Source organism: Hyalella azteca, unplaced genomic scaffold, assembly GCF_000764305.2.
Source record: "Hyalella azteca isolate HAZT.00-mixed unplaced genomic scaffold, Hazt_2.0.2 contig2483, whole genome shotgun sequence".
Lineage (NCBI taxonomy): Eukaryota > Metazoa > Arthropoda > Malacostraca > Amphipoda > Hyalellidae > Hyalella > Hyalella azteca.
Window position 1 is genome coordinate 1492 of NW_025932756.1, and position 71123 is coordinate 72614.

Below are 71123 nucleotides of genomic sequence, written 5' to 3' on the forward strand. Positions count from 1 at the left end.
ACAGCAATCCATGAAACTGTCTTTTTAGCGCATTTTCTCATTTATGGAAAAAAGGCGCTATTGTGCTCATCATAGCCGTCTGTCTGTGACTTCACATTGCATAGTATCCATGATTCTCGGCAATGAGAAAATGCGCTCTCTGTCACTCATTGCAGTGAGTACTGATATATTTTTCAGACATGGGTGTATCAGCTCAGTATTACTTGTACAAAACATGAGCATTGACATTGGAAATAACTGTTATCACTTTTCCATTCATGCTGGTTTTACAGTTCTATTGTCTCTCCACTTAAAAATGTTTTGTGCTGCTGCTGCAATTTTGTAGGCATTTTATTTTGTTCATTTTAAGCTTGGCTTCAACAACGTTCAACAAGCTTGGCTTTTAAGCTTGGCTTTCAAGATTGGCTTCAACTTTGCTTGGATGTTTACACTTTCTAGAATTGTTCAACACTACTAGGTGCTTTAAATTGTTCCATATCCAATCTAATGCACATAGAGCCATTTACTTTGTTTTGAAAAAATTGGCAAGCACCATAATGATCTAAAATGTAATAGTTGTCATCATATTCTAGGTAGGTTTTCCAAATGAAGTACATGTGAGCAAACTCCTCATATATACTTCTTCATACTTTTTTGTCTTGGTTTCAGCAATTAACATTTCTGTACAATTTTATGCTTGCCATGAAAGGGTTAAGCTTGGTAATCTCTAATATCATTGTGATCATTTTGACAAATTATCATAACTATTCAGGAGAATAATTTCAAAGGAAACCTAAAATGTAACACTGAATTATGATGATAAATATGCTTAAAGTAAATCTTGTGTTTATGTTAGTGTTTACCAGTATTACAATTTATTTTGATTCATGTATACATTCCTCCTGCAAACACAATGCCAAATAGTAGCAGATGATTTTTGAAACCAGATTAGGTACAATTAATTGTTATACTGAGTAGGTTTTGATAACTACAGATATACTATTTGCCTGTGTCTATAACAAGAAGTCTTTTTTATTAGAACATTTATTAAGCTACTTATCTTTGTTTGCAGATTATCTAAATTGGTAGTTATATATAATAATGTCAGACATGGAAAACAATAGCAAGAATAACCAAGAAAATGAGCCCTCTAAAAAAAGACGATCACGAAGAAAGATGTCTAAGAAGAAGTTCTTGCAGCAATATGAACAGAAGCCGAAAAAGTTCTTAACTGTTTCCTTGCCAGAAGAGAAAATGGAAGAAGATAAAAATGTTTTGATTACATTATACACAAAACAGCAAAGGTCAGTATTCTGCTCTCCATTTAATTTAAAATTATGTGATAAGAATCAATGTTTGTTTAATATTTCTGTTCTCATTCAGATTTTTGCATGTTTAAGAACTCGTTTGTCATCACTAAAATTCCAAAAAATGTTGCATTTTAAATTTACTGAAGGGATTTGTGAATCTTCTGGATATATGTACCTATATTCTATTTTTGGTGGTTGAAATATACTAGAAAAATTTATCGTGAAATCACAGGTGAAAGTTCAAATTTTTGACGCTAAATAATAAATATATCAAATGTTTACATGTTACAGGTTTGCTGTGCCCAAGTCTTCCATTTCAGTACCTGATGACACAGATCCTACAGGCTTGAACAGAATGCTGTCCACAATGCTGGAGCAAAGTGAGCACCACTTTTAATGATGTGTCTAGAATAAACCAGGGCAATTTTTTAGGCATTTTTTTTAATTGAATTTGAGTTTTATTCATTTCAATTTGTGTACCTACTGCACTAGTTTTTGTCTTTGATTTGAATAGGGAAATGAAATACCATAATTCATAACCTAAACTGGTTCTGTGCTATTCACTATTAAAGTATGAATTCTCAAGATATCATTTATTTATTATTACCTTGTGAAAATAACAGTTTTTTCATTCCTGAATTCTTTTTGCAATTGATGCTTTCCTTTTGATGCGCTAATTTTTATCATTTTTTTATGCCAGGTAATCTGAAAGAAAGTCCTCCAGTGTTTGATTTCTTGGTGGATGGAGTCATGTTACATGGTGCTCTGTCCAAGTTTTTAGAAGAGTCTGAAGCTTCTAATCGTGAAGGTGGTTTAGTAATAGAGTACTTAGAGCAATTACCTCCTCCCATCCCAAAGGATGCACTCAATCATGATGACTGGGTTGCCGCACTACACTTCAGTCAAGATAAGCTGTAAGTCATGCATGTTGTGCTATGCAATTTAGGTATTATTAGCAAAAAATATTAATCATTTGGAGTACGTCTGAAACAAATACCAGGGATAGGTTCTTAGCTTCCAAGAAAAACAAGTGGTGGGTGGTTTTTTTCAATTCTGGACTTCTGGTTGATTTAAATGTCAATTCATTTTTGGTGATGATTAAGATTAATTTAGATACACTTCATTATTTATCATGTAAAAATTCATTGACAAATTCAAAAATGCTAATTTCAAGCTATGAATTAATTGATTTAGAGAAGAAAATCAAGTCAATTCAATTGCACCAATAAATTTTAAAATGAATATTCAAGTTAACTTATAGAAAAAGCATTTCAAGAAAACCAAGAAGTGATGTAATCAGATTCGGCATGCAGGCCCTCACTGCCTCAAAGAGTTCTCTTCCTTTCTGGTGCTCAACACCTTTCAGGTCTCATTGATTTGTGTTCAAAGATTATTATATCTTATTGACTATTGTTAAGATCTCCTTGTTTTGTTACTGAGCTGAGCAGCAAGACTTTCACATGCACTGCAGATGATTTCAGTTATAGCATCTTGTTGACTTCAAATGAGCAATAATGAAGCAACCTTTCTTGTCTGCCAGTGATCTAGATCTCAACAACTTTTGTAATCATTATAATTCTTAAGAAAATGCAAATCAAATGAATTATTAACGTGATATTTCAAGTTCACCTGAGCACCAACTATTAGAAAAAAAAGTGCTTGTATAATTTAACATTGCCATTCAGGAAACAATTTTCGACTAGGTAACTAACCTCTTATAAATGACATTTATAATCAGATGCCTATGCCCATTTCTCCTAAACAAGCCAATTGCATAACAGGATGATATTATCAGTGATGAATGAATAATCTATATAGATGCAATAATATATAGTAACTATTTTGTCTCCTCTATACTTTGCCATTTGGTTCTACTGCTTTTTAGTTGTGCATCAATTCTTTTCGGTTATCTCAAATTCATTTAAGTGAGAGACAGAGTACATATTAAATTGATACTTTTTTCAATAGTAATGAAACCATTTTCTTTAGACTTTGCAATGAAACACACAATTGATCTCTCCTGATATTTTTTCTTAGATTAATCACAGGATGTTATGACAACACCATTCACATCTGGCGCCCCAATGTTGGTGACGGCACAAAGAAAGCCACCAAGGTTCTCTCTGATGATACAGAGGCTCATATCATCAAGATCACTGATGCACACAAGGCTCCAGTCAAAGCCATCTCTTGGATTCCTAAGAAGAATCACTGTTTCGTCAGGTATGCCATTTTCCCCATTGAAAAACGTTACCATTTAACATACGGTAAACCTATAACCAATGCATTTATTTTAAGTCACCAGGGTATATTTTAGTAGATTTCAGAGAATTAATCAATGATTTTTTTATACTTCTGTGGTGGTATGGAACAGTCAGTGCGCATGTGGCACCATGACTCCATATGCAGTCACTATAATTAATATTTTTCAGTGGTGGCATGGACCAGTCAGTGCGGATATGGCAGTGGGACGCCAAAAGCAACAGGGTGCGCTGTGTGTACAAGTGTCGTGGCCACACCCAGTCCATCGAGAGTCTTGCTGTTGCTGCTGATGGAGAACTCGTTGCATCAGGCTCCTGGGAGGGAGCGCTCAAAATATGGACGACTGGTAGGCTATGGCACCAGTCTAGAATATTCTAACTAATATGTACCTATCTGGCACCAGTCTAGAATATTCTAACTAATATGTACCTATCTAACTTTCTGGCACCAATCTAAAATGTTCATGGCTCTGTGACCACATCAATTGTTTTATTTGTAAATAAGTCTACTTTTATATTTTATTTGTAAATAAGTCTACTAGTTACTGATTGTCGATTGAGAATATTATTCTAATAAATTAGCCTTATTTTATTTCATCACAGTGTTATGGCTGTTGATCCTGTTGACTTGTACATTGTCTATGGCAAGATATGAGATGAGATGCATAGAAACGCGCTTTTTAGTATAGCAAATTTTCCATATTTTCATTCATTGGCTATCAAAACAAATTTCAATCTGATGAAGAGGACATTTTTGGTTGAAGTGAGATGTTTTTTATACGACATTGATTCCTGAACGTGCATGAGCTTAATGGTAGCCACCAATAGCTTTCAACGTAGAGTGGAAAACTTAGTCTCTGTGTCTGGTCTGCAGGTGACGAGGATATCATAGAAGCCAAGGATGACGAGCCGGAGAGCAAGAAGAGCCGCTCAACCGTTGATCCTCCTAAGAACAAAGTAAGTTGAGGCGCTGGTGTATGCTTTAAACTGGAAAAACCGCATACTTTCTTCAGTGAGTTCATTTTCTATTTCAGATTTAATTGAACTTCTGCCATGATGTGTCGAAAGTAATTGTCAATACTTTTCTGAGCCTTATCCACCAGGTGACTTATTACTGAGGAATAATAAAAAATGCTGATCTAATGTTACTATTATAAACATGAATTTTAATGAAAAAATTAACGCCTGCTAATTCGTGACCAAAAAAAAGATATTAATTTTGAAGTGATCTCATCTTTGATTTGTAATATTCTTTGTAATTTTAAGACACATGCGCGGTGTTTAGATGGCTTTACAGTTACCCATTGATGAGGAACCTCCTCGAAATTTTCTCATTGCTTTCATTATCCTACTGCATCAGTCGGAGTAATCGCAATTCTCCTGACCTTGGTATCATTCCATGTGCCTCACTTGAACGTGAAGTGATTCGTTGACGTTTAAGACCCATGGTAATTTTGCAGGGCCCTCGGGCGACCCTGAGTAACCACACTCAGTCTGTGTCGGGTCTGGTGTGGCCCACACTACGCACTCTTGCCTCGTGCTCATGGGACAACAGCGTGCGCTTGTGGGACGTGGAGGCTCAGCAGGCAACGGGACATTACGTGGGCCCCTGCGCCTGTCTCTCTCTCGACTCGTCCCCATTCAACAACACGATCATCTTCAGTGCCATGGACGCACGCATTAGGCTGCTTGATCCTCGTAGTGGAGGTCTGGTATCCTGGGTGTTGTAAACTGCACCTAACATGTTAGGTTCATGCGGTGCTAGATTAATACTACAAGCTCGAGTGTAGTCACACTTCATATTCATGCAGCCAAGAATATTTAAATCTTTTCCATATCAATTATGCTGCAATCATATTTCAATGAAAACTATTGTTTTAATAGTACCCCATACTAATGGAATTAAAGAGTAAACCTTTTGTTAACATCAAACCATACAATGATTGCAGTGCATCGGAAAAGCCGCTTATCTAGAATGATCAAGAATTTGTTAGTGAGTTAGCTGATTGATGATGTAGCTGGTGAAGAAAAAATCATGACAGTAAAGCTTGTAATGGTCTTAATTTGTATTGAATTTTAATCTAAGCAAAATCTAAATTGCTTTGGGAATATAGCGAGTTTTTCTCATGTTCAAGGGAGCCTCGAGTTGATGTTTATTTTTCAATGTGTCCTTACTTCTTAATTGTTTGTTAACTTGATTAACGACTTGAAAGAACTTTATCTTGGTCCGATTTTATGACTTCAATTTCATATAAGCTGTTGTAGATATCCCATCTCTGAAGTGATTTTCTCTGTGCTCAAGTAGATATCTCTTCACGACATCCACTATGAAATATTGTTTGGTATAGAATGACTTTTTCCTATTAGGGATCTTGCACCAATTTGGAAATCTATCACTAGGATGTGAATTCATTGCTAAGAAGCAGATTTGCTTGTGTTTAATGTTGTCGAGAGAAACGAGCTACAATAGATTCCCTGAGAAACTATCACTGCACGTTGATTTCATGAACCATTTAAACGTATTCAATTAAAGGCAATCCTCTGGAACGAACGACCACTTCCTTCATCATATTTTCTACCTAATCAAATAGGTAATGACAATGTTAGAATTTGATGAAAATGAAACTAAAATAAATGCAATTGTTTCGCACTATTATATGTTACCGATGTATTTCTTGCAAGCAAACATGGTTCGAGCGAATAGTCTCGTGCATGGAAGTTGTTTTCTGATGTAATTATATAATTTCAATATTGGTTTGCAGATGGTTTGATTCTAGAGAAGACATTCCAGCATCACAAGCGCTGGGCCAACTCCGTCAAGTGGAGCCCCACCAACGAGTACCACTTCGCCAGCGGCGGCTTCGACAACGTCGTCAAGCTCTGGGACATCCGCAGGTCTGTTGTGCTTGTAGCAGCCGTGCTTTTCCTTTTGCGTGTGGAGATGACAATTTGGAATTTTTTTGTAACATAATTTTTCAATTTTTTAAGGATTTTTTTTATCAATTTTGATTGCAATTTGGATGATAGAATGTCTGACATATTTTCTCAAACTCATAATTTCCTTATAGCATTTAAGGCTACCTAATTTCTAATTATAAACTAGGACTTGGGGTGGAAATAGAAATAAGGCTTCATAATGTTACGCCACAGGCGCCCATTGTATTGAAGTTGATGCGCTCCATAGTTGAACTATATAAACTAGTTGAACCATGGATGCGCTATTTAGGTGATAACTTGACTTCAATCGTGAAATGTGTTTTTCGAGATGTTTAATTAACAAGTGTCATGTTTATTTATATTTGATTATAATTTATGTTCAATGCAAAGTATTAACAATTTCCATATTTTTAATGCCACAGCAGATGTTTTATAAAGAAGGCAGCTTTTTGAACTGCTTCAATATGTTCATTTTGGTCTTGTTCAAGGTCACTTATTCAATTGAAATAATATACGTTTAAAAATTTTTTTTAAAGACAACACTTCTAAAGAATCCAGTGTCTCCAATGTTAAAGATGTAAAATGAATTTCTCATTTTATTTTCGAATATTGAAAAAAAATTTTTTTTCAATTTTTTTAATTATTAATTTTTTCTTCAAAATTACTTACTCTGTCAATTGATTCATGCATTGCCTCCGACTTCACACAAGTGTGCAAAATTTCAGATCAATTGGACAGGTAAAAGTGTGTCAAATAGGTATCAGTTATAAGATTTGTAGCTGACAAAATTATTTTTTCAATTTTGTTAATATTGAAAAAAATATTTTTTAATTTTTAAAACATTTATTTTGTCATTTGATTCTTGCATTGTCTCCAACTTTACGCCAGTGTGCAAAATTTCAGATCGATCGGATAAGTAGAAGTGTGTTAAATTTTGATTATAAGATTTGTAGCAGACAGACAGACAGACAAACAAGAAGTGAAGTTAAAGAGAAGTGTTGTAAAAAAGAATAATGATGAAACTAATCATGTTCTTATTATTAACAAATACCAATGCCATTCATTGTACGTATTGCTCTTGAGTCTTAACCTCGCAACACGAGACATCGCCTCCACTCCTCATTGGTGTGTGTCTAGTATAAACTTAATTTGATGATCATCAGTTGTCGGTCGCCGTTGTTCGAGATGCTGAGTCACGAGGACAAGGTGCTCGCTATCGACTGGTCCAGGCCTGGCGTGCTCTTCTCAGGCAGTGCGGACTGCAATGTCAAGGTCTTCCTGCTCCCCAGGAACGCCTCCCATGAAGACCAATAACTTCTGGGCGTTAGCGAGTCTTCCGTAGGCTTTCTTCTAGTGTTCTAAACGATTTTCTATCTGCCATTGTACTCTTGTTTATTTCATTGGATAACATTCATATTATTTGTTGATAAGGAGTTAATAAGCATTTTAATAGCGCGAAGGTTGATTACGAACAAAAGAGGAATGGATACGAAAAACTTGCCTCGTAATAGTAGGCAGCGCTGTTTCACTTTGTGACGTTTTTTGCACTTGTGACTCCCAGGTCTTTCCGCTGTTTTCCTATGTTCTCTGTAGTTACGGAGCCGTGAAGTTATTTGTGTTGAAAACTGTATCATGTTTTGAAGATAACACATGCTGATGTTTTTGTCTTCTTATTTTTCCCTAAGGACTTTGCCGACTATTGCGGAAAAAACAATGAGAGTTTGAATAACCTGTAGTTCTTCTCAATATGATAATTGTGAAAGGCTTAATTATCTTTGGCTGACAAATGCTGATTATTTGGTCAGCTGATCCGTCAGGCAAGCGTCTTCGATGGCCATCAAATTATTGAGAAAACTCTGGGCTCAAACTTCGAGGTTGATGATAAAAGGCAATAATAATACTATCAGTTTCAGCGTTTGTCTCGCAGCATCCCTGTCGCCGATTTTAAATATCGCAGAACTAACACAGCATGCGGGTCTCGAACACGCAACTCACTGCTCCAATTCTGTATGGCTTCGGCCTCCTATCGAATTGAATTGGCCTCTTTGCCGATTCTGACTTTAAACAGACGAGCTGGGATCGCATCCGCACCACTCTTCTCCAATACTGGTACTCTTAACTGTAACCTCTGGGCCACCCTGCCAGTTAAATTTTTTCGCAACTGTGAAGGAATTATTTATTGAACATGAATGAATATCAATTTTGGTTCACTCTTCCGTCATAAATCAAAATTACTAAGTAAATCGCTGATCTCTCTCGTGGTGGTTCATCTCGTAATTTTACCAGGAATTTGTGGATTTGAAATTTATTTGTTATCCAATGGCAAGTGCATTTGTAGGCAAAATTTTTCCTACACGCCTCTATCACACATGAAATAAATATTTCTTTCATTTCATGCAAACTGCATTTACGTCGACTTCTCATTTGCGCACTCAAATTGTTTCTTTCCTCGCTCCTCGTATATGCATTATTTCGAAGAAAAAGTGAAGAAGCTCGGTGGTAACAGATGACTGAAGATGCGCAGCTGAGCTTCAGTTCAGCACAGAAATTTTCGTATGCACTTAGTGTTGTTAATTTAGCACCATAAAACGCTGAACTGATTCAGAGTAAGTTAACGCATTATTGACATTTTTTAACAACTCGTAGACGACATGTTTCAAATATGCAATTGTGAGGGGACAAAACGCAAAAATAATTTTGTCAGTAAACGCTTCATATTCATTGGTCTTCACAGTTTAATCAATTTTTTATTTCTGCACGGCCTGCAACTAAATACTCGGATCATCGGATGAAATTATTGAAGTGAAGTTTAATAAATTACACAGTTGGGTGTAACTTGGGTCTCATGGCTTGCGAAGTACCTATTTACAAAGAATGACATTGAGTCATTGACAAGCAGCCATGAGCCAGCCTGCCAGGCATGTCACATTGTTGTTATTGCAGTATAGGTAGTCAAAGTTGACAATTCTGGAAAATTGGGCAGAAGGCTACGGTGTCAAACCAGAATAGTATGTTCATTTTGGATAGAAATAAGTTAATTTTAAATCTGTTCATTTTTCAATTGCCTCATCTATTCAAAATTTCCATTGATATTTAATGACTTGCATGCAAATTCTGGGATCCAAGGAACTTACTGGTCTACCTACTTAACTGACTCAAGAAATGAATCTGAGGAAGGCATAGTGGCAAAGCAGAGAGTTTTTTAGACTCTGTCTCAAGTTCATTTTTGAGTCCTATAAGTAGACCCAGTCTGTAGAGTATGGCCTTTTAGCTCGAGATATTGGCGTCTTTTGAAAATTTTTATCAGCCACCTCGACCTTACATTGGCGTCTTTTGAGGATCTTCATCAGCCATCTTGACCTTACATCGGCGTCCCGTCGCGGTCGCCGCGATCTGAAAGGTGCGGCGTGAGCACCAGAGGCCCATTTTGGGATGTACTCCAGCATGCCAGGAAAAAAAGTTGCCAGAATGTTTGCTAGAAAAACCAAATTGCATATCTGACCGTTGTCTGATGATTGATACTGAGGCACGTGCTTTGCGACTGATTCGGCCAATGCCCGACAATGATGCACGCACTTGCGCGATCGACGCAGCTGTTGCTCAATGATTGACATAGATGCCCAAACTTTACGATCAATGATCGACACGGATGCACGCATTTTACGAGCGATATGGCCGACGCTCACACTTTACGAATGATGCGGTATGATTGACATGGATTCACGCATTTTACGATCGATGTGGCCGATGCCAACTGATCGATTCCAACACTGAGAAGAGCTTCAGTATCGATTATTGGGCATCGGCCACATCGATCGTAAAATGCGTGCATCTATTTCAATCATGCCACATCATTCGCGAAGCGTGAGCGTCGGCCACATCGATCGTGAAATGCGTGCATCCATGTCAGGCATTGATCGTAAAGCGCGGGCGTCTATGTTGATCATTGATTGTGAAGCGCGGGTGTCTATGTCGATCATCTTGCAACTGCCGCATTGATCGTGCAAGTACGCGCTATCATCAGGCATCGGTCAGAGATGCACTTTCGTATTTCTAGCAAACATAGTGGCAACTTTCTTGCCTGGCGTACTGGTGGTGTGCATGGTAAACTTCCGGCGCCCACGCAAGTCGCAACACCTTCCAGACCATGGGCAATCAATTTTGGCGTCCTCGCCGTCCGTTTGCTGCAAACATCGGCGTCCACCGTCCGTTTAGATGGTGCCTTGGAGTCTTTTGGGGAGAAAAACGGCGTCCTCGACCTATGTTGTGCCATACTCTACAGACTGGAAGTAGACCAGTAAAGTATCATGGATACCAGCTTTATCATATTTAAGAAATTGGTTAAAATCTTGAGTAAATGAGGAAATTAAAAATGAACTGATTCTAAAAATCTCTGGTTTGTCACTATGGAGGAAGGTCAGCAAAAAAATTTGCTTGTGCCCGCAGCCATAGTGACAAACCACAGAATTTTTAGAATCAGTTCATTTTTAATTTCCTCATTTACTCATGATTTAAACCAGTTTCATATGTAGGATAATGCAGGTATCCAGGATACTTTACTGGTCTACATATAGGACTCAAAAATGAACTTGAGGGAGAGTCTAAAAAACTCTCTGCTTTGCCACTATGCCCGCAGCCCATACGGTTGCCACCTGGCTTCAAGAATGGAATACATAGTGACAAAGCAGAGAGTTTTTTAGACTCTTCCTAAAGCATAGTGGCAAACCAGTGAATTTTTAGAATCAGCTCATTTTTAATTTCCTCATTTACTCCAGATTTTAACAGATTTCTTATGTATGATAATTCTGGTATCCAAGATACTTTACTGGTCTAATTATAGGGCTCAAAAATGAACTTGAGAAAGAGTCTAAAAAACTCTCTGCTTTGCCACTATGTCCTAAAGTTCATTTTTGAGTCCTATAAGTAGACCAGTAAAGTAGGGTAAACGCGGTATATTCCGACACATTAAGGACGCATCGAGAAATGAAAAACTATAAAAAAACCGTATGCGTTATGTAAGTTCTGTTGCCTTCACATGACTCTCAAAACACTTCACTACGCGTCAGCAGGCTGGAATTCTAAGAATGGAAGTTCACTTATAAAAAGCTTTCCACCCAAAGTGAAAAGCTTTCCTTAGATACAGTGCTCTGCCATCAGTGCCATGTTGCTGACTATAAATGTAAAGATGGATCATAAGTGGACAAACTGTTTCAATTGTATGGTACATCAGGTTTGTTATAGAATAATTTGGATGTCTCTTGTTTGATAGATATTTCTTATTATTTTATTTATTGGATTTTTAGAAAATTTTCCAGTCCCTTTGTTCATAATGATCAAGTTTTAAGTTAGGTATTTAGTTAACCAGTACTGTAGCTGTGTGTCACATATACCATATACATAGTGGCAAAGCAGAGAGTTTTTTAGACACTCCCTCAAGTTTATTTTTGAGTCCTATAAGTAGACCAGTAAAGTAGTATCCTGGATACCAGCATTATCATACATAAGAAATAGGTTTAAATCTTGAGTATATAAATGATGAAATTAAAAATGAACTGATTCTAAAAAACCCCGGTTTGTCACTATGCCATATATGGGGGTGGGGCTTATGGACACAACCAATCACAGCTTGAAAGCATCCCCATCAACCAATCACAGCTTGAAAGCATCCCCATCAACCAATCACAGCTAGAAAGCAGATAACATTACAATTTCATTAACCAATCACCGCTGGAAAGCTGAAAGGGGCTAAAATCACAATCTTATCAATCAGTCACAGCTGGAATTCTGGAAAGGGATAGGATATGTACATAATTGACTGAAAGTGTTAAGTTCCTGGCCTTTCCAAGCTTTCAGGTCCTGCTTTCCAATATGCTATGTGTACTGGTTAATTTAATATCCCTCTAGAATTCCACACTGCGCGTCAGCAACAATGAAACGTCACAAAATGTTGCCATATTTATTGAAAAGCCTTTAGAATGGAAACCTACCAAATCCCTATATTCCGTCACTTTGTGTGGCAACATCCGACACGTTGTGAGTCGTATTGCGTCAGCGCTTCAAATTTAACTGATACGTATTGCCGACATCCACGTGTTCAAATTCCGTTTGCTGTGTGAGCTGTATTGGGATACAACACGGCTTTGAATTAGAACACTAACAAATATTGAACACTACTTAATTACGTTTTAATTAACAGCTATTAGGCTTTTAATTAAGCAAATTTTAATTTTTGTACAAAGCTTTGAACGATCTGTGTGTGTCCAATTCAAGTTGTGTTGGAATTAGTTTTCATGTGTCGAAATCCAACATCTCAACTTAATCATCTATTAATTTATTTACGACTTGAAATCAGCGAATACAAGTATACTTAAAGGATTCCTAATATATTCACAGACGTATTTAAAAGTCTCAAACCATAATATTCTTCCTATAAAAACAGTTATTCACTATTTGGTAGAGCCATGTCAACTGTCAAATTTGACACATTTTTCGATGATCTCACCACTTGGCATGCATTGTCTCTCTTTGGATCTCAATATTTTCCCACTAGATGGCCAAGACCTAGTGTTTTTGCAGTATTTCGACACGCAAATGTATGACGTCATCAATTCAACCATCAATGAACGCATGGAACTAAAACAAAGCTTAATATAAAGGAAAAGCTGGAGAGGTGACGGAATTACCTACGATGTCGGAATATACCGCGTTTACCCTATCTTGGATACCAGAATTATCATACATAAGAAATCTGTTAAAATCTTGTGTAAATGAGGAAATTAAAAATGAACTGATTCTAAAAAGTCACTGGTTTGCCACTATGATGGAATAGGTAGGGTAAACGCGGTATATTCCAACATCGTGGGTAATTCCGTCACCTCTCTAGTTTTTCCTTTATATTAAGCTTTGTTTTAGTTCCATGCGTTCGTTGATGGTTGAAATGGTGACGTCATACATTTGTGCGTCGAACTACTGCCAAAACACTAGGTATTGGCCATCTAGCGGGAAAATATTGAGATCCATAGAGAGACAATGCACACTACCCAGTGAGATAATCGAAAAATGTGTCAAATTTGACAGTTGACCTTGCTCTACCAAATAGTGAATAACTGTTTGTATAGGAAGAATATTATGGTTTGAGACTTTTAAATACGTCTGTGAATATATTAGGAATCCTTTTAACTTAAAGGCTTTAAGTATAATTATTTACCACTTTATTTCAAGTGGTAAATAAATTAATAGATGATTAAGTTGAGAAATGGATTTAGACACATGAAAACTAATTCTGTCACAACTTGAATTGGACACACACAGATCGTTCCAAGCAATGTACAAAAATTAAAATTTGCTTAATTAAAAGCTTAATAGTTGTTAATTAAAAGCGTAATTAAGTAGTGTTCAATATTCATTAGTGTTCTAATTCAAAGCCCTGTTGTATTCCAATACAGCTCACACAGCGAACGGAATTCAAACACGTGGATGACGGCATTACGTATCAGTAGAATTTGAAGCGTGGACGGAATACGCCTCACCACGTGCCCAATATTGCCACACACAGTGTCGGAATATAGGGATTTGGTAGGTTTGCATTCTAAAGGCTTTTAAATAAATATGGTAACATTTTGTGATGTTTCATTGTTGCTGGCGCGTAGTACGGTGTTTTGTGAGTCACATAGAGCAAACAGAACTCGAGTAACGCATACAGTTATTTTTTTATATTTTTTAATTTCTCGATGCGTCCTTAATGTGTCGGAATATACCGCGTTTACCCTAATAGGTATAGGCCTATCTATACTTGGGATTTTGGGAACTTGGCAAACCGCAACTGAATTTTTCAAGCTGTGGTTTTATGGATTTGCCAGCCGTGATTCCATTTCTTTGAGCTGTGATTTAATTTTTCTGAGCCGTGAATTCTATACCTCGGCCATTAAAAGCCATTTACAAGCCAGCAACCGCAAATCTTTTAAAAGTCCTGTATTTTACAAGTCCTGTGTTACCCCTAAATCAGGATGGAATTCTAAAATTGACGGTTCATATATTATACCGATCCACCAAGACCAGTTTTTTATACAACATTATTTGAAGTAAAAAAATAAACTTTTAGGCTTAAAACACGTATGCTAACTTGCTCAGTTTCTATAAAGTAATCACTTTTCACTTGGAAGATGCATGCCTGCACCTTTGACTCGACAATTAAAATTAGACTTATAAAAAGTAATACTGGACTGGAAGTAATACTTTCCAGCAAAATTTTTTAATGTGGCTAATTTTTTTTTGCTACAGACCTCAACAGAAGTGCTTTTTCAAAATATAACTTTTCAACATTTTTTCAGGGACTTTTTAGAGCTTGTAAATCTAAGATTTCTTAATTTCTTTTATGCTACATTGGTAAGAAAAATGTTGAAGTTTATGCCACTATTTTTAGTTTTGCAATGTTTAAATTAGTTTTGCTGCTTTAACATTTTTACGTCTTGATGGAGGACTGTCACAATTTACCCCAACTGTCCCTTATTATAACGTTTGAGGCCTGATTAAGGGTACATTTTCACTATGAAAGTGACAATGCATTTTTATTTTCCGTACTTTCATACACACAAAGTATTTGAACTACCAGGAATAATATATATGAGGTTCTTCTTGAATTTGTTAGGAAAAAATACCAAGACTTCTTAGGGAAAAATACCGAGACTTCTTTTATTAATTACTTTAATTATTAAACACAAATTGTTCACTTTGAAATACACAATGGTCTTTCTATTCAACATACCTGATTTATGTCTGTCGTCCTGCATGCAACATCAGTAAAACAATACAAATATTTTCTAAGTCAGTTCATTAAATTTCTATTATTTGTGCCAATGCAATGATTTTGAGTCCTGTGTGTGCATGACTATGCTTAGTGTCTTAGTTGAACTCTATCAGCAAGGGTGATTTTTGACAAGTTTTTGTATGATATTTGGATGAAAGAGGACAAAGATATTTGGACAAAGATGAAAGTCCAAAGAGATTTGGAATGAAATTCTACATTTTGTATTTGAAATTGTAGTAGGAAAGTGAGTGCACATCCTTATTTTGCCAAATTTGCTTGTTCAGAAAATGAGCATTAAATTGCTAAACAATGTTGGTCTGTTGTACAATGCCTGATAGTGGGAGATTTTTACCTCTGCGGTCATGTTTATACCAAACAGCCTAGTCTTTAATAAAGCTCTTTTGTGGCTGAAGCCATGTATGAAGCCCACATGGTCCTCACTGTCTTCATAATTGATGTCTTGCCTTTACTCAAGATGACTCATGGTTGAAAAGGCAGCACAATTGGTTGTGGTTATATATTCTAATTATGGCCGTCCCTATAGCTGCTGCTAGTTGACGTATTCCACACCAGCCAAGTTGTATTTCTAGCTCTAACAATAGTTATTGGGTATGTTGTTTTTGCAAATATTGTTATCATGGTTAATGCTCAACTTTATTTAGCTGTTCTTTGCGTAACTGAAAGCTCTTGGTCTTCATGATCGCGGTAAAATTCCCTTACCTTCAAGATCCATGGTGAAATCCCCCTATATAGTCCCTTGACTGAAATTCCCCAAATGTACAAGACTGTATGAATATTCCAATTCAGTGATTTTAATGTTGGATTTAAAATTGCTGAAAAATTTTATATCCGACATGGCGACATTTGTGTTTGGAAAAAATTAAATTTTAGAATCATGTGTTAGTATGTTAGCAAAAAAGTTCATCTTGAGTTTGGCATTTTGAAGGCATATAGGTATCTAATGATGAACTATAGTTCTTTGTTTTGTCATTTTGAAGGCATACCGGTATAGGTATATAATGATGAACCATAGTTATTCTTTTCAAAATAGGTTGCAGTTACAGCAGCATCAAATTATTGATATTTAATATTTTTATTTGTAATTGAATAAGTTTCAACCAAAACATTATAATGCATTTCTTTTATAGCTTTTGTATGTAAACAAATTGTTATTAAGGAAAAATACTAACAAATATTTGTAAAACTGATGTTTTATATCAGTTGTTCTCTAAAAAGCTTTCCAATTCAGCCAAAAATTTCAAAAGCATTTTGCTCTGTTTTGCTTCACCTGGCCATTACAATAAAACTGTTAGTACATATTTCATGAAAAGATTTTGTTGACCTGTCCTATTGCATGGTATTGACTTGGTGATCTGGATTTTTTTTAATTTATCATTCCATTCTAAGCTAATCAGGCAGCTTTGAACTCAACTGCACCAGCAATTTTTTCTGAAAACCTTTTTTCAGGAGTCATTTTTATTATTGACTGAGATCTGATCTCTGCACCCTTTTTTCTGATCACTTATTTTATTCATAACGACAGTAATTGTGTTTATATAACATGGAAAGGTTGACCCTTTGAGGGCATCTAGGTAATGTCACCTCATGTTCAGTTAAGATTATCATGCAGTAAATTGCACCCCATTGGATCATGAGTTTGGGACCACTTACAAATGGAAAAAAGTCCTTGATAAATTTAATGTAGCGCTGAACATGACAGGCAAAAGTTTACTAAATTCCAGTTCATCCAACTTAGCTTTTTCTTTTCTCGACCATTGTAGTGAGACTGTAATTTAGGTGCTATCTCAACTGCTTTATTTGTTTCTACACATGTGCACATTTTTCCATTTTTTGACTTCCTTTTATTCATAGGTATATATTCACAAGGATTATCCTAAAATGACCTAATTATTTTGCAGATGTCTGATGATGACATGGGAGGCAGTGGAGATGAGGATTACTACAACGACTACTACAGTGACGGCCACGACCCAGATGTGGAGACGCTAGACAAAACTTTACAGGATCCAGAATATTTTGAGTTTCAGTGCCTCACTGACACTGAAGTCGAGAGGTTCATAAATGAGAGGGTTGAAGAGCTTTCTACCAGCATTCAGGTGTGTGTGTGTTTGCACTTTGCCAGCTCCTATTGTTTTTTATACACTAATAATTTTATACACTAATAATTTCAGCTAATGAATTCTATAGTATCCAATTGCTCAAATTTGGCAACTAGCAAGTATTTTTTATGATTTTCAACTACATTCTTGTGTAACTTGTGAGGTTTTCTTTTGTCGGTGAAGAAATTAATCTTTATTCTCCATGGTATTCTATACTGGTGAATGAAGCTGCTGTTCTTTTCAGGTGACTCCTTCCCTGGCCAAAGTTTTGCTGCTTATGTGTCAATGGAATTTATCAGAAATAGTTTCATCCTATCGTGCTGATGCTCACCGCCTGCTCATTCAGTGCCAAGTAAAGCCTTCTATGCCGGCCAATAACAATAATACGTCCATGGTGTCCGCCAATCTCGTTTCTGCAACAAATACCTCAAATCGGTCCACAACAAATACTCCGTTTCCTAGTAATGTAGGCTTAATGAGCAGCACTTCAATGGAAAAAGCAGGCGACTGTGTCACGCTTTGCAGTAGCTCTTCTAAATCTGAGTGCAGTAGTAGGGACGTAGTTTGTGGGAGCAATGCTATCATTCAGCAAGAAAGTGACGTGAAGGAATGCTGCTGCCCTGTGTGCCTCTGTGCCATGAAGCCTTCTGAGAGCAGTCAACTGTCATGTTGTCATCGCTTCTGCAACTCATGTTGGTCTACGTACTTTGATGTGGAAATCACCCAAGGCATCACCACAAGTAAGGAGCACTACTGTAACTATTGCAATCTTGGTTCTGTACTCAATGTTTTAGGCCATTCCTATTTAATTTGAATTAATCTAATTTTTATTTTGTTCGTATGGTCATACTGCTCATACTGTATATTTTTACTTGCAGGCCAAGCCCATAATATGTTATTCCGCCGTTACTACTCTAGAAATGTTGAATTACTCTGCAGAAGTAATAATGTTGATAATTTGCAGGAATTGAATGCATGTCGAGCCACTGTGAGGTTCTGGCCCCCGAGGACTTCGTTGTGCCGCTGTTGCCTCGTACGCGCGTGCGGGAGAAGTATCACCAGTTCGCGTTTGCTGACTACGTGCGGTCACACCCTGAGCTGCGCTTCTGCCCAGGCCCCAACTGTACGATCGTCGTGCGAGCGAAGGATAATAAACCCAAGAGAGTCATTTGTGAAGCCTGCAATACGCAGTTCTGGTGAGCTGCCAAATCTGACTTGCTATATTGCGGCTTATTCTGAGAATGTTTGTTAGCATTTTTTTGCAAATTACGTAATTTCTTCAGCATTTGTTGTAGGATTTCTAAAAAAATGAATGCTAGGCCTTAATTATTCCGAAGCTACTGTTAAATCAAAAACTTTGAGTGAAATAATGTGGGACTATGCTATTCATATGAAGATGCATCAGTGTTGATATTTTTATTGATAATTTATAATGAATTTGGGGTTTTACTTGTACAGCTTTGCCTGTGGTTGTGACTATCATCTACCAACAAGCTGCGAAACCATCAGGCGCTGGCTCACCAAGTGTGCCGACGACAGCGAGACTGCCAACTACATCAGCGCACACACCAAGGATGTAAGCTTTGATTAAATATGTGTTGTCTTGGGCACTTGATGAAACTGCAACAACTCTGATTCTGCCTAATTACTACCTACAAGATTAGTGCCCTTCTTGGAAAAAAATACATTCTTCAATAACTTTTAACATTTCACTCATGAGGAGTGCTATAATATTCCAATTTTACTAAAATTCAAATTGCAAGTATATTATTACGTGTATAAATTTGGACGTAGTAGACACTGCTGTGTTCTCATAGCATCATCTGTTTGCTGTGCTCTTTGTTCATAATCTGCTTGCTGTGTTCTCGTAGCATCATCTGTTTGCTGTGCTCTTTGTTCATAATCTGCTTGCTGTGTTCTCATAGCATCATCTGTTTGTTGTGCTCTTTGTTCATAATCTGCTTGCTGTGTTCTCATAGCATCATCTGTTTGCTGTGCTCTGAGTACCTTATCTGTGTTTGCAGTGTCCCAAGTGCCACATATGCATCGAGAAGAATGGTGGCTGCAACCACATGCAATGCTACAACTGCAAGCACGAGTTCTGCTGGATGTGCCTGGGCTGCTGGCGCAGCCATGGCTCTGAGTATTACGAGTGCTCGCGCTACAAGGAGAACCCCAACATTGCTCATGAATCTGTGCATGCGCAGGCCAGGGAGGCGCTCAAGAAATATCTTCACTATTATGAGAGGGTAGGCAACTATTAACGTGATTCCCATTTACAGAAGTTTCAAATATCTTCACTATTGCGAAAGGATAAGCTATCGTTTATATGATTTCCATTTACACGATTCTCAATAATATGAGTTGAAAATATGATTACTGTTATGAGAGAGGGTATGCAAATATTTATATGATTATTATTATTCTACGAAGCATTTATCTTGGCGTCTTGTTCAAACGAACTTCGAGGGCACGTCACACATAAGATTAATGGCTAGCGAAAAATTAATACACAAATTGAACGAGTGAGAAATATCTTCACTGTTAACAGGATGAATGCAACCATTTCCAGGATTCCCATTAACACGAGTGTTCCATTACAATAGCTCTAATGCGCATTTTTGTACTAAATTATTTTCACTCCTATAGAGATTGTTACAGTTGAACATTTTCATTGTTGTAGTGGGAGAACCACAGCAAGTCCCTGAAGCTAGAGTGCCAGACGCTGAACGCGATCAGGACGCGCATCCACGCGAAGGTGATGGCGGGCACGGGCACGTGGATAGACTGGCAGTATCTGCTGGACGCGGCCACGTTGCTCGCACGCTGTCGCTACACCCTGCAGAACACCTACCCCTTCGCCTACTTCCTGGCGCCGGGGCCTAGAAAAGATCTGGTCAGCATAGTTATTAGATGGAGGGTCATGGTAGAGCTCTGGGTGTGTTCTCTCCCTGCTCCATCATGCATGTTTGTCACTCCTTTGTGTACCTATGTGTCAGGCACTCCCTTTGTAGCATTACAATTGCGATACATTTATACATGGTTACGACCCGCTGGCCCTATTATAGCCCTATAGCACGAAAACAAATGTTAGTTAGTAATGGTTCACAACGTACATTTCAATATACTCCGCAAATTAAAGTACTCTCGCGAGGAGTTCACGTTAAATGCTTGAAATTGAACAGGAATGGAGGCACTGTGACAGCGCTAAGGTTTGATACTACAGGCAATGGACAGAATGTCAGTAAATTTTTGCAAAACAGAATACCGTACATTCATAATGACGGCAAATTTTGTGAGCTGTCAGGATCAGCTAATAATGACGGTTGTATTGATTCTTGCTGTCGATTAGCCTCCAGCTACTTCCCAAGAAAAGATTCTAACACTCGTTGTCCATAGTACTGCTCGGAGAAGATCGGCGGCTCAAAAGCAAAAGCGCGGCCAAAAGTTGCCCACTACAACCCGTCCGTGTCACTGACGTTGCCAACGTTCTACTATCTTGATAAAAGCTTGCTGATTGCCTATTATCGCAGTTAACGGACGGATGCTCCTAAAACTGGCCAACTGCGGCAAAACTAAAAGTACAATCCCTACGGTAGATTTGTTCAGCAACCGAAAAAGACTCGTTTTCTTGACCCGGTCCTACATCGCGCGTGAAGCTAGAAAAACATTCTTTCTAGAAAAAAATAGTAATAATTTATGCCTAAAAAATTCTGTTTGGGTTTCTGTTTGCGGCTTTCATCGCCTTGTTTCGATTCGATTGATTTTCAAACATTGATCAAAATATCAGCCATCTGAAAATTAGTGTGTATTTTTGTGATGAAACATGGACAGTAACGTGTCTTCTTCTCCACAGTTTGAGTACCAACAAGCTCAATTGGAGGCCGAGATCGAGAATTTATCCTGGAAAATCGAACGAGCTGAGATGACTGATCGCGGCGACTTGGAGAACCAAATGGACATCGTGGAGAAGCGGAGAACGACACTCCTGACCGACTTCCAGCCTTGAGCTGTCCTCAGAACTCCTCTATTTCTCGAAAAGTGTATACCTCTTCTAGCCACGCCTCTTAGGGCGTCCGAGACACTAGTTCACAGATCTTGGCGTTATTCTGCTGACTTCTTCCTGACCTGGTCCTAGTATTCCGTTAATTCAGTGTTATTCTTTGTACTTTTTCTGCGCTCAATATTGGCGGTCTGTGTGGAACCTTCTGCCGGTTGATACATCGGTCGAGAGGTTGCCGCTTCTAATGATGGCTTGCCTTATACATTAAGTTATCCCATTTTTAGCTGGGATTATCGTCAGGTCATGACCGAGAAGCGCTTTATTTCTCTCATTGCGTTGAAGTTTGCATTTCCTAGCCTTTTTTTACATCGGTATGCGTGTCCATTGTAATTGATCCCTTCCATATTTGAAGGGATCTTTCTCTGCTAATGTTTGTTTTCACATTTTGTTATCGAACTTTATTCTCCCTTATTCTTCTATTCAGTGTTTAATCATTTATTGCCTGCTGCAATACTTTTGTTATTATTTTTACTCGTAGGGACTTCCATGGCCTTGCATTGTTTATTGAGCTGTAGTGAATTTCTCCCTATCTTAATGCGTCTCCACATTTCATGGGGATGTATTGCTCTGCCGAGCGTTGACTTCGTTTGCAGAACTCCTGCTACACATCGCTTACCACTCTGACAGTTGTCAGCTATCGTAGGCAAGTGTTCGCATTGCATTGAATTATCAATTCATACTAGTTATTAAATAGCTATTCGTACACAAGTTCTAACTTGCTTAGTATTAGATTGACTTTTTTCATTTTCATCCATCTCCGCATTAAGATGAACGTTCCGCATTCTATACTTTATTTCGAACTTATGAACTTGCCTCTTAACAATGATAAACATCGCTGCGTCCTCAGATTGTGGCAAGTATTCTATTTCCATTCCATCTGAAGCGCCAAGATGAAACTTTCTCTGAGTGATAATTTAATATTCAATCTTTCGTATTTTGGTAATTTTTAGTTGGCAAATTTGAGCTCTGTAGAAGTATTGATCAGAAATAACCGTTCCTTATTCATCCTGTGGCTTGCTGAGGTCCCACGTTGATTTGTTCGGCCTATTTCTTTGTTCTATTTAAGAGCAGACTTGAATAAATGTGCCATCAACTTGTATATTGATGGCACATTTGAAAATGCCGGAATGGTGATGATAAAACTTCCAATCGAAGAAAACTTCGAATTTCTTCATAGTTTAACTCTTCAATTTCTGTGAGGTTTTTGTGTAGCTATATTGCAGTATTCTTTTAAAGGTCTCAATCTTTATCTGACGTTTTGTTGCTATTTCGTTATAAATATCGTCAGTTGCTTATCAACATCTATAATGTCTGAAGATACACAATTTCCTAAAAATTTAAAGGGACAAATTCTGTTCATGTAGAGAAGGAAATTAGGGTTCATTAAAATAAAAATTCTGTTCTAGAATGAATGAAATATCATTTCCGGTGTTACTGCATCCTTTTGTGGAGTTGAGACGCCTCTAAAAATCTCTTGGTACAGCTTCATCGACTGGGATAGTTGGTGCTCTCTGCCTTGCGAGGTCATCTCAAGTTGTAGTGGAACTCAATGATCTCCAGTTAATGTAGTATCGAGTAATTCAACAAGTTAGTTAAAATTAGAAGACGATGTTCATAAGAAATTATTATAAGCTTAGTGATAATGATTAGATCTAGTTGGACAACATTGGCATTTTGCAGATTTAATGTAGGAGCATTCTTATTTGTAATCATAATCTGATACTCTCTCTCCACAGTGCAGCGTGTTCACTCATAACAACATTCATGGGTTAGTTTCTGTTGACATTTGGACGCTGTAGTTATAGAATGAACGGATTGTGTTAGTAATCTATTTATTTGACAAAATTCTCTACTAATCTCGATTATGCCGAACGTTCACTATAGTTCGAAGTTTAAATAAATGCTGTAGGGCGAATGCTAATCGCATTTTCTGATCATGTTTTTTACGCGGACAGTTGCAGAAAGTTACTTTTGTTTCTTGTGTTGACTTTCGCATATTAAAGTTGCACGAACATTTAAAAGTTACATTGAACGAACTGTAATACATTCTCTCAAGGTTGCTTGTCCTCCATACGTACACTGAGCTATTTCTTCAATCCTATATTACATCTTCGTTATAACGTGAAACTCGCCCTGCTTCTTCTGATCAAGGTATCACTTTTGAATGTAATTATCACCATCGGTGTTAATTACAAGCCAGGTTCGGTCTGCGCATTGTATTATTTTTATTGAGTCCACTGCTGCCTCTCTGTTGTCTTTATAAAGTAATAGTTTTCGCTATTGTCTAAAGTATGCACATTGCCAAATGAACATAATGTTCGATCTTTCGCGCGAAGACCTGTTCGGGCAGTTCTTAACACTTCTGCATTGATGTATAGAGCAATTGCAATCAGTCTAATGACAAGTTTGAAAAAATGCAGTTTAATAACAAGTTGGAATGAAGACTGATTGCTTCACAGAATAAGTGGGTTTGCTCAACGCTTTATCTTGGTTTGGTACCTAATGGATACCCATTAATTTGTGCAGTGTAAAAAATTTTGCTCGTCTGACGAGCGTTTTGCTAAGCCGGTATTCTCGTTCGTTTTAGAGTTAGTGCAATTCGAACCACGCTAGAATAGCTGCTGTAAATTTATTGTAAATATATTGATATTTATAATCAATGTTATCATTTTCATGCACACTGAATTCACAATGGTTTGACATAAATTTCCGATTGTCATTAGTAATCAACAAGGATATACGGTTGTAGGTAACTGATGTGCTACATCGATCTATGGAACCACCTATAAGGCAGACTTGGAGAGGTGTCTCTCCAAAATATAGCATGGTGATGTCGGCCTGAAGAATAAGCCTGTTGTGGCCTGCCGTCGATTCTTGTACTTTTCGTGAATTGTCTGCAGGACCCAGAAAAACAGGTCCTTTGACCGGATCTTCCCAAAACGAACGATAGTTTGAAATAGCTACTATACTTCCACCAGGTAGGATATGGTGCTAGGTATTTCAAATCCGAACACATATTTCTCCATAGCTTTTTCTAGTCTGTTCATGAAAGCATTCATAGTCGGAGCGTCAACGATGTAATCTGGTAGGCTGTGCCTCATGTTGATGACTCGAAGCGAGAAGAAATGTCGCATGAATAAGTTGCAACGCAGTTTTTAGCGCATTTTCTCATTTATGTAAAAAAGCCCTATTGTGCTCGTCATGTCCGTCCGTCCGTGACTTCACGTTTTCGTCGATTGTAATAATAGCACTGTACTAATCGCAAAGAAAACTGATTTATGCACGAAAAAAAGTCTCTGTCGCTTACTGCAGTGAGAACTGATTTTTAGTTTATAGCCGTGGCCTCTGGTGTTGTTCTTGTTTCAAATTTTTGTAATCCTTATGGGACTTGGCATAAATCATGAGTATACTTATATACTTCAATGAGTTCACCACTCGACGTCGAAAACAGAGCTTGAAAGCTTCATTTTTTAAAATCTTTCTTCGTAAGACTTTACTTTCAAGCCCAGAATTATCTTGGTTGCATGTCTTGACGGTATAGGAACAATTAATTCTCATCACAAGTGTTGTGATTGATCTAGCCTGAAGCCACTTCTCCGCAGGTAGAAGAAAAGATTCGGCGACAGCCGGTATCTTCTTGAATTGCGCCCACGCATGCTACGCTGTAACATATGTGCAAGTGGGTTATATCCATGGTCATATGCGAACAACGAACTACATCCGTTAAATGAGCTTCTCATGGGCCAACCTTATACTAGTTCAGCCTTATACTAGTCCACTCAGCGTGGATACCTAGAAAAGGAGAAGAAGGTATATAAAATCATAACAATGTCTACGTACTTTAAATGGCGTGACCAGGACCTTGCATCCTTCACCACTAATTGTTTCATTTACAAATTGTTGGTGTAGTTCGTTTATTGTATTGGTGTTAGCATTCGCGTTGCCACTCATGATTGAACTAGCATTGGTAGTAGTAGATTGATAGTTCAACCATGTTGCCAATAATCTCAATTATACCGCTATCGCCATTAGCTCATCAATTTTAATAAGTCGACACTGTTGTATATGATTAGTATGTTAAATTGGATAATTCATCTATGAATAGAAGTCTCAATTCATAGCCATGGATCTTGCGTGGATTTAAATCTCTAGTTCTCGAGTAAAAAAATTTGACTGATTATCTAATAATTAAAATTTCGGATTTGAACAACCCATGAATACAACAAGCGCTAATCCGGATCCGGACGCTGGTAAACAAACAACGTTACGCAAATACTGTTAAGATTATTCATTTTAAGGGAATGTGGAAAAAACTTCGGCCCGAGACGGACGTAAGTTACTGTGCTCTGTGCCCGACTGTGAAAATCACATAAATATAGTTGAATATTTGATATTGTAATTATTGATAGGTGTGTGGAGCAAAAGCTTGAGGCTAGAAGCTCCTTATTTATCTAAACGATGCCGGTGCATTGTTTATTTATTTACTTATTTTTTCATTACTCTACTTAACTTTTCATAACATTAATCTACATTCATAACTTCAGCATTCCCTGTAATTTGTTTTTTTTTTTTTCGTTAAATAAACTTAACAGTAATTTCATTAATTTTACCTATTTTATCCTTATTATTTGTCAGTTAAATTTTTTTTTTCTTTTTCTTCTTTTTTTCGTGTGTGTGTGTTCTCTCTCTGTTCCAGATTTTCACTTTCAGAGGTGTTAGACTGTTAGGTACCAATTAAACCCAGTTTAGGCAAGGGGCTATATGGACTAGTCTCCAGTGCTCCTATAAGAATAACTAAAAAAAAAAAAAAATTCATTTTAAGTTGACTTCAGTCTTCAGCGACTACAGCGAGTTACATTGACTAGTGACTACTGACTAGTTGCCTCAGTTGGAGACTCGGAGAATGCAGTGTGCGGTGGACCGCCTGCTCCTTGGCCATGCAGGCGTTGGAGTTAACAACAATGTCAAACATCAATCAAACTAAACGCAACAGTGGCCCCTGCAAAAATGCGGGAGTTATCCAAAAGGCAGGTGTACTCTATAAATTTTGCATCAAAGAAGGTTGTAGACCTCTTCATGATTTAGACTACATTAGATAAATTAGAATAATAACCAGGACACTGAACCATTGTCTCATTAGCTACTTACAAACTAGAGGGCAAGTGAACCACATGAGACAAGTTCATCTTCATAACCAGACCATCACTTGCATTGTGCTGGTTAATGGTAAGTCAAGTCATGACAAACAGTTCCCATTATCGTGATAAGACAAGAAGAATACAGTACCATGTATCACTGCTGGAGGAACCCACCAGCGTCATCATCAAGCAGTGGGCCAGTGGCCTGACATCAACTGACCAATGATAGCTGGACCCCTCATTTGAATGGATTTTACATCTCTTTGATAATGTTTGAAAGGTCTGAAGCAGTGAAAATTTTACTGTGATCTTCATCTTGATAGTTCTACTATAAATAAGATTTTTTTTTTTAATTTTCAAACTACTATTTACAATACTTAATTACTTTAAGTTGATACTGAAGAGCTAGTAACATATGTGTTTTCTTTTTTTACCCAGTAACAGGCAGCTACTTGCAACTTATATAGAAATTAATTATTAATATAATGGAAGAAGATATATTAAATTTAAAATGCAGCAAGTCTCCCAAAATGTACAAGCAGAAATTCAGAGAGTCATGGATATCAGGTGAATTCAGTGATTGGTTAACTCGAAGTCCCATCAATCCTGATTTTCCATTCTGCAAAATTTGTTTACGGAAAATTGAAGGGGGACTTAGTCATCTAAAGAGACATGCCAGCTCATCCTTCCATAAAAGGAATCAGTTGAATTATGAGAATTCAATTGCCTGTGAAAATGAGGGCTCCCAGCAGTTTAACAATCAAAAATTTCAGAAAACTGTTAAAAACAAATTTAAAAAACCTAAGTCATCAACCAGTGATATCTCAAATGGAGTTTCTTCTTTTAATTCCGGTGCTCTGCAAACTCTTCCACTTTCAAAGCAATTTATTGAGGTAAAGTTTGAAGGGGACAAGTTGCATGAGGTTGCAGATGTGCCGCACATTGAATCTGAACAATCAAGACCAACTGAAGTTGCGGATTTTCAAACTGAAGTCAACTTGAAAACTGGTTTAAAAACATCTATGCATCAATCATCATTTTTAGAATCTACAATATCATTACCAAATGTTGTAGCATCTCATGTGGCACCTGGATTTGAAAATACTCACTGCAGTGATGCTCAACAATGGCAAGCTGTCCACATTCCTCATAATTTACAAGTTGCCATTAGAGAAGAAGATAAAAATACTGCTCATCCTGAACTGTTCACCACCAACTTTACTGATGCTCATAAGCTGGCAGATGATGCATACCTTGTAGAAGTGAGTGACCTCGTCTTTCAAATTGTTTCAAATTTTTATTATTCCCAGTATTATTGTTTGTTTCTAGCTATTATTGTCATTTAAATTGATCATTACAATTCTTTATAATTTGACTTAAGCATTAAATTATGAAATTATGGTTAAAAAAATTGTAAGGATCTTTCTTTTTCAGCTCAACAATGTTGGCTCATCATGTGAAGTAACTGTGGGCAGCCACCATGCTGACTGCTCAAGCATTCATAATCTCGAGACCGACCACCATGCAGGCCATATAACTGTCACCATACAAGGGCAAGACCCCATGTATATTCACTCAACTGTTAATCCCGATACCTCCATCTCTTATTCAAATGCAAACGTGAGTCTGGTTGCCTCTCTGATGTCTTAAGTATGTAAAAGATTACATGGCTATCAAATTAAATATTATTAAAAATATCCTGGTACTTGATTGATTGAAAGTTTTTTAAAACACTTTGTTACAGAGCATAGTCTTATTGAATTTTCAATATGTATGTTCAAATTTGTGAGTGTGAAATGCCATTGATAAATTTGAGCCTTTGCTTGACTTTATTGATACGGGCTGTTTTGCACAAAACAAATTCTAATGCAGTGATGTTAGTAATAGATGTTTAAAATTTTTGTTTCATGAAAGCAGTGTCTTTGTCATGTATAAGAACCCTCATCCTTCTGCTCACTTTTCCCTTATTATCGAAAGTTTTATTATCAGACAGAAATGGAGTGCAGCAGTCACAGTCCTCATTCTTCAAAGAAAGAGAAAATTATTTCAAGGTAAGCATATCAGTGTATAAATTTTTCTTTATATTTACAAACTCTGCTCAAAAGCCGTTTAATATTTTCCGATTTGTTATCAATATGTGAGATTATCAACACGTCGTCATCATCAGTTCAGCATAGACATTCTGGATCTCTTACTGTTACATAGTTGCCTGATGTATTCCACTTTTTATCAAATTTGACTGACAATGTTTGCTTGAATGAGCTCCATTTAAATTTTAAATGAAATTATATTGTACACATCATTTTTTTCATCTATACAAGGTAGCATATTACTTATTAGTAAGTAATATGTATAAATTAATTGTTTTTGAAATCGAAATTCAGCTCAAAACGGAAAAGACGACTGATGAAACCCAAGAAGTCGTGTCGGCCTGGCGCTCAGTCGGGGATTGAGATGAACTCTGGTGGGGGTACTGCTAGTTCATTAAAGATGGAGGCCACATCACCCAATTGCGACGACGCAAAATACAACCCTGACGAGGATGGAAAAGATCCGCGTCGTAGCTGTCGGTGGTACCGTCAAAAGTACAAAAAGAATTGGGAGAAGAGCAAAGAATTTGTTGGCTGGTTGTCGCCGGCGCCTGGCGACCCAAGCATGGCTTATTGCATCGCCTGTGCCAAGTGCTTGAGAGGAGGCATGACACACCTCAAGCGCCATGCTGAGACACCGTACCATAAGAAGAGGATGATAGAAACATTGAAGGTGTGATACATTATTGTTTGTCTTAACTACCGTATGTGATGATAGAAACATTGAAGGTGTGGTGCATTACTGTTTGTCTGAACTACGTGATGATAGAAACATTGAAAGTGTGTTACATTACTGTTTGTCTGAACTACCGTATGTGATGATAGAAACATTGAAGGTGTGGTGCATTACTGTTTGCCTGAACTACCGTATGTGATGATAGAAACATTGAAGGTGTGGTGCATTATTGTTTGCCTGAACTACCGTATGTGATGCTAGAAACATTGAACGTGTGGTGCATCATTGTTTGCCTGAACTACCGTATGTGATGATAGAAACATTGAAGGTGTGGTGCATTACTGTTTGTCTGAACAACGTGATGCTGGAGACTAACAAGTTGTGTGCATTACATTTTACATGAATATAATAACGATGTATAAAAGTATTGTAGTGAAGAGTAATAAATGCATAAAAATATTGCTTAATGGCAACAAGTTCTCGCCAAGCTCGTGATTACAACTACAAAAAGTTTGCTTCTATTGCTACTTCCAATAATACACTAAAGTGAGATTACTTGAGTTATTCATGAAATGATTGAGACCTTCTGCATACTAAACCATAACTAAGCCAAGGTTTATAAAACACAAGAGCTCCTTCTGCAATTAGTATGAACTCACGTATGATATATATAAGTTAAATACATTATCCCAAATAAAAATGTTGGCGAACCTTCTTCCGTGACAGCAGCAATAAATTTCATCCTCAATCCACCTCAGATTGCCGGTAATTCTAATCAGTATTTAAAGAATTATTAGATGTTGAAGATCATGATCGAGTGTTTTCTCTACCAGAATTTATTAATAATTTTACAGATGCGAGAAATTTTCTTGGCTAAAACCGTGGAACTTCGTCTAAGCAAGTTCGCCCATGAGTTCGGTTTAACTGATGCCGCGGTGGCAGCCTTGCCTGATTTATTGAAAAGCATCTTCCCTGATAACAGCTTGTGCAAGCTGCTGTCTGATGACCGTATACTGACCATGCTCTTGGTTCGTAAGGTAAGATGTTATCCGAGAATTTTTTACTGATCAATGATTCATTTCAGACGAATTGCTAAAAGTACTTAACTTGTTAAATATTTCTTCTCTACTGCTTTCTTCCCTACGCCCTCACCGTAAGATGACTGACATTGATGTGATGTTTTGGCAGGAAGAATCGCAGCCTGCCGCCCCCAGCAAGCTCGTTTCCAGGAAGAAATCATCCCAAATTGTCCACTCTAAGCCGTGCAAAGTAAATTCCCACACATCCTCAGAAGCAGACGCCCCTGCTGTTATCCGTTTCCCATGTCCAGAGCCCGAGCACTGCAGTCACGAAAGCAGCTCAGGTTCGCAATATAACACTCAGGTCTACGGCGACCTCGACCCCATGCACACGAAATACATGCCTCTAGAGCAGCACCACCAAATATCGATACATCCTCATCCGGGCTCTCAGGCACACCCTGCGCCAGCGACCGTCGCTTCGTCTATCATCAGCTCGAATTTTTCCAACTGTGCCATGGAGACGCGGTTAGAGACACACCAAGACGTGATACAGCCGTGCCCTGAAGGTGCAGTGAGCGAGCGCTACTCTGTGGATGCTATGGATGATACCAGGCCCGTGATGGCCGAGGCTGGACAAGCTAGAGTGCCTCTTCCAAGAGTGCTGGTCCACCATGCCTCCAATGACACTCTAACCGTGCGATCATACAGCTTTTCTCCATACCATGTCTACCCCAGCCTGTTCTCGGTGAGCAAAGATTCAATTCTTATCATGTCATGCTCGTTTGTAAAATATGTGTCTGATAATTCGTTTAAAAATAGCATTATATACTTAATGACATTTTTCACTGTGACGGTAAGTTCCTCCGAAATATTTTTTCTTCTTTGCATTACTAAATAATAAAATTTTTCCAATGTCTTAAACGGTTTTGTATCTTGTAAAATTGTTGTCAATTTTCACCATCGAGTTACACATTAACTTTCTAAACCAGAAAGAAAACGTTAACCTTTATAATAAAGAGTGGCGGAAACGGCTAGGTATACGATCACCCGGTTTTTTCTGAATATTTTTTCTTGCATGAAAAAATACTGGATTCTAATTATACGAGGCTAAACTACGTTTAAAAACGGTTCCGACGCTATACGAAAAAAATTATTATTTTTTAAATATATGAGGAGAAATGAAGAAATTTAGAAAAACCTAGGTGGAAATGGTTTTAAGACCGTGATGGGTTTTTCTTGATTTTAGTATTTTTCTGTAATATTTTTACGTTAAAAAGTACAGCAACATGAATGTCCTTATTTTCACCATTTATGGTACTTCTGGTGTAGTTCAGTTTCCTCATTTATATGTTTTCGAAGTAAAAAAGATGCCAAATGAGACAAGACTCACAGAGGCCGAGAAGGCGCAGATTTTACCCTTTGCGAAATGTGGTAGAAGCCAACGGGACATCGCAAAGGAGATAAAACAGTAAAAACCCGTTGTATAATCATTTTTTGCAAATTCGGACGGCTACGGATCGAAAATGCACCCTGGACCAACCTCGAAATTAACCGACAGGGATCTTAGGTGACTGTTTTCAGAGGCTTCTAAAGCTGGCTCTACCTCTACCTCTATAAGATTGGCCACTGGAGTTGATGTGACAGCACAACGCATCCGTCAAATATTGCATAACTCGAAGAAATTCAAGTACATGAAGCGGAAAAATGCTTCTACGCTCAAGCAAAAATATATTATCAACCTACTAAAACTAGCTGAAAAAATGTGCTTATCGGTAAAGGATTGTCTTCAGTGATGAAAAGAAGTTCAGTCATGATGGTCCAGATGGATGGCATTGCGATTGGCACAACCTTGACCATGAGCCTGAATTTTTTCCAAGCGGCAATCTGGTGTTGGTTGGGTAATGGTGTGGGGGGCGTTCAGCCGGAAGATAAATCAACTCCAGCTATTTTACGATGGTGACAAGATTCCGAGGTATACAAGCACACGCTATTTCACTATCTTCTCCCTTTTGCCGATGAGAAAAATTAAAGATCATATGTTTTTAAGCAAGGCAATGCTTCGATTCACACTTAAAAGCCACCAAATTAGTGGTTCCAAGAACAGAATATTGGCCTGTAGCCGTGGTCAGCGCTTAGCCCATACCTCAACCGCATTAAAAGCCTATGGGGCATCATGGCGATGGATGTTTACCAAAATGAGCGCCAGTTCCAGTCTTTGAGTGACCTGAGCGCGGCTATCCTTCGTTCCTGGGATAAAATTCCTTGAAAGACTCAGGATTATTTGGTCAATCGCACGGGGAGAAGATGCATTGAGGTAATTGAGGCGAAAGGAGGTAATATTGCCTATTAAAACGAGTGTATGGAATCCAAAAACGGAAAAACCTTTCATGGTCTCATAACCATTTCCACCTATGTTTTTAGCGCATTTTCTCATTTATGGAAAAAATGCACTATTGTGCTCGCCATGATCGTCTGTCTGTCTGTCTGTCTGTCTGTCTGTCCGTCCGTCCGTCCGTCCGTGACCTCAAGTCTTCGTCGGCGAGACGAAAGTTTTAGTTTAGTTTTTAGCGCATTTCCTCATTTATGGAAAAAAAATGCACTATTGTGCTCGCCATGTCCGTCTGTCTGTCTGTCCGTCCGTGACTTCATGTTTTCGTCTACGAGAAAATGCGCTCTCTGTCACTCACTGCAGTGAGTACTGAGTTATATTTTTTCTAAATTTCATCATTTCTTCTCATATATTTAAAAAAAATATTTCTTACGTATAGAGTTGGAACCGTTTTTAACCGTAGTTTAGCCTCGTATAATTAGAATCCAAAATTTTTTATGCAAGAAAAAATATTTAGAAAAAACAGGGTGGTCTTATAGCCATTTCCGCCACTGTACGAGCTTTGCCGTCTTTCTCAAGTTTTTGAGTAGCTTAGATTTACTCATTGGAGTTCCAAGTCTTTTTTCTTTGCCACTCTGTCGTTCATCTGAGTCCTCCTTCAATAATTTTTATAACACAATATTATAAGTGCATACAAACATATGAAATAATATTTCAGTCATGTGACGATACGGAATCGAAGAGATTTAAAAAATGTTGATAGTAAGTAGGTACTGAGATCTGCGTGCGTTCGTTCATCCCGACTGATCAAATATTATCTAAGTATTACATGCCCTATTTAAACTCACCCCTACTCGAATTAATTAAATCTGGGTGGGCTTCAAGGAAAGTTTTCAGTTCAGTGACAAAGATTTAATTGAGGTCTTGCCTAAACAATGATTTTATGACCATAAAAGTCGCTCTGTAACAAGTTATATTCAATCAAAGATTTTTACTGCTCTTGTTTTTTTTTAAATGTTTTTCGTTTAGTTCAGTGACGAAGATTTGATTGCGGTCTTGCCAAACAATGATTTTATGTCCAGAAAAGTCGCTCTGTAACAAGTAATATTCAATCAAAGATTTTTACTGCTCTTGTTTTTTAAATGTCTCTTGTTCCGCTCCAAACAATCGTGTCAGCGCAGGATCAGCCTAGTGAGCTCTAAAACGAACATCTTGCTTCCGATTTCTTATAATTATTCTAAATTTTAAATATTTTTCATATTTAAATAATAAAATCCATGACTCCATTATCGGCCTGCTCGATGAAAGACTGCATCTTGATGACTTGTTGTGACGATGTGACGCGTTATGACTTGAAGGGACGTGTTATGACTTGATGTGACGTGTTATGACTTGAGGGGAGGTGTTGTGACTTGATGTGACGTGTTGTGACTTGAGGTGATGTGTAATGACTTGAGGTGACAAGTTGTGACTTGAGGTGACGTGTTGTGACTTGAGGTGACGTGTTGTGACTTGAGGTGACGTGTTGTGACTTGAAGTGACGTGTTGTGACTTGAGGTGACGTGTTGTGACTTGATGTGACGTGTTGTGACTTGAGGTGACGTGTTGTGACTTGAAGTGACGTGTTGTGACTTGAGGTGACGTGTTGTGACTTGAGGTGACGTGTTGTGAGTTGATGTGAAGTTTTGTGACTTGAGGTGACGTGTTGTGACTTGAGGAGACGTGTTGTGACTTGGTGTGAAGTTCTGTGACTTGAGGTGACATGTTAATTGTTACTTGAGATGACGTGTTGTGACTTGATGCGAAGTTTTGTGACTTGAGGTGACGTGTTGTGACTTGAGGTGACGTGTTGTGACTAGATGCGAAGTTTTGTGTCTTGATGGGACGTGTTATGACTTGAAGGGTCGTGTTGTGACTTGAAGGGACGTATTGTGACTTGAATGGACGTGTTGTGACGTGAGGTGACGTGTTGTGACTTGAAGGGACGTCTTGTGACTCGCGCGACACCACAATTTACAGCAACGGACAGACGTCCGTAATCTGTAGCTCACAATTAACGCCCATGGCATCTCGTGTAGCAGAGCCATGAAGCAGTAGCTTGTTGGCAGTCGTAGTCAGTGCACGGCATGCGGTTGTCTCATATCAACGACCATACTATCCAAACTTGTTTCAGTACACACAGTGGTCATTTTCTCGCTTGTAATTGGTGGGTTTAGTTTGAAACGCTGAGGGTTATAGGCTAACTGCGTTAGGAACTCGTAACTATTCTTTATAGTTCGGCTCCTAGGCTGTTGCCGGCACACCAAACGAGTTCTCGCTGCGAGGTACACACTTTAAAGATAATGTTAGTTTGCATACAAATTGTGTCGTTTAGTTCATTGTGTCCATATTGATGCCAATGACTCACTCTTGGTCGACCGTCAACGGCACATAAGTCGCCACTCAATAGTTACTGCACTCGTTCTCCGCTCGATTAAAAACCCTATAATACTGGTCATACCTACGATTTGTTATTACTACATAATAAATACGAAGCTGTTTTTATCGCGCTAGAAACTTGGTTCAGTTTTGTTTTGATAATAGATCGGTTCTATCGAAGGCTGACGACTCAAGTGCTGCGACGTTAGCGCATTGACGGTAGAAATGTTAAAAGTGTTGTGCAGTCAACGCGGTGCGTCATTCATCTCAAAGCCAAATACCGTGCTCTTCTGATACGTACTAGTCGTTTCTCCATAAGTGCTCTCGGTCTTTATCTCGGTCCCGACAATCACAGATCAGTTCGAGAGAAAACCAAATATTTTAGCTCCCATGTTTCCATAGCTCCATTAGCTGCTAGCAGCACAGCAGCTGAAATAATGTGAAGAAGGTACCGCCTTCAGATACCCTCACTAAGACACAAAATCTGCATAATATATGTATCACATCGTAACATTATTATCTTGATTAGGTCAGTTACATAATTTATGGTAGAAATATTCCCTTATTAAAATTCTGGCTATGAGAACAATCCTTTCAGATGAACGCGTCGTCTGAGAAAATCGGTTTGCTTTATAGCGATCCTGTCTATGTTTTCTATGTACGGTACTCATATTTAGCAAATAATATTGGGAGCTTCGATTTATTATAGTGCTTTTTGTGCAATCCCACTTTTAGAAACCTCTTCGTATTAATATTTCTTTTCTGTTCGTACTAATATTCCTCTGGAACTAATAACCTCTGACTGACTCACCATTTTTTATTGTAGTATGTATAAACGTTCCCTATAGTAATAACTGTGAATGACTTTAAGTGATTGCTGATCTCTCGTGATCGAATTTCGCTACCTTGATTCATCATAAATTCAAGAACTCTCTGCGTGATGACTTCAAGCTCGGTGAGTTGAACACCGTATCGCTGTCGCACCTGAGATGTATTTAATATTTAGCGTCTCGCGTTCTTATTCTCTTCTATTAAATATTGAATTTAATCTCCTATTATATACCAATCACTTTAGAGTGTGCCGAAAGCACGCTCATTGCTTATAGTCACCGTGACTGGCATTACATAATTGTTACACAACTGTTTATCTTATCTCATGATGCTTGCTGAGCAGCTCCGTGCGAGCAAAGTTCTGTGTCTGACAAATTGTCATGCCTATACGGTATGACACAAGTTGCACAAGTGCTGGTTGTGGCACAACACAAGTGTTGGTGGTGGCAGACGGCAGCTTTGAGCCCTGCCACCAACGTTTGCTGATGAAACTAAGCCCTTATGTGTTGCATGGTGGTGGCAGACAGCAGCTCTGAGACCTGCAACCAGCGTTTGATGATGAAACTAAGAACTAATGTCTTGAGTGTTGGTGGCAGACGGCAGCTCTGAGCCCTGCCATCGACGTTTAATGATGAAACTAAGAACTAATGTCTTTAGTGTTGGTGGCAGACGACAGCTCTTGCCACCTGCGCACTGCCACCAACGTTTTATGAAACTAAGAACTAATGTCTTTAGTGTTGGTGGCAGACGGCAGCTCTGAGTCCTGCCACCAACGTTTGATGGTGCGACTAAGCCCTTATTTGTTGTTGGTGGCAGACGGCAGGCATGGAGCGGTGGCAGGGCAAAGTAGCCATCGTGACGGGCGCCAGCGCCGGCATCGGCGCCGCCATCTGCCGCTCCCTCGTGGCGCTCGGCATGCGCGTCGTGGGCGTCGCTCGAGCGCATCACAGGATCCTGGTTAGTGGTGCTGCACTGCGTAGAACACTTAAGAAATCTACATGATTATTTACTTTGAGTATTGTTGAATACGTCGAATATTACCTGGTAGATTAACTGTATACTGTACTGTACAGCTACTGCGTGCGCTTGCTAATGCATAAGAAATCTACATAATTATTTACTTTGGGATACGTTGAACATTGCCTGTAGGATGAAAGTCCTGCTAGAACAGGAGACGTTTATGGTGACATGGTCTTCTTTTGTGGCTTAGGACCTCTTCATATAACCTCTACATATGACCTCTTCATAGCTTCAACATATTTAATTACTTGTAAGATCATGGAAGCAAATTGCTGTCAGGAACTGGCTCAGGAGCTGGAAGGTGAGCGCGGCACGCTCACGGCGCTGCAGTGCGACGTGAGCAAGGACGAGGAGGTGGAGGAGGTGTTCAAGCAGGTGCTCAGCACCCACGGTGCCGTCCACTGCTGCATCAACAACGCTGGCATCAGCTGCAACAATTCCCTCCTTGGTATTTAGTATTTACCCTCGCCAAACCATACTGAGAAATTTTACCCCAGAGAAATCTGAGAAGTTACCCCAGAAATCTCCCTATGCATGTCAAACTTCTGTGGCATTGTACATAACTGTACTGGCATATATAATATATGTATATATTTGGCTAATTTTCTATAAATGTAGTGTTAGCTTCTTTACATTGGTTGATTAATAGCAGCCATCAGTAGCAATGGCTACCTCTGTTGGAAATATTGATTTTTTAATCCACGCACGTTATCGCCGATGATTTTTTATGGGATAGCAAGAGATTCTGGCAGTAAATATTGTGTCTTTTATAGACCAGATATAACGGACTGTGAGATGAGCTCGAAGATGCTGAAGGCCACTCTGTTCTTACCGTTCATTCAATTCCTCTGAAATCAAACTTGTCTTTCAAATTTCTGTATCGTACCAAACTCTTCTGGTGTCAACCGACAATCCCGAGTCACAGGTTTTTTAATGATGTTTCAGGAATATACCCACATGTTGCGAAGAGTAAATAGTAAAAGTGCGAGCATTTATCGGGTCCTAAATTTTCGTGATGATTTCATTTTATGTCGCTTATATTTTATGTCGACAGCATGTCGCTTATTTATATAACAGCACGTGTGGTGTCTCAAAAATGTCGTATTGATGACATACGTGTCAATCTCAAGTCAAATTCTAACCTTCTGCCTTAGTTTCGAATATGATCGATGTTAGATAGTATTTTATTAAACTTAGCAGCAAAACAGATTTATTCTGGAGCTGAGGCGAGACAGAAAGCGTGTTTTGCGTGAGCTCGTGAACTTCGACCTTGCGTTCAGTTTTAGACGTCGAGCTTGACATTTCTTTCTGAAATTAAAGAATAACTATTTTGTATGTTGCCAGACGGCAGTCCGCAGGAGTGGCGACAGATGCTCGATGTCAACGTCGTGGGTTTATGTCTGTTCACCAAGCTTGCCGTCAACAGCATGAAGGAGGCCGGCATTGATGATGGCCATATTATTCACATCAGCAGGTCAGAGTTTGTCAGTGAGGGCATTTACGTTTGACCTTCGCAGTTGTGCTTTTAATGTTTCAGTTGAATTAAATATTTATTACTAATAATAAATTACTTCTATTGACATTATAGTAAAGTTAATTCATTTTCATGAAATTAATCAGGTCGCAATTGTCAAAGTATTAATTAGGTATTACTTGGAATTATTTTGTTTGTATTATATTATTTTTGTAATTACACGTAATTCCCAAGTAATTGTGCATGATCAAAAGTCAGCTAATAATAATATCTAATAATAAGGCGAGTTTTCATAACTCTTAATGTGCGTCAATATTATTTAATGTCGTTAGTGTCGGAATTTATAGCCTAAAAGGTCCAAATAAATATTCAGTTTATATCTTTCTGCCACCTGCTGATAATTGATGTAGCTGATAACTGGTGCAGCTGATAATTGATGCAGCTGATAATTGATGTAGCTGATAATTGATGTAGCTGATAATTGATGTAGCTGATAATTGATGTAGCTGATAATTGATGTAGCTGATAGTTGATGTATTGTCTGTTTAGTTTGTCCGGACACCGCGTGCCGCCAAACTCGCCCACGCATTTCTACTGCGCCACGAAGCACGCAGTCAAGGCGCTCACGGAGGGCCTGAGGCATGAGCTGCGCGCTGCCAAGTCCCACATCAGAATCTCGGTGCGTTTTGTACTGCAAGTCTGGCTAAATAGAATAATCTCGGTGCGTTTTGTGCTGCTAGTCTGGCTAAATAGAAGAATTTGGCTCACCGTGCGTTTTGTGCTGCAAGTCTGGCGGGCTAAATAGAAGAATTAGGCTCACCGTGCGTTTTGTACTGTCAGTCTGGCTAAACAGAAGAAATAAGCTCATCACTGGATACGGCATCGGCTAGAGTTGATGCACGATCCTGCATTGTCACTCAATGAATTGTCTATTCAATGTCGTAACTAATATCCATTTACTTGGCACAGTTTTAATTGTTCAATCAAAAGAACGTGAGGCCGTCCGACAACGATATAGACTTACATTATTTTTTTATTCTTGATGTAGTTATTTTTTATTCTAAGATATATTTGATAAAACACATCTTAGTGCAATTGTTTCTTTTCAGTTAACTCAATGTTAACTACGACGTTTGCCTCAAAAGTAACTTAGATCTAGGCTTATTTTAACACGTTGACTGCGATTGCTTCATCTTGTACAATTATTTCATTTTTTGTACTTATTTTAAGCAGGGTTGCCAGACGGTCATTTTTTCCGGACAAATTCCGCGATTTAGTTTTTCTCAGTTGCGTTGGCCGGCCAAAATTTATGATAGGGGTACCTCCTAATTAAATTTTAAATACTGCAAAAAGAAAATAAATGGAATTTTTATAGCGGAACCTACAAATAAACTAGTATACATTGAATTATCGGCCTTTTTTGTTCTCGGATTTGGCCGATTTTAGGCAACCTGAATTATGTACCATTACCTCCTGGAGAAATACATTTCGTGGTACACATATGTACCAATACGTAGTCAACGTGTTAACATCATTTTATCAGAAGCATACATGTCATAACACTATTATATTTCACAGTCTATCAGCCCAGGCTTGGTGCAGACGGAGTTTATGCAGAACATGACTGGCGACGCGGCGTACGCTGACAAACTCTACAGCTCAATCGACTGCATCAAAGCCGAGGACGTGGCGGCCTCCGTCGTGCATGTGCTCGTTGCGCCTCCTCATGTCGAGGTGAAATTATCACCGATGATTGCCTTTATTCATTGTCGTTGTAATATATCGATCATTTCATCTGATTTATCCGTATTATATAACAGACCTCTCACATTTGATGTGTTATCTGCATCGTTATGCTATAGAATTTGCAGTTCTTCCTAGCCTATGCATAAATTCAAACCTTACATTGATTTATTGAGTCTTGAAATTGATTTGAATTTAGTTTTTAAAAATTTCATCCCATCGATTATTGGGATTTCAAATCCATCTCTGCTCACTTTCCAGATCAACGACATCCTGATGCGACCTACCGAGCAGACAAGTTAAACCTTGAGAAGGAGGAAACATTCAAAATTCGATTATAAATTCTACAAATAATTTGTGCCATCATTCCTGCTCTACGTTTTCACAATTAAACTTCAATGATGACGCCTATAAGTAACCTTGATTTTTATTAGTAATTCTATATACATGATATTCTGGGATGTGTTTTATCCCACTTTTCAGTGTCCGAGACGACTGAAAAAACGTTCAAAATGCGTATTTCTATATAAAGAATTTTTCAATGCAGCATTTGTTCCATTTATTCATCAAACAGCCGGTCGTGGGATGTTAGAGCTATTTTTGTCGTTTAGAACAAGCTGATTTTAAGCGTTCGAAGAATATATTTCATATGCGTCCGCTCTTCAGAAAATCTGATTCAGAGTCGTTCAATTCGAATTTTTTCGCACTTATCTGAATGGTACTTTTCATGCAAAATCAAAATAGTATCTGCTTCTCGCTGAAGTTCTTCAATGTAGTCAATATTTTCAACGAAAACTTTTTCGTTTGCTCATTTTTCTCATAATACAAGTGTCGGCACTGAAGAAATAGGTCCATTGCCTATTCTTGTTTTTTTTTTTTTGCTGGAAATATTTGTGACAATCGCATAAGAATGGTTTAATTCTTGAATGCAATGCGATTCCTAAAAGATAGCACTGTTTTTACCATTATTAGTTTGATTAGACCTCGATCAACAAGTTTTTCGATTTTTCGTTTTGAATTCTCATATTATGAGAGGATTCCTGAAGCATCAAATGCTCAATCCATGATTGGCTCATTCAGTCAATACGTCGTTTGCAAGGCACAATGTGTTGAGATTTTAATGAGCAGGTGTCGAATGTCAATTCTTATGTGAGTGAGTTTGTGCTATTCTAGTGGATAAAATTATTCCATTGTAGAGCGATTAAAGCTATAAATAGAATCAATCTCCAATTAGCACAAAAACCTTGCTGGATCCATAATGAAATAACTCCGTTCCATTGTAGATTCGATGATATCAAGTAAAACAAGAAAAGCGAAAAACCATTTCAAAACGTGCAAAAACAGTGTTCCTCGCTTCCGGATGTTGCCCAATACCTGCTGGGCCCACAGACGGAGAAAGGTGCGAAAAACTTGTGTGTCGTTTCCTGTATGAAAATAGTCTTACTCCAACCCTTCCACAATAAGGCCGACTTGAATCGAAATGGGAATTATACTCGCCAAACTTTGGAGTTTATTTGGGACTGAAGGTTTGTCAATTCTTGATTGTAGTGCTTTTATTATTAATAAAGGAATTGTGTTTTGAAATATTGCCATTGATGATTGAGGCATTGAGTCATTGACTAGCCACTGGGCCACTAGGCTAGTCGAGCCACTAGTGACTAGCCATTGACTACCTACCTAGCCACACACACTGACACAGTGACACACTATCCACTAGGAATGCCATAATAATATAGTCATATCATCATGGTATGGTGCCTATGGCATATTATTGGCAACTAGTTCAGCCTACTCGTAAAAATACAAGAAAATATCTAATGTTCTCCTTGACACAATGGCAACTGAGAAATGTAAGAATCCAGAGATATTCTAGGTTGAGAATCTAGGAATCTAATACCAGTAGCCAATAAATTCATAAATTGATGGAATTTTGGAATAGGCTGTTCACTGTTGAAACAGATCACTAAATGCAAAATAAATTTGTTGCTGACAAATGAGACATTTTAGTTGTCATTCATTTATTTCATTACAATCTGAAAACTGTCACAGTGTCACTAAGCAGTCTCCAGTCTCCAAGTCTCATAGTGGCAAACGAGAGCTTTTTTAGAATCAGTTCATTTTTAATTTCATCATTTACTAAAGATTTAAATCAATTTCTTAAGTATGATAAAGCTGGTATCCATGATAGCTACTTTACTGGTCTACTTATAGGACTCAAAAATGAATTTGAGGAAGAGTCTAAATAACTCTCTGCTTTGCCACTATGCCAAGTCTTGACTCTTGACTGCATTTTTGCAGCCATTAGTCCATGAGTGTCATAAATTTTGCATTTGTCAATTAGCATGATTTACAATTGTCAAGAAAATGCCTTAGCTACATGATTTTTTAGGCAATTTGTTATAAACAATTTTTAGGTAAGGTTGGGATTTTTCAGGAGTACAGAATAGCAAAATTTCAAATTTTTTAGGACATAAAATTGGCAAGCTTCAATATTTTTAACTAGACCAAAAACATCCGGGAAATCAGGCAAATTAGGCAATACATAGTCAAGAATGAAGCAAAAATTACCATGCTCTAAATCAATTTCACCTGCAGCTGTTTTTATATGCCTTGCCTAATTTCTTTCATAGAATATATGAAAAATGGCACATTTTTCTTGACATTTTGAAAATTACTGTAAAATGAAAGATTTCAAAACAGAATTTGATTTTCTTTAGAAATTAGAATAGATTAAACTTTGCTCCTGAGAATTGAGATACCACTGTAGCTAGTACTAGCTAAGCTTGTATGGGAAGAATTTAGATAATGAATTAATTTATTTCTGAAATTATGTATTAAGACATAACTTTTTTGTTTCTGATGTTTCAAGCTGTAATGCTAATTTGAGTTTCTCATGAAACATGCTTCTCAAACAATTTGTTATAGAAGATTACTAAAAATTTTCTAGTTCATATCTCACTAAAAGATATTTATAATTATTATTTTAACCCTTTAGCAGGCAAGCATTGAAATATCCAGAAATTAAAATTTCAGAAACCATTTCAAGAAAGTAAGAAGTATTATACAATATATTTATTTCTATGAATTTTTGCAAATTTTGCCTATTGAAAGTTTAAATTGCACTTGAAGAATTCAATAAATGCTATCAGTACACAAAATTTTACTTTATAATTAAAATTCAGTTTAAGCAAATGAAAAATTAGAAACATAAAAATTTAATTTAATTAAATTTAATCAAGTTGCCAAAATAAATAAATATATATATTGATACTTCCACCTTTTGAAGAAAATGCAGAAAGAGCGTCAATTCCATTGTCCGAGTCGAAACCTTCATTTAAATGCTCATATTTCAATTTGTGGACTTTGCAGCTGGTGATGCTTTAGATAGAACGATGGTCAGATAATTAGTGATTGACTGAGGCATTATAAGAAAGCCTCAAAAACAAACAGGAAGCCGTGGTGAGGCTTTTTTTGACGCGATTTCAAGTGATCATATATGGTAACTTACCCGTGAAAGGGTTAAGTCATTAGAGCTAAGCTGATAAGCCCAACCATTTCAATGGGAATTTCTGGAATATTTCTTCCATATTTCTGATATAAAATCAATATAATTTTAATTATAAATATGTAACTATATTTATTATTTCTTAAATTTTCAATGAATTATGTTTTTACAAATCTAGTTTTGTTCTGTTATGGATGTTCTGTTATGGAGTTATGGATTGTAGAATATAGCTTTTCCACAAACTCTTTCATAGCTTTATCAGCTCAATCATAATTTTTTTCCAGAACACAAGATTGTGATAGTTGGTCTGGACAATGCTGGCAAGACTACAATTCTGTACCAGCTGCTAATGAATGAAGTGGTGCACACATCTCCTACTATAGGCAGCAATGTTGAAGAGGTTGTGTGGAACAACCTGCACTTCATCATGTGGGATCTTGGTGGGCAAGAGGTCTTACGAGCTGCATGGAATACCTACTATACAAACACTGAGGTGAACAAAATTTCTTTCATAGGTAGTAGTAATGCAGGTATAGAAACTTGTGTGATTCTAAATTAGAAAATCATGGTTTTCATAAAAAAAAAACATTTGAATAAAAAAATTTGTTTGAAAAATCAAAATTTCATTGAAATCAACTTTTCTTTGTTATTGTAGCCTTACTAACAGCTTTGGAAAATGAATAACTATTGAAAAATCTCATAGAGAAATTGAATTACAAGTGTAACATATACATAGAGACTTGAAGTTATGATTCAATGAAAATCATGATTGTTCCTATTAATGTTGGAGGTTGTCTAGTAAATCAGTAACAGATGGGGGTAATATGCATATTACAGATATGGGGTAATGGGGGTATATTACAGATGTGGGGTTAATATTACAGATGTGATAAATTTGTGACATCTGCTTTTTTTTTGTAAGAGTGTTGCAGTAAGTGCTACTAATCTTACTGAAATATATGTCACAATAAAAAGAGTTCTGAAATGAATTGGACCAATTAAAGTGCTAGCCATTTATACTGACAATCTAACTACTTAAATTAAGGTCTCGTCAAATTAAAATTCTATCGCATTCACTTGTTTGGCTGAAATTAAATTTAGGGCATGGCGATGTCATGTCAGACCTTCCTGCAGTAAGGAGATTATATAAGGAGGCTTCTGATCTCATTTTTTTCCTGTTGAATTACTGAGGAACTGATCTATGCTGTTGTTGCTATCCCAAGAAACTGTGAAACTTCCCCTTTTAAGACTCTGAAAGTATACTTATATGTCTTTTTTTCATAGATAACATAAAAGTCAGCCAAACAACTAATTGTCACGTGTTCAAAAGTCAATGCATCTCTCAGAATCTATCCAAATATTCAAGAACAATCTAAGCATTTCTTAACAGTACCTGAGAGCCTAAAACTATTATCCTTAACATCCCTGAACACTATGAAAGTGCTTTCAAAAATTCTTGAAAAACTTATTAGGGATTAAAAATTGGATTGGTAGAAGAACAGTTTATTGAGCGATGAAATATGCGACGTGCGTCGCATCAAAAATGTATGACGAATGTCATAGCTCAGTATCCTCCCCAAATCCGGTATAGCTGTGGCGGGGACCCCTGCCGCTGAAAGGTAAGCAGTAGGCCAGTGCTCCCGCCGCAGTCCCAGGCAAATTTTCAAGAGATCACAGCACCTAAATATACGACATAATTAAGCAGGAGACAAAGTACATTAACAGTTTAGACTTGCAATGCTCTGTGTTTAGAGTTGCTTAAATGTACCAAAGTTTCCAAAAATCTTTCTAACGATCTCCACAATATGGGATAACCGCAATATAGATTAAATTTAATGAAGGCTACTGTGATCATGTTTAAATTAAAGTAATTGACAGCTCGAGAAGACTATTTGGCTATGCAAATTAAACAGCATTTGGAAAGGCATAAAGGACACTGCACTAATGGTCGTCACGCCACCCACCACATGCTGTCGTCTGGAGTTCACGTGTTTGCACCGAAGAATGGGCACGGCCAGCGGTCCACGTCTCACGTCCAAGGCAGGAGGATGACGGGGGATGAGTCTAGTGGAGATGGAGCATCAACTGAAGTCCACAGTAACTTCAAGCAGGGCCACACTGGACGAGAGCGTCACCACACGAAATCGCGAAGCACAGATGAGACGTCCAGCACAAGTGACGGACCGCTGTAGACTCGCGAATCTTCTTACAAGAGGCCGAAGATAGTTTCTGTTGTATTCTGGTGTGCCCTTTAATACTTAATTTTCCAGGTGAAATTGTGGTTGGAAAATGTGGCATGAAGTGGCACAACGACACAGATGCAGTATACTGATACAGATGCTGGTAATTGATATTCAAGACATTTAAAGTTAAGGCTTTTACCAAAGTGGAGATCGCGAAAAAGATTCTGCATAAAGTTATGCAAATAAACTGTACGTGAATTTTAATTCTTTAACACTCCCCGCACCAAAAGTGATTTGCAAATAATGTAAGCAGCAAATCACTATAAATTCAAATGACTACCTAAAATTACCGTACTAGCTTAATTCAACATGCTTAAGCCAATGAAAATCGAAAAACCTTGTATATGGTCGTAAGCCTAAATAAAGCCTTAAATCTATGAATCAACAATCCGTAAATTTAATTCCTTAACAAAAATAAAGAAATTTTAGAACAGGGACTTGAGTGAAGATATTTACTATGGTTGGTCTAAATTTATTCATCTTTGAACAATCAAGACTGTTTGTGCCATGCACTACCTCCACTCTGTCAGTTTCTACTTGCTTTTCAAGTATCTTGTTGCATTTTCCATCACACCCACAGTTGCTCTCTCTAACTAACTTTTAAATCACTGCAATCCACCTTCCACTCTATCAATGCCTTTTATTAATGTGAAGGTACTTGTTTATTTTCAGTTCATTATATTGGTTGTGGACTCGACGGATCGAGACCGCCTGAACCTGACAAAGGAGGAACTTTACCGGCTATTGGCGCATGAGGAGTTGTCCAGAGCGGCTGTGCTCATCTTTGCCAACAAGCAAGACGTGACAGGCTCCATGTCTCCTACAGAGATTTCTAATATGCTTAACCTGACCAGCATTAAAAAGCATAAATGGCAAATTCAAGCTTGTTGTGCACTTACTGGGGAAGGGTAAGATTGCACCCTACAAACAACTGACCTGACCAGCATCAGAATAGAGAAATGCCTATTCAGCCTTGATGTGCTTGCACTGCTGAATAAATTTGTTACACTGCATACTATAATTTTTTTGCTTTTTGTCAACTGACAGCAAATTTTAATGTCATATGAAAGTGATGTGTTTCACAAATAATGTTTGCTCGTTTTTATTTCTACTTTTGATGCAAACTTAATCAAACAAATGTTTTTAGATTCAAAAGAATTTCAGTCCTAGATGTCCGGCTTTATGATCACCTGTCAAATATGTTCTAATAAATTAATTTTTAAATTTCCAAGCCCAGGCAGGATTCTTGTTCACATTCAAAGGTATAGAATAACCAAGTAATACATATTTACATATTACAGGTTGTACCAAGGACTGGAGTGGATAGGAAGCACGTTGAAGAGTAAGTGACCCCTCTCCCGCCATGTAGACCATCGATGCAAGAGCTACGCTACACACCCTATCTCTGGCACCTTGTTGCCTCAAGCTCTGGTATGAACGCTAGCCCCTCATAACAGCAAGCGACGAAGCTGTTCAAGGTATTAGAAGACACCTAACACCCGATGGCATGCATTAGAAGGCTATTGTCTTGTGGCCTAAAAGTATTTCCCACTACCTGACGGCAGTCCGCGAGTCATAACCTTGTGTTGTGCCTATGATGCTACGTTTCTATTATGTAGTCGTACATATGTTGCTTCCAATTTAAAATGTACATAAATGAACAATTGGTACTGAGTTTATTCCAATTTTTACATTCATTAGATAGACTTCATGTAATATACTCTGCTGCAGATTTTCTCTGAATTTCAGCAATAAGGCTCATGTAAGTTCTTCAGGAGGAAAATCACGTGAAGAAGCTTCTGATCTCATTTTTTCCTCTTGAATAACAGGGGAACTGATATATGTTATGTTGACATTGTGAACTTAAGTGTCTTGACGACTTTCCTTACTTTCAAGACTGTCTTCTGAAGTATATCACCGTTTTTATTCATGATTTTAAGGAATTGACTGGGAGCTACTGCCTGCATTTTTTTTTCTCCTAGGTTGAAGCTCTAGTTTCCTCAGTAACCATTTCCCTGAACTGCAAGTTTTGTGTCTCATTATTTAGGCCTTGTGTTGTATGGCAGGTTATGATAGTAGCTCCTATCTCCTACTTCTAATATCTTATCTCAAATTTAGTTGTATTATTCTGAGCGGCCTTGCAATTTAATTGATATGTGGACGTTTTCAATTAAGACGTTGTTCAATTTGTAAACGTGTCCAGTTAATTCAATTACCCTAAAGATGGCAAACTCTATTCCCAAGACACTGTAGTTGGACAACTTTTGCGTGTACTAAACCCGACTATTCGTGTGTAGTACCCATATGCGCATTCATCAATATGAAGTGACTTCTAGGCCAAGTGGGATGTGCGACTTGGAACGTTTTGTGCCAGTAAATGCAGGCTATTAACATAAGCGATTTTAGTGTCTCTTTTTATGGGTGCTTATATGACTAGGGTTCGTGCTAATCCTCAAGCCAAATGTCGCAAATGTGATTGCAATTGTAATGTAATGACCAGGGCCTATACTTTCAAAAAAAGTTAAGAGTTCGTAAGTTCATCAGCCAATCATTGACGGCCTTTCAAGCCACTCTTTTAAAAACAGTTAAGAGATCGTAAGTTCATCAGCCAATCATTGACGGCCTTTCAAGCAAAATCCACCAATCATGGACAAGAAAATAGAGCGTAAGTACTTACGTTCACTCAGCGAGTTTTGAAAGTATGGCCCCAGACCGAAAATAGTGCACTCGTCTCATGTGAGTCGCATCATCATCATTCGAGTGCAGTTATCTGCATTCAATTGTTTTGATGAATTATTGTGTACTGCAATAATGAACTGACAATATTTCTGCCGTGTTAGTTTGCTGGTCTCAGCATGTAATGCAAGCTTCGTGTTCAGGTTTTACTTGCTCAGAAATGAAGTTTCATTTCCTTTCTTATCGCTCAGAATGAAGTTTCATTTCTGAATTTTTGTGATCTACTTCCAGTTTAGCAATGAATGCCTTTCAATGAACTAGAATTTTTGGATCAATGTTTTTTCATGTGCGGAAACATTTAAACCAATTAGTTTCAATTCAGTTTTGCAATGCAAATTATTAATCTATCAGATTGAGAAGGAAATGAGAACCTAATACTTGATAAAAACCGTATAAAATGAAATAATGGTGAATTACTTCTCCTTGTTGTGCTCAGAATCTCACTTGCATTTGTAACATTCATCGTTGTCATTCATACTCTCCTCTGTCACACCTGTGAAAATTGATGGATGTTTTTTTTTCATGGCGGTAGATCGGTGTTTGATGTGAAACTTACTCGACTGCGAATTCCACTGCATTCAATTGCACAGAGCCGTGTTTTCTCAAATTGCATTGAGATCATTTTTGGTCGTCGGTATTGTTGGGTTATTAGCCTAATTAGCGGTAGTATCTCGAAAGTATTGCGCTTGTTACCTTGTTACCTTGCTTCGTCAGTTATCTATATCAGGATAGAGTATCACCCGTACAGGTGGTGTTTTAAATTATTTTATTAGGATTTAGGAGTGATTTTTCGCACTCGAGCAATACAATCGCCAGCACCGGAATCAGGATCACGGTCTCAGTATCCTACGCGGGATGTTAACGACATTTGTATTTCAGTTCTGCTTTGTATAAATAGGAACGTATCTCGGAAGGGTTTTTAGGAGAAACGGAATGATATTGAACGCAAATATTCAATTGTTATTCTGTTTAATTAGTTGTTAAATGTAGGCTTGTACGAATATATAATAGGAATTCTATTACGCCATTGTATCTTGTATCAGTAATTTTGTTCTGTGTTTGGGTTGAGAGACGTAAAAGTAAAACTATACATTGAGTTATTCAAGATTGAAATTCATGTAATTTTCGTTTTCATATTGCACTTTTTAGAGTTGAGTTGCCATTGCCTAGTTAAGGACTGGATGCTAATCCTGCACGCCGGATGAAGAAGCTCCTTAATAATTCATTTCTTAATTACAATGAAAGTTTCTTCCTGACACGATGTTGGCAAATCGTCGAGCAAATATACGAACGGCTATAGTTACAGTGATCGGATCTGTCCCTCGCATGTCAACAGTGTTTTTCTTCATATTTTCAAATATTCTGAATTTATGTGTTTAAAATTATTGTTAACAATAAGGAAAAATTTGAACGTCCTATTTTTACCTCTATATATTCCATTCCCGCTCACTGGAAATTGATTCATCGTCTGTATTTTTGATGACTGAAGTCAGACTTGTTTTTTGTGTATATTCATGAATAGGGCGTTTGTCTTCAGAAAGTTGATGTGTCGTGTCAGTTTTTACGGTACTCTGAATTTTTCATCGACATTATTTAAGATAATTTATTGAATCAATTAATAGACGTTAGTCTTTTTATGTATGGTAGTGAACTATCTCTCACATCTACGTTCTTATTCCTTTCTTATCGTTTAACTCTTCTTTTCTGATAATTATACGATATTAATGCGAAATAATTCAAGCAAATACTTTCTAAATATTTTGACTGTATTCTTCTTAATTGCTCGAATATTTCACTACCGCTTCATTTTAATCTTCTGTTCGATTAGATTCCCGGATATGTGCTGCATTTTTAATGAGTCTTGCGTGTAACATATTTGAACTTTTCCATGTATAATTGTAGATTTCATGACTATGGAAGACCCTAGATCGTTACTGATCTTTTCGTGGATATTGTGCCCTCTTATGAATTGAGTTGCTCATTGATTACATGTATAAATAATAAATATCACTTAATCATTATGTACAAAGTTCAGCCGGTTTACTTAGAGCTGCCGATAATTTTCTTCTTCCATAAAACTGAACATATTTCAGTATCTGTGCTTCGCTTGCAATGTATTAATTCTATGTATGTTGGTTCAAATCACATTCTTGTGATAAGACCCTCTAGCTCTTCGATGAAAGAACCTTTATTCTGTACAATTGTTTCTATGTCAATATTGCGAATCTATTTTTAATACAAATGAATCTATCGACAAGTTATTTATTTTTATCACCGCAGTGGGACATTGCGTTCATGTCTGTCGAGAGTTCAGCCCCATCTCCGATTAATGCTTCGCTTCATTGGCCGTCACGAAGTTTTTACGTTCATCAACGTAAAAAAAACTTAGTCTGATATTTTGTTTCCCATTGCAATAGAGAGTTGAACTCTCGACAGCGAAGCAATGTCAGGGGCTGGTCGTTGACGCTCCCTCGGAACCACGGGCCAACAATTTTAATATAAGTTAATTCAAATTTTGGGAGATAAGTTTTGGGGTTTATATTGGGAGATTAGTTTTGGGGTTCCATTATGAGGCTAAAATTTTATTTTATTTTCATTATTTATCATCATTATGAGTCTAGAGTTGCTAAAATTTGTTTGCACACCACGCAACATGTACCTCACTAATTGATTTCAAAGATATCGCGGTTAACAAACTAGTGGCTTAGCGAAAACACTCTCATGAAGCATTTGCGAACTCGACTTCGATGTACTGCTCTTCGTCATAGACGATGAATATTTCAGGATCTGGAGATTCAAAAATGGTTTTCTTGCAGGATAATCATGCTATCGATTTAATGGTGCTTGTGCAGCATAGTATTAAATGCCGCCACACAAATCTCACTGCTGTTGTTGTAGTAGTTAGAATTTGCACGGCTCATAACTTAGTATGAGAATGGATAGCCGCGCACGGATACGAGCGGCGCACGAGCAACACGTGACTGGGCACGCGGGCTGCCAGTGGTACGAGGTGCTACTCGCCCTGTACCCCGTCTTCCCTGCTACAATCTTCCTTGCTACACTTGCCCCTTCCACGCACGATCACAGGTTACTACAGGGAAGGTGAGTTGACATTTTGCTCCTCGAGGTACGGATAGTGATTATTGTATTGATATATAATCGTTATGAATGTTTACGTTCTAACCTTTCCGGCGTCAGTAAGTCAATTACTAACGTTAGCAAGTTAATTCCACAATTAGTAAGTCAATTATCTCTGCAATTCCTCAAGAATTGTCTGCTTAATAATGATAATTTTTTAGAACAGTGTTGGAAGTATTGGTTGTGGTGGTACCAATAGTGGCAGCGCAAACTTTCGCCAATGATCTTCTCGTAGCTCTGGCAGTCTTCCTCTCTCTCGCTGCCGCGGTGGCCTACACGTTTTCTACGTCGCCTGCAAAAAATGTTGTGGTATGAATTATGAAATAGTAACTTATTATTACAACACATCTCTTTAACTGCACTTCATGTTTGTCTCTTTGTCTGTCTGCTACAAATCTTGTAATCAAAATTTAACACACTTCTACTTATCCTATCGATCTGAAATTTTGCACACTTGCGTAAAGTTGGAGACAATGCATGAATCAAATGACAAAACAAATAATTTTAAGAATACATTTTTTTTTTTTCAATATTAAAAAAAAACAGAAAAAAAATAATTTTGTCAGCTACAAATCTTATAATTGATATTTGAGTAATTTGACACACTTTTACCTGTCCAATTGATATGAAATTTTGCACACTTGTGTGAAGTTGGAGGCAATGCATGAAATCAATTGACAGAATAAATAATTTCGAAAATAATTTTATGTTTTTAAAAAAATGAAAAGTTAATTTTTTTAATATTCGAAAATAAAATTAGAAATTCATTGTACATCTGTAACATTGGAAACACTGGATTCTTTATACCTATGACATTTCAGGTCCTTAATTTGTCGAACCACCTATGTATTCCCTTTAGAAGTGTTGTCTTTAAAAAGTAATTTTTAAACGTATATTATTACCTACTGGTGTTATACTCATATTTTTAAGTGTTCTCCGGAAAAGGTTCTATTTCAAAAGATGCCAGAAAGTTCGTTTTCCAACAGTTGTATATTATTCAAGAAAACCTTTTACGTATGATGTTCCGAGATTTTAAATGGCATTACTCAATTCGCGCATTCTTTTGCATGTTTCACTTTTTCTTACGGCATTTATAAACGGTTTAACAGTAGGTAATTATTTAGATGTTGACAAATCATGTCAGTCCATTGGAATGAAATACGTTACATTATTTATAAGCCTTTTAACCACAAGTAATAACGGCGATGTTCGCTCAGGTGGAGACGTCAGGTCGTGACGGCGTGACGCTGGTGCGCTCCATCGTGGGCCTCTCCACGGCCGTCGCCATCTTGGCCGTCGATTTCCACGTGTTCCCACGTAGGCCAGTGTTAATTAACTAGTAATTAATAAATAAATATTAATAATCTGCCTGTGTAAAAAATAGAGGAAAATCATGGAGGGACATTGACTTGAGATTGTAATTTCATACTTGGAACCACTGAAAGCACGTCAGCAGAATGGAGGATTTGTTTCAAAAGCTTACTCAGCTTCACTGTCCATTGCAAAGGGTGACAAAACTGTAATGAAGTAGAAGAATATTCCTAAATTATATATGTATTTCAGCAAAACTGCAATCTTTGCTGTTCAGCTCTTAGGTTCCGTCTAATTGTGTTTATACCAAATCGGGGGCTAAAGCTGATGATGCTTACTTTTGAATGAAGTTACTTCTCTGCTTTAACAAAAAAACGTGACCTTTTAAATATTGCAGGGTGTATTTAGACAAATGTTTTTCTTCAATTTTATCTTGCTGTACATGTGTATATACGTGTTGGAAATTTGGATATCAGTCCAACAAAATCATCCATTAATATTTCTCGACATCATGCGAATCGAGAATTTAATCCTTATTCCACTTCGCTCACATTTGAAACATATGATTTCATTCTCCTCCTGGCTGATGTTACTGATAGCCACTTTTGATTAAATGCATCCAAATTGCGTATACGAGTTAAAATATTCTTTTTGTATAGATTCGCCAAAACTGAGGAGTTTGGATGGAGTTTGATGGACGTGGGAGCTGCAGGCTTCCTGCTCATCAACGCGCTGGTGGACATGCGGCCGAACGCCGTGCGCAGGTAACAGATATTCATTGAATCGTTCATGTATATGAATTATCAGTCAACCCTATCGTCTCATTATCTATTTATTCATTACAGCATTGCAATATATTCATTTTGCTGCGTAAAATAAATATATGAATGCCCTTAGCCCATACTCAATTTTGTTTCTTCCCATTCTCAATTTTGTTATTTCAATAGAAACTAATGTTAGTCGGCTAAGTAGTTAATGTTTGCAATAGAAACTAATGTTAGTCGGCTAAGTAGTTAATGTTTGCAATAGAAACTAATGTTAGTCGGCTAAGTAGTTAATGTTGACAATCGCTGTCGGGAACGGGAAATAATAAGAACCAGCACCCGTGGGACGGACCTCTAGTGAAGCATCTCAACTCGCCAGTCTAACAGCTTTACACTTTAATGAATAGGACGGAAGTTCGTAATTTTCATGAAGCGTTTGGTAACCAAGAGGTGTTGGTTAAGTAAAATCAAATGTATGATACAGTGAAGTTAGCGTATATACATTATGCGGCAAGGGTTGTTTTAAGAGCTGTGTTTTTTTAAATTCTTTTTCTCATTGATGTACAAGCTATGTATTCAACATGTAAACCTGCCCCTTTGATTATTACTTTGCATATTTTAATTTTTTCATCAACAAATACTAGACACAAATCGCAACTAACATTAACAAAATCGCCACCAACACGTTATCTACTAACTCTACAAACTCTACCATTATTTAACATAAAGCATGTAATATTTTTATTGTTATCATGATTTATTTGTTTTTATCATTGGCGTCTTAATTATATCGGCGTGGCAGTTCATTGTTATCATGATTTATTTTGTTTTTATTATTCGCTGTTTAATGATATCACCGTGGCAGTGTGCGGACGGTGCTGCGCGAGACGTGCGTGTTGCTGGCGCTGGGATGCGCACGGCTGCTGTCACTGCCAGCCATAGACTACCAGCAGCACGCATCAGAGTACGGCGTACACTGCAACTTCTTCTTCGTGCTCGCCTTCACTAAAGTCAGATTTACTGCCACTGCTATAGCAGACTAGCTATTTGTAAGATAATTTACAATTATTTTGTTGAATTCCTGTATTACCGGTACCGGTAAGTAACATGAGAAAATCTTTAATCAAGACAAAGCTAACAACAACCATGGCTTTTCGGGCATTATTTTACACAAAAAGCATTTATGAATTTGTTTGGAAAAATAAGAGAAAATTCCGTTAATTTATGTATGAATGATAATCTTTATGTACATGCAGTATAAGTTGATGGTGATCTTTATTAAACCATTAAATGGGTTAAGAAAATTTCAAGATCTCTCTGAATGAGTTCTAAGGATGCATAAAATTGACGATATTATGATATGATGGAAAAGCAAAGCACATCAACCGTTGGGAAAACAATACAGTAATTTTGTCTTGACGATCCATTGAAAAACAAGCATAAAATAAAAATTAGAAATACAAGGGAACGTAGCTTGTCTCACATTGAAGTGAAATATTCGAATGGATCGTTCGTTGTATGGCAGATTATTTGTGGTCCGTGGTGCTGGTCTGTGAGTGCTGCAGGAGCTGCAGCCGCTGCTTGCTGCTGCACGGCACTGCAGCACTGCTGCACAGCTCTCCTGCAAGACTGGGTCTTCAGTTCTCAACTCAGGTAAACTTTATAATTAAAATGTCAATATTGATTAATTTTACTTTTGTTTTTCCTTGTAGGATAAATTAGCCTTTCAATCAAACTCTGCAATCAAGGCCGCACGCTTGTTCAACAGACTCGTTGGCTTGAAATTATTTTACAAATATTAGTTGTATATCCTTAGTTCATTAAGCCTGCAGTGCAGGATTCTCTACAGTCATGTTGCTTTTGTGGTTTCTTATTCTATTTTTATTCATAATTTGGCACTCTCTGTGCTGGTTTTTGTTATTCATCGTTTCGGCCATTGCCTTCTTAGTCGCCGATGCGTTGCTACATGTGAACTAGAGAGTGTCTGAAAAAAATTCAATAAAAATTACTCTTTGTTCCTTTAAATATATAATTAACGTTAATTAGTATTAGTATACTTAGTGATGTGTTGCCTGGGCACCACAGTGATGTGTTGCCTGGGCACCATAGTGATGTGTTGTCTGTTCTCAGGGACTCGCTTGTCTCCGGCAACCGTGAGGCTGTGGTGGGCGCCACAGGCTACGTCGCTCTCTACTGCTGGGGCGCTGCGCTCGGTAAGGTCGTCCTGCGTCAGAAGAGGTGAGCTTGTCTACCTACTATTATCAGCTAGAGTAAATAATTACCGGTTATTAGTGGTACAAATTGCCCCTTAGAAAAATTTTCTGGCCTCGCCTTACACGATTATAAGTAATGACCGCAGGAGTTTAAAGCTTGTACGTCGCATTAACTGATGTCACTAAAAATATCAACTTACATTTAGTACTATTTATTCCACAGCTGCTAATAATCATTTGTCTGGGTTTTACTTTCGTCCATGTTATAAGGCTCATTATTCTTCAGACATAAACAGTATTCAACTATTTTTCCCACTTCTCGCTTGTACAATTTAATTCTTGATGTAATTAAACCCATTCAGACAACTTATTCGATCTATTCATACAAGTTCTTCTTTTTGAGACATAAACAATATTCGACCAATCGTTTCCACTTCTCGCTAGTACAACGTAACTGATCAAATTACATTTATTTGTACAACTTAATGCTTGATCGAATAACATACTTTCACTCAACGTAATGATTGAGATCTAGTTTCTCGCGCACAGCGGAGGTACAGCGTACGAGCACAGCGCGCGCTCGCTGGCCCGCGGCTGTGCGGTGGCAGCGGCGGGGGCGGGCGCCGTACTGTGGCTCCTCGTATCTGTGCTACGCCTGCAGCCTTCCAGACGTCTCGTAAACGCGCCCTTCATCATCTGGATGGTAAATGACGTACAAAAATACTTTGTTTCTAGTGTAGAAAGCTAACGGCGTTTCAATCGACTCGCATAACGTGCTTTAATCAAGTGCGATATTGTGATTTTCCAACAAATTTTGAACGAAGTCACTTTTTGTGTTAGTTTTAATGGTTCCCATATGTTTCACGCACAAATTTTGGCTCGTATCATAACAATTCTGTATCTGTCATTAACATTACCCAAAATATAATTTTCTTTCAAGTTTATTAATTTTTTAAAATTCTTTCAGCTCAGCTCAGTCTTATTTCCCATCTAGTTTTTTTTTATGAATAGCGGTCGTCTGTATTTCAGGTGTTCGTGTTCCTGTTGTTCACTGGTCTGGCGAGCAGCGTTGAGGCGGCTCTTAAAGCTCGAGGTCACAACCGTGAAGTCGTACCACGGGTGCTGAGGGTGAGTTTAGCTCGAAAAATTACTTCATCCAAGACATCGACCTTCTATTTCCACGAAGATGTCAATTTACAAACGCGTGATGATGCGTGGGCTGATCAGTGAACCCTTCATCTGCCGCTCATATAAATATTGTTTAACGCTGCATCATGAAAGTATTGTAGCATCTGATATATTTACTTAGTAATTATTGCTCAACATTGAATTTTCGAATATATTGAATGATCGAAAATCTATTTAGTCAATTTTCAAAATTAAATCGGTTTAAATTCTTTTAAATTATCCAGTACTGTGATGTAAAATCAACTGAAATAGAATGAAAAGTATAAAATGAGTCTGTTTCGCTCTCCGATCTACCAGTTAATTCTCCATTGGGCTGCTGAATATTGAAAAACTGGCTGTGGACCTCGATTGTGTCATTGATATCTGCTTAATTAAATTAAACGTATAGCTTCTCGTGCAGTGTATGCATAGATTATTATTTGCTTTTCGTAACTTAATCCTCAAAGCAGTCTTCCTCAACAGGCTATCAACAAACACCAGTTATTGTTCTTCCTGGCCGCCAATATAATGACGGGACTCATCAACTTATCAACAGACACCCTGTCTGTCCGTCCCCCCTGGGACCTCTTGATAATCTTCACCTACACCGCCTCCCTCTGCTGCGCTGTTATGCTGCTGCAGGGCTACATGACCGCTCAAAAAACAGCTTGACTGCTGGCAAAAGAAGAGATTAGTAATGTTAGATTTTAGTCGTATTGGCTACGTGAAATAAGTGACCAATTGGCGAATTCGGTTGATTCCATATCTGATCTCAAAGCAGGGTTTTTTTTTCTTTATGTAAAAGCCTGCTCTTCTCGTGGCGCGTCAAGGTAGAGCCAGTTTTTGTTAGATTTGAAGTAGTTGTTATAAGGTGGCTAAGCCAATCGTAGTTTCTCCTAGTGCTTTCTTCCTAAGTTTTTTTTACGTAATTATTTGTCTTGTTCACGAGCATGTCATTGCAACACTTAACCCTCTACTGCCTGACATGAGTAACCGGAGCAATATTGTCACACAAGCCTACCCAAAAGCTAGTGCTTCTGGGCTCACTAGCTATCATTGCTAGTGAGCGCAAAATGACTTGCACTGATGGTTGCCGCCACGTGGCGGCAACTTTAAAAAGTTCTCTGTTGCGTGCAAACGTCCTCAGGTTGCTACAGTCAATAGTTTATGTAAAGCTTGACTTTGAAATTATATTCCCGGAGAGGACATACAGCGGTAGAGGGTTAAAGTTGGCAAAGAAATTACTCAGAACAAATGTTCGCAGGTCGATCAAGAGCACGTGCTCTATGTCAAATATTTTATAGTAAAAATCTGGTGTAAGAAGCCTAAAACATCCCATTCAGGTGATGAACGATCAATAAATTGAAGAGACTTTTTAGGACTTTTTCAAGTTCGGCCACTTTTAGAAGTTATAAAGTGTAGACAGAGTATAAATACATTGCAATTCAGCCACTTGGTTTTCATCAACGAATCTAGTCGGCAGAGCCAGACTCGCAGTCTAATCAGATTTAAAAGTGAATTGGGAGATGAATGAATACTCTGGTCGCGATACTGCAACTGCTGTGAGTGACTGTGAATGACAACTGAGATGTAGTCAATACGGGCCGTACATATATCAACGTAATGGTAGAGTCTGTTAAAGCATCGATCGTCACGGAAGATGGAACTGATAAGACAAAATATCCTGTAACGCAGCGAAATATACAGTGGGTGAATCATCAAGAAGCTGGATAATTTGACTATACGCGTTAGCGGCGTGACTACGCATATCTATCCTACCTAAAGATAAAAAAATCAATATGTCTGCCTTCCAATGATGTGAAAGGGTTAGAAATACTACAATTCGTTTTATATGCTCTGTCTAAATTGGAACTTCACAACAAGACATTTTCTACCATGATTTTCTAAGACATGTGAATCTTTAATACTAAGATAGCTTTAAAGAGTAGAACAAAGGACTAGGTAGGAGTCGAAGAAGCAGATTAAGCAAGATTACGTCTTCACTTTCGTGAAGATTCCTTAGAATAATGAAAGAGCACAGCCTGCAGGAGTTGGAGCATTTCTTTTGTAATACGTGCGGTTGTCCGTTCTGCCGAGGTACCGTCTTGCGTGTTGACACGCGAGCGTTTCGTTTGTCGTGAATTAAACTGTGTAACCGTCACGTCATTGAGTTGGTAACGAGGAGGTTGTCGTGCCAAGGGGTTGGTAGCTAGCAGGTTTTATTTCAAAGAGTTGGTAGCGAGAAAGTTGTATTAAAGGGTTGGTCACGGGGCGGGTGGGGCCAAGGAGTTGGTCGTCTAGACGTCTTCCTGTCAAGAGGTTGTCGTGACGAAGTGAAAGCTTCATTATTGAGTTAAGGTCGTGCGCGTAACATTAAAGGGTCTGTCGCGACAATATGAAGCTTCAACGACAGGTTTATCAGAGGTAATTGTGCACATAACTCAAATGAATTAAGAGTGAGCGATTCAACGGATGACTGAAGATTCGCTAATACATATATCAAGCATGAGCACTTCTTACAAGTTGAGCCCTAACAAAATTTTGGCGCAAGGAAGAGAAACATTATAAGCTGCAGGAATACGTTGTCTCCAACACGCGGGCAAAGAGAAATGAACCGTGCAGTTGCCTTGACAACACAGCATCGAGAGTACCGTGTTGCCACCGCCGTGCTCGCTGGACACACTCTTCGAATGAGAGCTCAAATAATGCGGAGATATAATGCACTTGGTGTCATGCATCAGCATTAAATTGAATAACCTATGAAGTAAATGTCGAAAGATCCGGAGGCAATTTGATGACTGATGGATGCAGAGCACGTACATCGTAATGATGTTGATGAACTATATTTTGATAATTGTTCAGTTGATCAACAGTCAGAAAAAAATAAAGTCAGTAATGAGAAAGAAAATTTGCGGAATAAAAATATTTCAGCACACAGAGACATTGAGCATTGCTAGGTTGCCATGTACAAGAAAATTACCCAGAGCAGTTCTCGAAGACGTTGCATCAACCGTATTTAATCGGATTCATTACCATTTCCATACAGCCCCTGTTGACCAAATGCAGGTAGGAACATGTCAAAACAAAGCAAGTACGGGTTAAAATGAAAAATGAACGAAATTTAAGTTAAATGAAATTGAAAGGAAATTTAAGTTAAGTAAACAATTGGTATTTACTTAACCGAAAGATTCTCTACATAGAAATCAGATTATTTTGAATTCTTGGTCAATTCGGCAAAAATCTACCTTCAAAGCTTTAAAAGTCTAAGGAATCTACCTTTAAAGCTTCAAACGCCTAAGGAAGTTCGATGGCCGCATTTCTGCAAGTAGACCTCATTACTGTTTAGTTCCATTGCAACTTTAACCGTAGCGTTAACAGAACAACACAATCCTCACTTGCATGATGAAGGGACAACAATCGAAATCAGTTGTAAGTAAACCTTAAAGCAAAGCGGGAACAACACAATATCATGACAAACGTTCTAGACATTGACGGGTGATGTGAAAAGAACTCTCTAAAATTCCGAGAAATCAATGCTTAATTTAGGAAGACAAGCGCGGCATATGCCGGATTTGGAGCCTATACTGTACTGCAACAGCAAGCTTACACTTCAATACAGCCGCCTCAACACAACCCTGAAGACAGCAATAGAACTAACAAGAAATTGATATCTCACTAAATTTATAAATAAAAATAATATTAATTACTACGCTGTATTCGTATCATTGAAATATCTATAAAAATAGCATACTTAAAAATACTTCACAGAAGACGTATGCTGCACAAATCAAGTTCATAAAATAATTATGTGATATAAATAATTTATTCAAGAATTTTTGTAATAGAATACATCGGTCACCGATAACTATCACATTCAATCAACCTAATTCGATTTGAAGCAAAATTTTGACATCGACTTGCTGCTTAAGTACTATATATCTTCATATATTATACGGGAGAGAACTACAACCTATGAAAGTTCCAAAGGGAAAAACTAGCGTAAGTTATGAAATTAGGAGCAGTGTAGTTGGCACAGAAACTTGAGACATCGAGGTGAACCAAGACGCGGAAAATCACAGAAAAGTTTATCACGACCTCAACCGCCACGTCCTTCGCTCATTATTCTGAGCAGCGCCAGAACAGATTCGACGCCTAGTCTTATGTCGACGCTACATCAACATGGAGTTCACGTTATGTAAGTTTCCATTTGAATACCAAGGCCACACCAAGAATATCATTTGCAAATAATTATGCCTTGGATACATGTGAAAATATTGTCTGTTGTCAACGCCCAAACAATCAAAACTCCACAGGAATTATTCTTCGGCCACATTAGTATGAACAAATAAATAAAATACAGTGACAGTTGTGCATTACAACCATGCAACTAATCTAAATATTAAACATATCACTAAAAGGTGAAGAGCAATCATATTCAATAAATTGGCCTAAGGTAATCAAGCTTAAAGTGAAGACGGCAACAGAGATGAAAATGGCACAAGCAGAACATGCATAAAGGACTAGAGAAAGTAAGTAAGCAAACTATATTAAGAGAGCGAAGAATTAATCTCGCCACGAAATCAATCCGCCATCACCGAGTTCCTTTTCCACTCCCTTTTATACGTATTCTGATCGAGGTAAACAATCTACAATTAATAAACGTCAGAGATACTTCAGGCGCGACAATGTCTGTAACATTATGCGAGTATTTTGATCCAAATCAATGTTTCTATTTGAAATTATTTATTATTCGTACCGTTGCTGACTTTATTAAATTTCTTTACTTTACACTTTGTCCAGCACTTTGAAATGGCCTAAGATTTCAAAATTGTACAAAACTATAACAAAAGAAAATTTAGATTGAGCTTTGATAGCATGTTTATTTTTCCTAGTAATTCATGATGAAGAAGTTGGAGCCGTCGCAAGCATGAGCAAACAGCTAATAATAATTGAATCAGAACGGTCAAACTTCACACGGTACCATAATAGAAAACTCCGATCGGAAGAAAAAATCACAAAAACATTATGACCTTCAAAAAAACATAACAGTGATCAGCAAGTATTTAAGGTCTGGGACAAACGCAGCTCCCAGAGTTCGTGAGACCAAGTCGCATCACAGACAGATCTGGAAACCGCCGCACTCAAATACAAGTTGTAGTCTCTAAGTTCCCAATTTGGAAAATGGAGCATGAAAAGTAAAGGAGGGGAAATGGATAATCTAAACACCACTAGAGCAGTAGAGATTACCAACCGGCCCTCACGAGAGGAAGAAAACATGATGTAAGCACTCACAGCACAACACAGATGAGGACTCATTTGCGATGGAATAAATAAGTAGATAAAATATCTTCCTAAGCCAAAGCTATACTTTGTTGTAGTAACTATCAGGAATTTCAGATATGACTACCTCGTACCACATTTAAGTAGAAGCAAAGCATTCGATTTAATTCTCTTTTGGGCGTTGGTCATAGTGCATCATTCAATGACATCAAAGATTGCTATGCATACAAAGAGCAACACTAACAGGATACATTCAAGCCAAAGCACTCACTACCTCTCTTCACAGAAGTTCACCTAAAACGAATTCAAATCACACCAACTCTTAATACTTTCATTATATTCTTAGCCCGGGATTTTGGAGGATATTTTCAGGCTAGTATAGGTTAAAACTTCACACTTCTTACAACAAGAGAAATCATAACCTTTGAAACAAAGTACACATACCTTAATTTAATAAGCAATTCCTTTTGAGATTAAATTAGCAATTAATTATGCCTTTTGATATCCTAGTCCTTGTTTGATGGCCACATGAAAGGCTTGGTCAAGGAAAAACTTATCATTGTTGTTGTCGCAGATATGATGCACGAGGGCAGATGTTGCTTTCTCTTCGGAAACCTCAGCATCATCATGAGTATCAGGGATTGACGAACACGACTTCACATCTGTCTTCACGCAAACATCGCCATCATCATGCGGCGTTTCGACTGAGTCTGGCCTCTCACGGGTGGAACAACATGAACCAGGTTCAGAAACATCACCAGGGAAAGAGTCATCTTTTCTGAGCGCTATCTTTTTAGCTGCTTGACTTGAAAGTTCTGCGTCGCCAAGATTATCACAGTCACCGTGGCTTGGGTTCGAGGTAAGAGGACTTCTTGCATCCTCTGGAGTAATGGAAGCTTCGTCAGAACATTGTTTAGCTATGACGCAGCTGCATGTCAACAAAGTTAATCTATTGTTTGGCGATTCTAAAGCCCTGTCACTGAAGTTTCTAGAGCAGTCATCACAGCCACTGACACAGCTTAAGCATTTAGGACTAAAGCTAGCAATTGAACACGAGTCACCCGTGTCATCAGTGTCAAGCTTACACTTCAATACAGCCGAGCTACCATCACATTTAAGCTCTTCAGTGCGGTCAAGTCCTCTGACACTTCCTGATGAAGAGTCTCGAGTATCTGCATGCTTGGCATGTTCAGCCTTGCTTAGATTCAAAGTAATATTGCAATCTTCTTTTACAGCGCCTCTTACATCTTCAGGATCTGAGAAAACATTTTCATCCATTCCGTTTCTAGGAAGGTCTCCATTCTCTACCGAATCCACAGTTAAATTTTTCCCAACCTGCTGAACAGAAGTCCTTAGAGTATCTTCATCACTTCTGCCACTGCATCCATGATTTAGCATTTTGCTATCATTTACATTTTTTGCCAATGGCTCTTTGGACGTAGACAAGGCGTTTTGTTTACATTCATCGGTAGTAGACAGTGAAGCATCTATTACTGGCACAAACTGTAGAGGATTCAGTGCAGTGTTTTCTGTTTCAGTATGCTGCTGTAACTCGTCTCTCAAACCTGAGGCTAAGACAGCGCCGATAAACTCTGTTATTCCTCCTGTATTATGAGAATTATCACTTTTTCTATCGACAGGAGGGATCAAGAGAGGATTTTTCAGCGACGGATCGTGAGAATTTACCTGTACTGTTACATCCTCAATTCCTGCTTTGTTACTAATCGTTTCATCATCAAGCTTCGATAATTTAGGCAAACCTTGATGACCATCACCGTTATTTTTCGGCAAATCCGTATTTGTAGGTAATGAAGGACCCAAATTTTTTAAAATACTGCAATTTTCATCTCCTAAAGAATCCATAATGGGATTTTGCTGTACCTGACCGGTATAATCATCGGCGACTGAGGATAGATCTCGGTCGCCCAGTGTTGCATCGTTGTTCTGTTCACAATTCCGCAAATTTAAGCTAGATTGCTCATCCATGAACTCTGTAATGCGAGCACAACTGTTCCTGTACTGCTGATATGACTGATTGAACTGGAAAAGGTTATTGTTGGCTTGCATTCTCTCACAAAAGTTGTGGAGTTGCAGGCTGAAGAGGTGTCGGTTGGTCATGCTAATAGGGCAGTTCATCATAGCGTTGTGGAAAGCTAAATTTGTATCATTGTTGGTTTGATCAGGGCAGTGATGGCTGTAATTTATCTGAGGCGATGGTGGATCGTCAGCAATGTATGGCCTTCTTTGGCTCAGAGGAACATCCAAAGGGGAGTCGCAACGCGCGGGCATGGCATTCACGTGAGGAAGTTGAGCACATGACACGGGATTGTGCTGATGGTGCTGCAACATTTGGTGATGCGCATTCTCTGCACTAGACAAGTAATGGCGTTGCTGAGGAGAGCTTATCAAATGTTGTTGCTGCTGCTGCTGCTGCAGAGAGGGATATGAGGGAGGAAAATGACTCATCATCTGGGCATCTGGTACGAGGTCGTCTCCAAGACTGGCTTCATCAGAGGATGAGTCGTAGTCAGAGGTAGGAGGGCTCTGTAGGCCTGGGCTAGTAGCGCCCTCAACATCTGCAGCCAGAAGAGGGGCACAGTCTCGAGGAAGATCTTCACATCTCAAGCTTTCGTTGAAAGCAGCAGCATTGCCCTCTGCAAGGCTCATCATGAGCAAAGGATGCAAACCAGAAGATGGTTCATTGCCAGAGAAAAACATATTTTGTAACATGCGATTAACGGGAATTTCAACACAAGACGCTTCAGGCGTTTTTGACCATCGTAACAGAGGGTTGTAAAACCCAGTAGAGTATGCAGCTGGCAGGTTGCCATAGAGACCAGGATAGTAGGCTGATTCTGCACTCCGTTTTGTCTCATTTGTAGCTGGTATTGAATCGATGTTAGCAGCTCCTCTTGCAGAACCAGGATTCCCTGACGGTAAAGTTTGAGGCTGCTGAGCAATTGCTTTCTTCATTCGAGACACAGTGTGCTCATAATTTTTAATCTGCCACGCATAGCGAGCTTTCTTGAACGGCCGCGGAGGAGGCTGAGCTTTCCATGGGCACGGGCACCGTTTCTTCTTTCTTCCAAGTTCAGACTGTTCACTTTTATTATGTACTTCCTTTTCTGTTTCACAAGGGGTCACAGTAAATCTCTCTTCACTAAGCAGTCCACTCAGAGTGCGTGCATTGCTAGGGATTTGATTGGCTTGAGATGTACAAACGGGCTTAACAACAGCATCATCTACTGCAGTTTCAGAGACTACTTTAGTAACATTCAACACATTCTCTCCTTTTTCTGTTGCCGTAATGTCAGTAGGAGGTGCATCAGACATCCTGGGAAGAGCCACAGCAGGACAGTAACCACCTCTCTATCTGAAACAAAAGACAAGTTTCAGCCAGTGAATTGCAAATTTCATTCGAACTCATCTAGACCACAGTTAATAACAAAATCATTTATATACAATAATGGAATGGACAATACCCGAAAAACAAAGAACTGGATTAACACATTATGCACAGAAAGTATAAAAAAGCATTACTAAAATACAAGATTTCAAAGGCATATAGAAATACTGCTACTATGTTTGTATTGGAAATAATAACTTTTATATGTCAAGTATGTTCAATAAGAATTTTCTTCATTTAATTAAAAAGTTTTGTTGTAGCTCATGGTGATAAGTATGACCAGAATATTTGTATAAATTAAAAGAATACAACAATGACACTAGGTTATTAGAAAATCCTAGAATTTGACTTAAGAACCATGCTTGTGAATGGGTTAAATAGCCATTTCTCATCAAATAATTCAGGTTTAAGATTTTTTTTCAGCAAAACAAGTCAGGCCTTTCTTTTCATGCATAGTACCGGTACCAGTAATTGACAATCTTGAGGGAAGCAACTACTGCTTGAAATAAAAAAATACAAAATGAGCCTTCTTTGTTATTGAATTTTGTCGCTGGTTTCATCACTAGATTGAATTACAGCTTCAGAGTCAGCAGACGAAAAGCAAATAAATTCAATACATGGGGAGTCAATATAATTTAGTGGGCATGTCTGGAGTCCACCCAGACATGCCCACTAAACTAAATTTTTTCTAATTGATTTTACTCCAAAGTCTTTTACTTTATTACTTTCACTCTCCAAAGCCAACTTATCTTGATTCTATTTCATTTTTTATCTAGTAAGTCAAATCAGTCATTGTGATTTGTTAACAATCAAATTTCACATTTCTTATTTATTTAGCATTTATTTATATGTAAAATTGATTAATTCTATAATTTCACAGTTGTGCTTTCATGGAGAATGATTCTAATTGGATCTCAACAGGCAGGGTGGCAAAGTGGTTACTGAGTACCAAGATTGGAGCAGCAAGTTGTGGGTTTGATCCCAGCTTGTGCAACAGTTCTGATTGAGCTGTGGTGGTGTATTGGTGAGAGACTCTGTTTCTTGCACCAGCTCCCAGGTTTGAGTCCCACTGAGGACAAGTTCTTCCAGGAAGCTCAGCTCACAGTTAACTCGGCCATTCATCCAACTCTGGTTGATTGGTTGATAACACAAGTACCTGGCTTGTCCAGGGTGTTGTGTAATGCAATAAAATGGTTCTGGCAGGTCAGAAAGCCAGTGATGGTCGTGGAGCTACCAGTGGCATTAGTTCCCAGAAAAACTGACCTATCACCACCTCCCATACCTAGATGCCACTACCAGGATGGGCAATTACACACACACACACACACACACACACACACAGAGACAGTTCTGACCAAACTGGCAAGGTGGTCTTGCATTTAAGCACAGCAAAAATCAAAGTAGAGTTCCGTGTTTGAGGCCCGCAACAAGCAGAAAATGTTCAATGCTGTTAAGAATTGGTCACAGGCCTAATGGCTCAACCAATCCTGACAGTGCTGTACTATGCTATTACCGTCAAAAAGGGTAATAAGTAATGATCAGAGGTGGGCAGTAGCATGCTACATTTAAGCAATTGTAGCGGTAGTGGTAGCGCCCACTACATATTCAAGTAGTGATACGCGGTTTTGCCACTACAGCGCTACCGCTACATTTATAGATAAAGCCTTTAGATTTTACTTAATAGTATTAAATATTATTTAAAAATCAGTATGATACATACATAATATAAATTACAGAATAAAACTGTATGAAACATTTGGTGTAATGTTGTCAACCTCAACCTGTTACTAGTGTCAACATGTTAGTTGTTACCAGAGGTGGGCAGTGGCGCGCTAGATGTAGCGGCTGCTACATTTTCAGTAGCGGTAGCGGCACTACATTTAAGCAATTATAGTGGTAGTGCCCGCTGCAATTAGAGCATGTAGTGGTAGCGGTAGCAGCCGCTACATTTCAAAGTAGCGCTGCCCAACTCTGGGAATGGGTGGGGTAAATCGTGACAGTCCTCCATCATGGCTTAAAATGTTATAGCAGCAAAACTAATTGAAATGTTGCAAAACTAAAAAAAGGGGATTAAACTTCAATATTTTTCCTAGCTATGTAGCATGAAGGAAGTTTAAAAGTCATACATTTACTAGCTCTAAAAAATCCCTGAAAAAATGTCAAAAAATTATATTTGGAAAAGTACTTCTGCTAAGATCTGCATTAAAAAATATTTGCCATATTAAAAAAGTTGACTTAAAAATATTTGCAGACAGGTGTTAGCTCAAAACTTTATCAACAAAATTGGAATACCTTGGTCCAAAACAGAATGACGTCAATTTCCGCAAAGCGGGGTTTTAAAAAATACCCCTAAAAACGCATTTACAGTAGAAGCTTGGTTAGCAAAGGCTCTGGTCAACAAAAAAATCTGTTAAAGTCAAAGAATTTTTATTATATTTGCCTATCTCTGCAAAAAAAGTCATTTAACCCTTTCGCGGGTAAGTTACCATATATGGTAATTAAAATGGGAGTAAAAAAAGGCCCCCCACATCACCCACATTGCTTGGGGCAGCCTGCCAACAAGCTCCAACCAATCACAGATCGTGTACGAGTTACGTCATGTATGACGTAGCGCTCTGACGCCTGTGTGAGCTGAATTATAAACTAAGTTCTCTGAAAAATGGCAAAACGGCATTTTGGGCCCTCGTCGTATTCACTTTAGCAGCTCTAGCCCATAAAGAACTGTAGGTAAGGCCATGATAGTTGCTAGTATCTTAGGTAAAAACTTGCTTTATAAACTGATTATGATGCCCTTTACTTGAAGCAAATCCAAGATGGTGAAATATGATGGCGAAAATTAGTGTGATCATATATGAGCATATGCCCGCCAATGCTTAGAGATGGAAGTGACTATGTTTGGTCATATGCCTGCTAAAGGTAAATTTCTACAGCGCTTGGTAAATATGTTTGTTAGCATTTAGTGGTTAGCGGTATTATGATTTAAGCCATGTTTTTCAGTCTAATGTACCTATAGTTCAGCACTTGATGCTATCCCTGACTTTGACTGCAGTCCAAGCTCTTGGCATTCCCTTTGCTACAGAACATAGAGCCAACACGGTTGCAAGCAAGATGGTCTCTGTACTGACCCAGACGATAACATGTCCTTCACCAATACTAATTCTTACAGACAATTTTATCACAAGTTTTAGGTATATGTTGTATATGAATGTGACTCTTTACATTAGGCATGGATTTCTCATTATATGGATGGTCTGGAAATATCTTGCCATAAAATACTAAATGTACCTATAATTTTTTTCATCTTGATTGCTTCCTTTTTATGTGTTATAATACATGCATAAAAGAGCAATCATGATGTTTTTTACCATCTAAATAGTAAACTTTCAATGTCAAAATCCACAATTTTTTTCATCTTGAGCCAGCAAGGCACCATATATGATCACTTCATTAATTATGATTTACTACTTATATAAAAAAAATTTTCAAAAAATGCTTATGAGTAAATACATCTTAGAATTGGTCATCCTTCTAAGTACAATCACCATATATTGCAATTTTGTCATATTTCTATATCCGCCGAGGAAAGGGTTAAAGAAAATTAATGCATTATCGGGCATCACAAAATTGTGCATAGAATTTCATAGAATTGTGCACTGGGCAACTTAGAATGAAAAGTAATTAACCTAAACTATGATTTACTTCTCCTAAAAATATGATGATTGTCATTAGAATATTCATTTCTGTTTCAGGTATATTTTTTATGCTCTTTTTTTGTTATAGCCTCAAACGGAGTAATAAGGGACGGTTTTGAGCATTTTTTGTTAATAACTTCTTACCATGAAGCGTTTTATACAAGTTTGGGCTCATTTTAAAGCTCTTTGCAAGGGCTATTGTATGGGATCTCTGAAAAAATTCCATATGCTATTTGTTAGGTGCCAGATGCAAAATAAAAGCATCCCAAATTACCCATGGTAATGGGTTAATCTGGGCCACTTGAAATAAAACTTTATTTTAAAAAGTTTTAAGCATGCAAAGTGTACTTGTCAATTACTAACAGTACTCTGAAGTCCCTCTTCCTTTGTAAATGATGTAGATGTAGAATAAATGACATTCTTGTGATTTTTACTCATTTTTCCTTTATTGGTATGATATTACCATATCCATACATTACCGCAGTAGTTTATTTTACCACACAAGAGCGCAATATCGCCCCTTGGGGGTGGTGGAAAAATTTGAGAGGCAGTAAGGAAGAAAGGAGCAGTAGGGGGGCGGCAGTCCGCGAAGTTGAAGTCAGAAATTCATAAGTTTGACGATTTGGACACAACACAGGCAGAACAGGACTCAAAATTAAATACATTTTCACAAGCTAAAAATCACTGTTTGGTAGTTAGGAATTTACATTCAGAATTCCATTTAAATCTTTTCAGTAGTTTGGACTAAATTCTTTGATCACTGTGAATTTTGGCCCATATTGCCATCTAACTCTCAAATGAAGGGGGAAATGTAAAAATTTTGTCACAAGCTAAACATCACCATCACGTCCCAATGAATACGTGTTCCAAGTTTCATCAAGCTGCTTTTATTAGTTTGAGAGATATTCCTTGGTTACTGAATTTGGAGATTGGCTGTGAGACCAGCCCTCTTGAATTTATCCAAGCCATCTTGAATTTCTAGTGCTGAAAGAGTTAAAACTGTAAAAAAATATACTGATTTACAAAATGGCATTCTATTTGTGAAATACACATTTGCACCTAACCTTTCTCTATTAAAATTTCAGAGTACTAAATATCAAGAAAGAGGCGTTTGTTTGTATGTATACGTACGTGTCTGTCGGGGGGGGGGGGCGCTAGGGATTCACTGGGGAGCCAAAGGGGGCGCCAGCCGAAAAATGTTTGGGAACCACTGCATTAACGTATTATTTGCCCGATATTACCGTATCCATGAACATGCCATTGAGCATTTAAAACAACCTTGTCCCTAGGCTAAATTACCTAAGATTTAGTGAGTGAAACATTGTTTGGTCAGATGAATTAGCAGTTTAAAGTTTTATTGGCAATATGAGAGGCCTTGTTATTTAGTTATGTTGGTGTGACTGATGAGTGATAAATAATTGAGTGTGGTGATATTAATGATGGCAATTTGA

At 37.9% G+C, this 71123-nt stretch overlaps 6 protein-coding genes across 7 annotated transcripts in view; 5 read left to right on the forward strand and 1 right to left on the reverse strand.

The window, feature by feature from the left end:
• Positions 1 to 1050: 1050 nt before the first annotated feature.
• LOC108671260 (ribosome biogenesis protein WDR12 homolog) lies at positions 1051 to 8146 on the forward strand. Its single transcript, XM_018158758.1, has 9 exons — positions 1051 to 1283; positions 1581 to 1669; positions 1990 to 2203; positions 3327 to 3512; positions 3722 to 3897; positions 4425 to 4507; positions 5011 to 5257; positions 6313 to 6445; positions 7651 to 8146. The coding sequence occupies exons 1-9, from the start codon at positions 1081 to 1083 to the stop codon at positions 7799 to 7801; spliced, it is 1482 nt and encodes a 493-aa protein (XP_018014247.1). The 5' UTR covers positions 1051 to 1080; the 3' UTR covers positions 7802 to 8146.
• Positions 8147 to 8970: 824 nt separating this feature from the next.
• On the forward strand, positions 8971 to 24136 carry LOC108671291 (potential E3 ubiquitin-protein ligase ariadne-2). Its single transcript, XM_018158798.2, has 8 exons — positions 8971 to 9093; positions 17213 to 17410; positions 17658 to 18153; positions 18378 to 18609; positions 18872 to 18989; positions 19438 to 19662; positions 20097 to 20309; positions 21270 to 24136. Exons 2-8 carry the CDS (start codon positions 17213 to 17215, stop codon positions 21420 to 21422), a joined length of 1635 nt encoding a protein of 544 aa, XP_018014287.1. The 5' UTR covers positions 8971 to 9093; the 3' UTR covers positions 21423 to 24136.
• A 2913-nt stretch (positions 24137 to 27049) lies between these two features.
• LOC108671295 lies at positions 27050 to 40761 on the forward strand. 2 transcript variants are annotated; one of them, XM_018158803.2, is made up of 12 exons: positions 27050 to 27876; positions 28049 to 28234; positions 28604 to 28665; positions 28999 to 29377; positions 30235 to 30417; positions 30569 to 31147; positions 36797 to 36937; positions 37280 to 37448; positions 38345 to 38474; positions 39024 to 39153; positions 40053 to 40208; positions 40479 to 40761. In XM_018158803.2, the coding sequence occupies exons 1-12, from the start codon at positions 27100 to 27102 to the stop codon at positions 40518 to 40520; spliced, it is 2934 nt and encodes a 977-aa protein (XP_018014292.1). In that variant the 5' UTR covers positions 27050 to 27099; the 3' UTR covers positions 40521 to 40761. The 2 variants fall into 2 exon arrangements, with proteins under 2 accessions (XP_018014292.1, XP_018014294.1); XM_018158805.2 differs by lacking the exons at positions 27050 to 27876; positions 28049 to 28234; positions 28604 to 28665; positions 28999 to 29377 and adding an exon at positions 29696 to 29708.
• Positions 40762 to 41094: 333 nt separating this feature from the next.
• On the forward strand, positions 41095 to 48500 carry LOC108671261 (ADP-ribosylation factor-like protein 5B). The gene is made up of 4 exons (XM_018158759.2): positions 41095 to 41743; positions 44007 to 44215; positions 46638 to 46873; positions 47267 to 48500. The coding sequence occupies exons 1-4, from the start codon at positions 41698 to 41700 to the stop codon at positions 47313 to 47315; spliced, it is 540 nt and encodes a 179-aa protein (XP_018014248.1). The 5' UTR covers positions 41095 to 41697; the 3' UTR covers positions 47316 to 48500.
• A 3136-nt stretch (positions 48501 to 51636) lies between these two features.
• Positions 51637 to 58386, forward strand: LOC108671251 (GPI-anchored wall transfer protein 1). The gene is made up of 10 exons (XM_018158749.2): positions 51637 to 51803; positions 52001 to 52148; positions 53057 to 53160; positions 53810 to 53914; positions 54780 to 54924; positions 55440 to 55567; positions 56045 to 56152; positions 56677 to 56830; positions 57157 to 57255; positions 57778 to 58386. Exons 1-10 carry the CDS (start codon positions 51637 to 51639, stop codon positions 57964 to 57966), a joined length of 1347 nt encoding a protein of 448 aa, XP_018014238.1. The 3' UTR covers positions 57967 to 58386.
• A 3612-nt stretch (positions 58387 to 61998) lies between these two features.
• LOC108671286 overlaps positions 61999 to 71123 on the reverse strand; it is a 15712-nt gene continuing 6587 nt past the window's right edge. Inside the window, exon 2 of the mRNA XM_018158791.2 lies at positions 61999 to 65947. Within this exon, the coding sequence (XP_018014280.1) occupies positions 63064 to 65907 (2844 nt within the window). The 5' untranslated portion in view covers positions 65908 to 65947 and the 3' untranslated portion in view covers positions 61999 to 63063. The remainder of the gene's footprint in view (positions 65948 to 71123) is intronic.

Coding starts and splice junctions, on each gene's coding strand:
- LOC108671260 (XM_018158758.1), top strand. CDS start 1,081: ATGTCAGACATGGAAAACAATAGCAAGAATAACCAAGAAAATGAGCCC. Junction 1,284..1,580: donor TTATACACAAAACAGCAAAG/GTCAGTATTCTG, acceptor TACATGTTACAG/GTTTGCTGTGCCCAAGTCTT. Junction 4,508..5,010: donor TTGATCCTCCTAAGAACAAA/GTAAGTTGAGGC, acceptor GTAATTTTGCAG/GGCCCTCGGGCGACCCTGAG.
- LOC108671291 (XM_018158798.2), top strand. CDS start 17,213: ATGTCTGATGATGACATGGGAGGCAGTGGAGATGAGGATTACTACAAC. Junction 17,411..17,657: donor AGCTTTCTACCAGCATTCAG/GTGTGTGTGTGT, acceptor TGTTCTTTTCAG/GTGACTCCTTCCCTGGCCAA. Junction 18,990..19,437: donor TCAGCGCACACACCAAGGAT/GTAAGCTTTGAT, acceptor CTGTGTTTGCAG/TGTCCCAAGTGCCACATATG.
- LOC108671295 (XM_018158803.2), top strand. CDS start 27,100: ATGGAAGAAGATATATTAAATTTAAAATGCAGCAAGTCTCCCAAAATG. Junction 39,154..40,052: donor AGTCCCACATCAGAATCTCG/GTGCGTTTTGTA, acceptor TATATTTCACAG/TCTATCAGCCCAGGCTTGGT. Junction 40,209..40,478: donor TTGCGCCTCCTCATGTCGAG/GTGAAATTATCA, acceptor CTCACTTTCCAG/ATCAACGACATCCTGATGCG.
- LOC108671261 (XM_018158759.2), top strand. CDS start 41,698: ATGGGAATTATACTCGCCAAACTTTGGAGTTTATTTGGGACTGAAG. Junction 41,744..44,006: donor GAGTTTATTTGGGACTGAAG/GTTTGTCAATTC, acceptor ATTTTTTTCCAG/AACACAAGATTGTGATAGTT. Junction 44,216..46,637: donor CCTACTATACAAACACTGAG/GTGAACAAAATT, acceptor GTTTATTTTCAG/TTCATTATATTGGTTGTGGA.
- LOC108671251 (XM_018158749.2), top strand. CDS start 51,637: ATGGATAGCCGCGCACGGATACGAGCGGCGCACGAGCAACACGTGACT. Junction 53,161..53,809: donor TTCCACGTGTTCCCACGTAG/GCCAGTGTTAAT, acceptor CTTTTTGTATAG/ATTCGCCAAAACTGAGGAGT. Junction 56,153..56,676: donor GTCGTCCTGCGTCAGAAGAG/GTGAGCTTGTCT, acceptor TCTCGCGCACAG/CGGAGGTACAGCGTACGAGC.